This window comes from Dendrobates tinctorius, unplaced genomic scaffold, assembly GCF_039654945.1.
Source record: "Dendrobates tinctorius isolate UK_male_01 unplaced genomic scaffold, ASM3965494v1 ptg000059l, whole genome shotgun sequence".
Classification (NCBI taxonomy): domain Eukaryota; kingdom Metazoa; phylum Chordata; class Amphibia; order Anura; family Dendrobatidae; genus Dendrobates; species Dendrobates tinctorius.
In genome coordinates, this window is record NW_027361727.1 from 20155120 (window position 1) to 20222916 (window position 67797).

General features: G+C 41.7%; 1 protein-coding gene across 2 annotated transcripts; it reads left to right on the forward strand.

Moving 5' to 3' along the window:
- The first annotated feature begins 9626 nt into the window (after positions 1-9626).
- Positions 9627-58028, forward strand: LOC141092404 (uncharacterized). Of its 2 annotated transcripts, none has more exons than XM_073578529.1 (13): positions 9627-9835; positions 32583-32712; positions 34059-34190; positions 36897-37008; positions 38629-38747; positions 39232-39279; positions 39429-39470; positions 41116-41190; positions 42709-42731; positions 44993-45112; positions 46169-46309; positions 48717-48756; positions 52532-58028. In XM_073578529.1, the coding sequence occupies exons 1-13, from the start codon at positions 9794-9796 to the stop codon at positions 52816-52818; spliced, it is 1311 nt and encodes a 436-aa protein (XP_073434630.1). In that variant the 5' UTR covers positions 9627-9793; the 3' UTR covers positions 52819-58028. The 2 variants fall into 2 exon arrangements, with proteins under 2 accessions (XP_073434630.1, XP_073434631.1); XM_073578530.1 differs by having other exon boundaries at positions 45017-45112.
- Positions 58029-67797: the final 9769 nt, after the last annotated feature.

The following is a 67797-nucleotide window of genomic DNA, read 5'->3' on the forward strand; positions in this document are numbered from 1 at the left end:
TGCAAATGCGCTCCCTGCGAGAGGGAAGACAGCTATCTCACCAGGCCCACCTGTTGTGAGGTAGCAGCCTTTAAGTCAATGTCCAATACAAGTCTTGCACTACGACCAGGAATATTAATGTTCTGTCTCCGACATTTAATTCATAATCCCTCATTATCCGCTTGTTAATGTTTTACACTGTTTTCTGGCTCCATCTAGTGACCAAAATCATAACTGCAGTGTTATTTTGTGTTTTGCTTTCACTTTCTATTTCCCTCTGTTTGCAGTGCATTCTGGTAAGGTAGCAATGCATTCTGGTAGCCTTTTGCAAAGGATTATGGTTAGTTTCAGCCCCCATTTTCCCTCCAGTCAACCATTTTCCCTCAGCCTGCATCCTGGAAGCATCTCATTTCTCCTCTACCCTTGTGACAGCATCGCTGGTATGTACTCATGCTTCCTGCATCTAATTTCTGTCCCATATTAGCTTGCCTAGTTAGTTTTTCCCTGCTCAGCTAGTAGTGCAGATGATTTATAATGTATATATGTATTCCAATGTACTCCGTACTGACTGAGTGTATATATGTTTGTATTGTAGTTTCACCACCCAATATACCACCACGTTCAATAAAGCACAGAATTAACCTACAGTCTCCTTATTGGACCCCGGTATAGCGGTTTAGCTGCCTGTATAAGCTACATGAATTCTGCTTCATTCAGTGAGGACAGAACAATTAGTAAAGCCAGACACCCATCTGTCCATGGCTGTTTCACGCAAAAGGTTTAACTAGTAGAAGTCTTTGATGCAGATTTGGGGATGGGAAAGTAATATTGGTTCTCATAAAGGAGACTACTTGTGAATAGTCATATTGACAATGCTCCAACTCAAATTTGCAAATTGTCTCGCAAGTGCAACTAGTAGTTACTCTATTAGTCAATAATCAATATGCAATACTTAATTGGGACTTATGTCGTGCCCAACGGTTTTAGCCAAGCCAGCCACCTATTTGTAGACAGCTTCTTTGCTCCTCGTCAATATAGAGTGTGATTTGCTGAGTGATACATTTAGACTCCATACACAACTGATCTTTAATGAGAGTCACCTCCCCAAAGCCACACCAGAGGCATCTCATTCAGTGAGCTAGCCCCTGCAATGTACTCACGGGCAATTCCCCCGAAAAGACTGACTGCAGAATGAGACCTACTAAAGAGACGGACATAACAAGTGGCACGATACAGTCAGGCAGGTAATGTTTTCCTGGCCACCGGGAAACCCAGACTCCTCCATCAGACACCGGATAGAGAAGTGTGTCACTGCACAGAACACGTCTCCTCCAGAGTGCAGTGGTCGCGGCTTTACACCACTCCATCTGATGCTCGGCATTGTGCTTGGTGATGTACAGCTGCATGCAGCTGCTCGGCCATGAAGCTCCCAGCGGGGGACAGTGTTTGTATTGATGTTAGAACCAGAGGAGGGCTGGACTCTGCAGTCACGGAGTCAGATCGGTGGTAACTTTTCTGCCCTCTGTTCCTCAGCACTCGGCCTCCCGCACTGTAAAGTTACGGGGTCTCTACATTGTGGCCGAGTTGCTGCGGTTACTTCCACTGCCCAATAATATCACTATCGGTGCTGTACCACAACCCATTCTGTTACACTACAGTAACTGCAGACGACATGGTGAGCGGCCGAATATTATACAACAAGGCTTATGGGACTGGATATTATACACTTTGCTTGCATTTGTCCAGAATATTTTTTCCTACAAAGCAGTTGTGTCTCTGGTTCTCAGATATTGTCTAAAATAAATTCTATTCCTCTAGAACCTTTGATACCAACGATCGCATAAGAGAAAATAATTAATACTGTAGATAAGGTAGGATTGATTTCCTAAAGTATGCATTTTCTTATCGCTCACAAATAATCTGTTTTGTTTTTTCCTGATAAACCCATAAATAGCTTAAATTAGTGGCACTTATATTAATGTGTAACCCACGAACAAGAAAATGAAGCAAATGCCATAAAAAATTGAAAAGTTTATTGAAACATAGAAAATAAAAAAATAGTGTAGGGACATAAATCCAAAATAAGGACACATAAAGGAATACACTTAATATAAAGGAATACATCAGTGCTAAAAGAAAATCACCTTAAATAAATTAATTCAGGCTCTCTTAATAACAGGCTTATAAAAAGGAATATGTCAGGCTGTGAAAGTTTCACAGAAAAAAACCTGAGAGACAAAGTGCCACCCAATAAAAGGTTTGAAGCGTTGATATAGTAAAAAAACTCCACTTATATGAAGCCAATGATCATTATAAAAATAATTCCACATAGTTAAATATACAGTTATTATTCTGTCCCCAGGGCCTGTGGCTGCAAATATGGCTCTGTGAGATGCTGGATCTCTTCACCTTACTTACAATTGGCGACGGTCGCAGATAGCTCAACTCAGCTGCCGGCACACATGTTATGAAGAATCCAGAAGAGACTTTGATTTCTTTAAGAATTCTTGTTGAATGCATACAAACAGCAGCAGGTAAAAAAGACTTTCTTCAGACAGGCTGAAAGCACATGTGTCTCTAATGAAGCCAAGATGGAGAATGAGACACAGGAGGAAGAAGGAAGTGACATCACACACAGAAGAGGGAGACAGGGAGACAGAAGGGACAAACTTGATGGAAAGGGAGGATTTCAGCTATGCAAAACACAGGAACACATAGCAACAATAAAACAATATGAGAGACTGCAATACAGCATGTAAAATGCACAGGACAGTCTGTAAAATGTCTCATTCATGAGGCATAACAGTTGTAGTATCATTATTTACTATTATAGCGCCATTTATTCCATGGTGCTTTACATGTGAGGAGGGGTATCTACATATATAATCGCCAGTTGTGACTTCCGGCCGCTGTTCCCGAATCCCATAAGGCACTGTGGCAGTGTCATTTGTGCAGGTGCAGTTCGTGGCCTCAAGGCCATGAACTGTGCCTACGCAACTGACATACATGTCTCTGCTGTTCCCACGCAGGTGCAGTAACAGCCGCGTCGTTACTATGCATGCGCGGGAATAGCGGTGATGTGTATGTCACTTGCTCAATGCCTCCCTCCCCCAGACAGACACACAATGCACAAGGCACCTGCAGCCACAGATGCTCCAGGACGGGCGTGCAGCTCCTGCAGGCCGGTGAAGGTTCCCAGGCCGGCCCCACTACCGGCAAGGCAATGATCGCACGTACAGTGGCTGCTGGAGAACGGTCCGCGGGGCAGCACTCACACTGACACAGCCGGGGAGGAGGGACCACAGCGGGCATCGGCGACATCTGCCGACCACCACGGGGCACTGCAGCTGGGCCTGGAGAACAGAGGGTGACTCAGCAGCAGCATGGACATGTGTATATTCACAGCAACACGCAAACATATATATACACACAACTCACAAATATATATCTACATATATAATCGCCAGTTGGGAGTCACATTGGGATTTCCGGCCGCTGTCCCCGAATCCCATAAGGATTCCCGCGGCAGTGTCACTTGTGCAGGCGCAGTTCGTGGCCGCAAGTAACAGCCATAACTGTGCGCTCTACCCACGCATGCGCAGTTATGACGCAGCTGTTACTGCGCATACGTGGGGAATAGCGGTGACGTCTATGTTTTAAAGCATGCACAGATGTTAATTTCACCGCACTCCCGATGCGATAGCATCGGGCCTATTTCTAGTACATAATGTCATGATCCATGCGGATCAGGACAGATAAAAGCACAAGTAACCTTTTTTTTTTCTCAAACTGTGCTTAGAGATGTTTTTGCCCCCGGTGGCCATTTGGATTATTGCACTGTGGTGTCTTTTGTTCTAAATTTTCCCCCCCGGTGGTGGTGAGCATCATTGCACTCTGTTTCTTTAGTTAAGTGCACATTTATAATGCAGGTGTGATTGCTGGCTCTGCTACAAAAGAGTCACAGGTGTTGCAATCAGGGTTGGTGATAGTATTCATTTCAACCATCCTTGGTGAGGAAGGAGCTGGAGAGAGCTCCTTGCAGCACGGTCAAAGCCCTGGTGTGGAAGGAGTCAGAGGGGATTTCCTTGCCCGCGGGTCCTGCCCGCGAGGTATAGGTATAGCCAAAAATGTTGTATATAGATTAGGTGAGTCACCTTAATTAGGAAATGCAAATTACAGCAGCAGAAAACACAATAATACAGCAGTAACATAGAAAAGGTGCAGTCACACACGCTCCCCTAAGAAGAAACGAAATGCACGTCGGGGTTCCTTGGCCACTCTAAGGTAAATACGCCAGATTAATCCACCTTAGCTGCACTTTTTGTTACGCTCCCCGACGCTCACCTGGGGTCCTCCTCCCGGCGCCCTCCCTCTTCACTCTCGCGCCGTCCCCTGTCTGGCTTTGCAGGGTCACGGCGCGTCAGAGGCCCGCGCATGCGCGCTCGCCCGTCACCGACCGCTGGGCATCCTGGGAGCACGTGACCCGGTGGCTCCGCCCCATCATGGCGGCGCCCACCGGGTATTTCTGCGTGACGTCTTGACAGGTAAGACGCCTGTTTGTCATGATCCGTGGCGCTTAGCGTTCCTGCGCAGCGTCACCCCCGACTCTCAGGTCCCTGCGCACCCCTATGCTGCTCTCTACCCTGTTTTCCGTCTGGGATCTCTGTCCAGTTCTCCCTGCTGTTGCCTTCCTCTTCGTTCTGTCCTCCTACCTCTCTCCCCGGGTCCTCTGTTTCGCCATCCTGTATTCCCCGGTGCCTGTTCCCCGCCTGGTCCTCTGCCTCAGTAACTGTCTGTCTCCTGCATAGTTCGCTTCCTTCCCCTATCTGGTGTTCTGCCAGAACCCCTAGGCCCAGTGTCTCCTAATCTCCTTGTGTCCTTCTTCCATTCCAGCTTTTGGTCCCGGCTCCGTCCTGATCCTGCCCGGTTCCCTCAGCCTGTCTCCTCCTGTCCCGGGTCCACTCAATTCCTCGTATACCCTCTCATTCTCTGATATGCTCTTCTGTATACTCCCCGGGTCGTCCCTTTGGTTCCGGCTGTCGTGGTCCCATCCCCTTTGGGCCTGCCCCTAACACTCCCTGTATAGGGGGTGGTCATCACCTGGCCCGCTCGCCCTCGGGGGCTCTGCAGCCACGACCCAGAGGGTCCACTCTCTGGTTTCTACCTAGAACCCTAACACTTTTTCTATGTTACTGCTGTATTATTGCCTTTTCTGTCGCTGTGAAGGGTTCTGAGTTTGAGATCCAGGGTCCCAGTAGTGGAAGAAATAGGATGTGGAACCACTAAACCAGTAAAGGAAACTTGCTAATCAGGTCTGTAGTGTTAAAGTTTTGATGTGGTAATGCAAGAAGAAACAGTGTGCCTCACTATCCCTGGAATATGCTAGATAGGAAGGATACTGTGTGGAATAATGCTTCATATTCTAAAGGAATTGTGCATAACATTTTGTACCTCCTACCCCTTGCATATAATCCTTACCAAGTTACCATTCAGTAACAAGTTTATTTTGCAATGGTGCTGTCTCTCATTGAACCATGTAACATCTGGTTTTGGCAAGACCACAACACCGGCTACATGTGTCCTGCAAGGTTGTAAGGCTCAAAGAGCACAAGTCCACACACCCAGCCAGGACCACCAACTTCATGTAATGTTCCAGGCGCTGAAGGCAAGTGCCTTGCCTGTGGCTACCACCCAGCACAACGTTACAGATGTCGCTACATGGTTGTTGAGGAAGTCACCCAAATTACATATTGTAAAGGCAAAAGTACAGAGGAGCAGACTCTATATAGTCACTAAGGCCTCTTTCACACATCAGTTTTTCGCCGTCAGGCGCGATCCGGCTTTTTTTTGTAAAAACGGATCCGGCGAAATGCAATGCCGGATCCAGTTTTTCCCATTGACTTGCATTAGCGCCGGATCGCGCCGGATGGCATTGCGTTTCATCCGTTTTTTGCCGGATCTGGCTACTTGTCTCATTCCGGCGTCTGGAAAAAACGGCTACTGTAACGTTTTTTGTCTCCGGCGAAAAAGCCGGAAGCGCCGGATCCGACGCTTCCAGCTTTTTGCTACAATGAAAGTCTATGGGCGCCGGAATGTGCCGGATCCAGAAAAAGACGGATCCAGCCACCGGATCCGTTTTTTTAAGTCTGCGCATGCTCAGATCCAATTAGCCAGCCCCAGGAAACATATATAACCTGCTAGACGGATCCGGCAGAAAAACGGATCCGTTTCTACAGTTCTCCAAAATTTATGCCGGATCCGTTTTTTCTAAAAATAGCCGGATCCTGCCTGACGGCAAAAAACTGATGTGTGAAAGTAGCCTTATCCGGTCAAGAAGAAAGGTTGCTGTTACAGTACCTGAGACCAGCCAGTTACAGTGCATATCTGGCTACATCTGAATCTGATCGGTTTCTGTCCCCCCACTGACCTAATATTAATGACGTCATTAACTATAAAGACATATGAATGACACACAGATGGAACACGGATGACAATCGTCGTTTCTTTCTGGATGAAAATCGGATGATTTTTCATACTCTTGCCTGAACTTGATTTTAGGGCTCATGCACACGACCGTAATTATTGGATGAATGGTATCCATCATTTTAATGGATATCACTCGTCCCCATATTATTCAATGAGGCAGGGCACATCTGATTTTTTTTTTCCTTGGGCAGAGTCCGTCCGAGAGAAAAAAAATTGACTTGATTTGACTTGAAAGTACGCTGATGTGCACCTAGCCTAAGATGTAAAAAAAGCATAGATGAGAAAAAATGAAGTCTTGCAAAAAATATTGATGCATTTCTGATTTTTTTTAAAGCTGCAGAACCTTGCAAAGATAATTATGATTAAATATGTCATTAATGTACTGTACACAGCAGTGATTGCCCCTGATGGCTTCATATCTGAATTATGGACTATGAGTCTTTAAAAAAGTGATCTAATCAATATGGTGGTTGGCACAGCCTTAACGGTCAAGTATGAATTAGGATAGGGTGCTAATTGCTTTAGAGCCAACCCCTGAGGCTCCTGTAGGTCCATTGTGAATTGAAGGAAGGACCTGCACACTAAAAGGGACGTGGAGATGCTTAATTATGATTTATTCAGAATATCTCATTTCCATAGATGGCACAGCCGTCAGAGAATTTGGGTCGCTGACTTTTCCCTTTGATTAGAATTCTTCATCATTACCTGTCCTTATCAGGGCTCATTCAGGCGTCAGATTTTTGTGCACGAGTGCTTTTCATGGATAGCATTCAAACCCATGATATTCTATGGGACCATTGACATATCTGATTTTTTTTTTTTCTCGGACCTCTGCGGCAAATATCGGAGACGTGTCCAATTTTGATACGATGGTCGGATCAAAATCAAAATCGCCCAATGCGTGTCAATGGGTCAGTTGATAAAAATCAGACTGCACTCGGATGACATTGATCTGATTTAAATTGACAAGCGGTGGATGCCTTGTCAGGACACACGCGCCCTCGCTCTTACAGCCTGTACCTTACCCTAATATTAAGGCACAAAGATTACTTCGCTATTTGATGCGGATATATTTGAATACCACTAAACATTGAAACTATTGGTACGTAACTAATGAAGGTCCTTGGGACCGAAACGTTTGTTAAGCAATACAAGTAAAAACAGCATTTCACTAGCATTAAGTTGAGCGCCAGGTTCTTTTTACTTACAGTCATATGTTAAAGTTTGGGCACCCCTATTAATGTTAACCTTTTTTCTTTATAACAATTTTGGTTTTTGCAACAGTTATTTCAGTTTCATATATCTAATAACTGATGGACTCAGTTATATTTTTGGATTCAAATGAGGTTTATTGTACTAACAGAAAATGTGCAATCTGCATTTAAACAAAATTTGACCGGTGCAAAAGTATGGGCACCCTTATTTTCTTGATTTGAACACTCCTAACTACTTTTTACTGACTTCCTGAAGCACTAAATTGGTTTTGTAACCTCATTGAGCTTTGAACTTCATAGCCAGGTGTATCAAATCGTGAGAAAAGGTATTTAAGGTGGCCACTTGCAAGTAGTTCTCCTATTTGATTCTCCTATGAAGAGTGGCATCATGGGCTCCTCAAAACAACTCTCAAATGATCTGAAAACAAAGATTATTCAACATAGCTTTTCAGGGGAAGGATACAAAAAGTTGTCTGAGATTTAACCTGTCAGTTTCCACTGTGAGGAACATAGTAAGGAAATGGAAGAACACAGGTACAGTTCTTGTTAAGCCCAGAAGTGGCAGGCCAAGAAAAATATCAGAAAGGCAGAGAAGAAGAATGGTGAGAACAGTCAAGGACAATCCACAGACCACCTCCAAAGACCTGCAGCATCATCTTGCTGCAGATGGTGTCACTGTGCATCGGTCAACAATACAGCGCACTTTGCCCAAGGAGAAGCTGTATGGGAGAGTGATGCGAAAGAAGCCGTTTCTGCAAGCACGCCAGAAACAGAGTCGCCTGAGGTCTGCAAAAGCATATTTGGACAAGCCAGTTACATTTTGGAAGAAGGTCCTGTGGACTGATGAAACAAAGATTGAGTTGTTTGGTCATACAAAAAGGCGTTATGCATGGAGGCTAAAAAACACAGCATTCCAAGAAAAACACTTTCTACCCACAGTAAAATTTGGTGGAGGTTCCATCATGCTTTGGGGCTGTGTGGCCAATGCCGGCACCGGGAATCTTGTTAAAGTTGAGGGTCGCATGGATTCAACTCAGTATCAGCAGATTCTTGACAATAATGTGCAAGAATCAGTGTTGAAGTTACGCAGGGGATGGATATTTCAGCAAGACAATGATCCAAAACACCGCTCCAAATCTACTCAGGCATTCATGCAGAGGAACAATTGCAATGTTCTGGAATGGACATCCCAGTCCCCAGACCTGAATATCATTGAACATCTGTGGGATGATTTGAAGCGGGCTGTCCATGCTCGGCGACCATCAAACTTAACTGAACTGGAATTGTTTTGTAAACAGGAATGGTCACAAATACCTTCATCCAGGATCCAGGAACTCATTAATAGCTACAGGAAGTGACTACAGGCTGTTATTTTTGCAAAAGGAGGATCTATGAAATATTAATGTCACTTTTATGTTGAGGTGCCCATACTTTTGCACCGGTCAAATTTTGTTTAAATGCAGATTGCCCATTTTCTGTTAGTACAATAAACCTCATTTGAATCCAGAAATATAACTGAGTCCATCAGTTATTAGATATATGAAACTGAAATAGCTGTTTGCAAAAACCAAAATTGTTATAAGGAAAAAAGGTTAACATTAATAGGGGTGCCCAAACTTTAACATATGACTCTATCACATGGTGTGGGAACCTACCTCGGCACCCTCAGCAGTAGTGCGCACAATATTTCTTTCTACAGGTAATCAGTTACATGTCACTTAGTGCATTCTTTAGAATGGAAACTATCACTTAATATGGTAACATTTGGCAGCAGATAGCCTCTAATTTACATAACAATTGCAGGTAGCAAATATTTATCCTGCAGAGCTTTCTGTGGCTGTATACAGTAGGAGGTGTGCGCAGGGTGTGTGCAGCCAGTCTTGTGATCGCCTCTCCTCCCCTAGTCATATGAGCTGCCCTCCCTCACCCTTCAATTACTACATCACATCCTCTAAGCTACACAGATACACATTAGAAGAGCTACGATCACACCGATATCCGTACATACAACGACTTAGGGATCAGAACCGGATCACTTTTTAACTCTTCGCTCTTTATGACCGAACTTTAAATAAGTTTAAAGAAAAAAAAAAAAAAGTTTCAAACTTTTCAAAATGTTAAGTATTTGGCTGCTGCTGCTGCTTGCAGTATTGAAGGTGAGTCCAAACTTTTGCCTAAAGTTATATAATGCAAATGGCGCAATCGTGAAAAGTAATTTACTTTGTCGTAAAAAAAAATCCGGAAATGGAGCAAGAAAGATTTGGATTTGGAGTTGATTGTTGACCTTGTCTTTATCGTGGCAGTATTATTGCCTTGTTTTTGTGTGTTGATAATGCGAGGTTGAAACTTATGGATTTGACGAAAGCGACCGATAAGGATATTGGAAAAAACAAACTAAAATATCGTTTAGGGTTTTTCTACTTCGGTGTCTGATTATGATGCTATTTAATGCGATGAGATTGTAGGTAAAGATGCAATTGATTGGCTTTTATTTTTTAATGATTGCAAAGTATAACTAGATGGTGGCACAATAGTAACCCAGCCTATGGGTACGGTATAGTTACTGTCATTTTAATTGGTGGCTTCACCTGTTATGCCTTGGGGCTGCAGAAAAGAGGGGTATGCATAGACATTAGGTGTAACCATATTAACTAACAATCAGTGGGATGTTATCCGTCACTTTATGGCAATTATAGATTTATGATGTCTTTTTAAGGGGAAATCTTCCCATTATGTGCTGATAAGAGAAACCTGTCCGCACGACTCGAAAAACAGCACATGTCGTTTGTTGCGCCGCTTGGTCCCATTACCTATAACGAAGCCGAGTTACAACTTTAGACAGATCCAATGGACGGGAGGGACAATGTTTCTGGAAAAAAACAGCTATGTTTTCCAATCCCATAGAAACCCTTTAAGGACATCTTTTCCAGCCTTGCTTTCATTTGTAGACATCGTTCAGAAGGGGACAAAACGCTTGATCACTGACAGTACAGAAAAGTTTTTATGATCGACAAACTTTCACAAGTGTTCTGAAAACTTTTATGACTTTTGCTTTTACCCATCGCCTGTGATCCATTTACCTGCCAGAAAGATCACACAGATCCCTTGTCAAATATTCGGTCTCCCGTTCAGTAAGAATACGCAGGGTTAAATATTGATGGCGTCATTTCTACCTCACAGCAGACCTCATTGCAATCATAAACCGAGTTGTACATTTATTTTTGTGGGGGGAGGGGAGGGCTGCGCGGCCATTTTCTGGCCAGTTTTATCTGCACGCCATTTTTTATGGAGCGGATAACTGGCGCAATGACTTTATAGACGTAGGCTTCTCGCGTATTTATTTGTTCGTGTGCCGCTGGTGCAATCATTTTATTTGTGGGGAGAAAAAAAGGGATTTCCAGACCCTTGCCCTGGCTGCCAAAATAAACAGGTTCCCGCAGCATGACCGAGAGTTACAACTAGCTCATTATGATGATCAGACTATAAAGCTGCGGTGGTGACGTGACAGCGCGGTGCGACACATTACACCACCCTGGGCTAACTCACTTGTGGCTTCTATCAAACTCAGTGCAGCTTTCATTTTAACCAGAGCAGATTAGGAAATGAAAACTGAGCTCTGGTTGGCTGCTGTAATACTCTGGTAACCTAAAACAGGAATGGACCCTGCAGTTACGTAGCGGAGGGGACGGGGCCACAATTGTCCCAGGCTACAAAGTCTATAGGGGTACAAAACCTTGGCCCCTCTACTAATCTCAAATGAGCTGTGCAGCTTCTTCATGGCACAGTGCAGATTAGGGCAAGGTTTAGGTTAGGACTAGGGTTAGGGCTAGGTTTAGGGCTAGAGCTAGGTATAGGTTTGGGGCTGGGTTTAGGGTTAGTTCTAGGTTTAAGGTTAGAACTAGGGTTAGGGCTAGGTTTAGAGCTAGAGCTAGGTTTAGGGTTAGGTGTAGGGTTAGAGCTAGGTTTAGGATTAGGGCTAGGTTTAAGGTTAGAGCTAGGTTTAAGATTAGAGCTAGGTTTAGGGTTATGGCTAGGTTTAGGGTGTTAACCCAGAAATCCAACTCCTTTCTCAGCAGGGGTCCAGATCCTCACATTCTGCACTCTCCTCCTTTTTTTTCCACTGCAGAGGAGATTGCAGAGGAGATTGCCTTGCAGCAAATCTCTCCTGAGGCTAAGTCCTTCTGTCCCTTTACTGAGCATGCTCATGGGACGATCTCCCATTGGAGATCGGGAGTCATGTGCTCAGGTCCCGATCCAGATCTCATTGGTCCATTTCAGAGGTCTGGAAGCATGCGGAAGGTCCCGGCTGCTATAAAAGGTGCGCATGGCTTTTCCGCCATGCGCTAGTATAGACTTACTTGCCGCTGTGTGTATGAGGACGGATGTATGATTCTGGTGACTGACTCATTATAAAACCCCTTCCCTCTGATATTACGTATGTGGTTAGGGACTGAGTTTAGAATCAGCGCCAGCGCTCCTCTGCTGCAACATCCACAGCTGCTAGCGTCCGACATTGCGCTTGCGCCTTAGCCTTGTCGTTTAGCGGCAGTGTCCACGCTGCAGTAGCCGCCCCCTTTGCATTTGCAGTTGCGACGCTGTGCACACGGTAGGTCTAGACGGTCGTAGTGCCGCCGTCTTGGGCTACTCCTGTGACCTGATACCGTGTGTGCGTTTTTTACTGAGTACTGTGACCTCAACAGGCTCAGTCTTTTGTGTTTGTACTTTTTGGCATCTCTGTGAATTAACTGAGATTGCTCTGCGCACCTGGGTGAAGTTTAACCCTGTGTGCAGTTCCGTCATTTTGCTCCTGCCACCACTTAGCAGCGGTTATATCACCTACTGCACGGTGGACCCCGAGCGGCGAACGCACTTTATTATTATTTTTATTTAGTGCGTTCCGCCGTTCCTAACATTGGGTTAGAGCTAGGTTTCTGGTTAGGGCTAGGTTTCGGGTTAGAGCTAGGTTTAGGCTGAGAGCTAGGTTTATGGTTAGAGCTAGGTTTAAGGTTAAGGCTAGGTTTAAGGTTAGGTTTAGGATTAGGGCTAGGTTTAAGGTTAGAGCTAGGGCTAGGTTTAGGGTTAGGGCTAGGTTTAGGGTTAGGGCTAGGGTTAGGGTTAGAGCTAGGTTTAGGGTTAGGGCCAGGTTTAAGATTAGAGCTAGGGTTAGGTTTAGGGCTAGGTTTAGGGTTAAGCGTACGATACTGCAAAGGCTAATGTTAAAAAAAATCCATTAACAGCAAAAGAAAAAAAAAAAACAGTGTACAACTTTTTATTTTTAAAATGTTATGTCTGATTTCAGTAAAAAGGAGAAAGAAGACTAGCGGGTCAAAGAGCAAGCTATAATTACATCAGCATTTTCTTGAAATACAATACATGAGCTTGAGGGGATAAGGGGGATCGGTCCTGGACTAGTAGAATGGATTTAGGGAGTATGGACAGCCCATGGGTCAGGGAGCACAAAATAGTTGGTAACCCATGTTGTGCCCGTGTCTCTCGGATCTTGCTTTTTTGGAAAAATAGCAGAAATTTGCTGTGATCATGGCAATAAGCTGAGATTTCTCTGCACCTATTATGTGAAGAGACCGTGCTGTGTTGAGGCGATCACACCCAAATCAAAGTCTGCCGCCGCTCAATGAAATAGTTCTGGTTGCCCAGTAACAAAACATTTCAATATAGGGAGGGTGTGTGGAGCAGGCAGCGAGCCCAGGGCTGTCTCGTCTCCTCGCTCCCATGACTAAAGGTAAACCAAGGCTGGAAGGCAACCACCTGCTAATAATCCGACTTCTCTAGAAGTTTCTCCATGGTAATCTAGAATTTTGGAGAGCTGGGCGATAACCAGTATGAGGTGACCCAGATTCCTAGTCTGGAACGCTACCTGGCATTGATCAAAAGCAAAAATTGAAAAAAAAAAAATGTATATTTAATTTAGAGTTGCAGGGAATAAGAGGTTGCTGGATTATTACATATTCCAGATTACTGGACAGGTTTACAAAACCTCACGCCAGAGGTTAACGGACCTTCAGGAAGGCAAGTAAGCCCCCCCAAAAAAAATGTTCACACAAAATCTGCTATTGACACTGTATATTAGGCCTCAGTCACCCGTCCATTTTTTCACATACCGGTACATGTTCTATCCATGTTTTTCACATCTAAACAGGTATTAGAGTCTGGAGCTGTTCACCATTCCATGGTTTTTTTTTTTCAAGGGTAGGTTGTTTTTTTGCATATGAGAAGCATGGCGGCCGGATAGCAAAAACGAGCACAAAGACACAAAATGGAAGAGAATGGTGGAAAAAGCACATCTAGATAAGAAGCTCCTATTTAGATTCCTTTTCCTATTAGGGTACCGTTACACCAGCGATCCATATCGTTGTTGGGATCGCTGGTGCATCGCTAAGTGGTCGCTAGTGAGCTGACACACAGGCAGATCTCACCAGCGACATAGCAGGGGTCGGGGGTCGCTACTTACCTGTCAGACGAGGCGATCCTGACGTCCTCCCGCCCGCGTCCACGCGTCGCTCGTTGGCGCCACAGGAAGCGCCCAACTGGAAATGGGCTCGGACCTTCTCGCGCGACCAGCGATAACCAGCGGGGGAGCCGGTCGGAGGTAAGTATCACATGTAGCGATATCGCTATGTGTAACGGGGGCTTTAGTCTTTGGTTACTAATCTCCTGACCGGCTTTGTTGATGTTTTGCTTGAAACAAGTGCCAGATAGTTTAGAAATGATCAGACGCTTGGTTAATACAATTTTCCGGATTATCAAATGCCAGATTAACAGACTTTCATTGTATTTTCACATTTACATGAGATTTGTGCTGCATGACTTTTGCCAGGAAAATTTTGTTTTGCACTTTAGTCTTTGTACATATTGATTTAGATCGACTCTCGTTTTGTCGGCCCGCTCGCATGGACCAATGCAAACAGTACGGGAACTGAATATCGTTAATTGTTCTCTTCCCATATAGAATGCTGACAAAAAATATTTTTATGCCTGCATTACAATCCAATCAGCCATTGAATGAGCGATTTGCTTGTTCCTCTGCTCCATGCTTTATACGACACTTATTGGGAATGTTTGGTTTGGGGGGAGGTTTCCTTGCAGTAGAAATAGAAAACGTGGTGGAGCTCTGTTCACACAAGGTGCCGCATGGCTTTGGTCGAGTTTTCCAATACTATTGCATCAGACCCTATTAAAGGTAAGGACAACAGCCATGACTCCTACAGTTGTGGCCAAAGTATTGACACCCCTGCAATTCTGTCAGATAATACTCAGTTTCTTCCTGAAAATGATTGCAATCACAAATTCTTTGGTATTATTATCTTCATTTAATTTGTCTTAAATGAAAAAACACAAAAGAGAATGACGCAAAAAGCAAAACATTGATCATTTCACACAAAACTCCAAAAATGGGCCAGACAAAAGTATTGGCACCCTCAGCCTAATACTTGGTTGCACAACCTTTAGCCAAAATAACTGCGACCAACCGCTTCCGGTAACCATCAATGAATTTCTTACAATGCTCTGCTGGAATTTTAGACCATTCTTCTTTGGCAAACTGCTCCAGGTCCCTGATATTAGAAGGTGCCTTCTCCAAACTGCCATTTGTAGATCTCTCCACAGGTGTTCTATGGGATTCAGGTCTGGACTCATTGCTGGCCACCTTAGAAGTCTCCAGTGCTTTCCCTCAAACCATTTTCTAGTGCTTTTTGAAGTGTGTTTTGGGTCATTGTCCTGCTGGAAGACCCATGACCTCTGAGGGAGACCCAGCTTTCTCACACTGGGCCCTACATTATGCTGCAAAATTTGTTGGTAGTCTTCAGATTTCATAATGCCATGCACATGGTCAAGCAGTCCAGTGCCAGAGGCAGCAAAGCAACCCCAAAACATCAGGGAACCTGACTGACTGTAGGGACCGTGTTTTTTTTCTTTGAATGCCTCTTTTTTTCTCCTGTAAACTCTATGTTGATGCCTTTGCCCAAAAAGCTCTACTTTTGTCTCATCTGACCAGAGAACAGTCTTCCAAAACGTTTTAGGCTTTTTCAGGTAAGTTTTGGCAAACTCCAGCCTGGCTTTTTTGTGTCTCGGGGTAAGAAGTGGGGTCTTCCTGGGTCTCCTACCATACAGTCCCTTTTCATTCAGACGCTGACGGATAGTACGGGTTGACACTGTTGTACCCTCGGACTGCAGGGCAGCTTGAACTTGTTTGGATGTTAGTCGAGGTTCTTTATCCAACATCCGCACAATCTTGCGTTGAAATCTCTTGTCAATTTTTCTTTTCCGTCCACATCTAGGGAGGTTAGCCACAGTGCCATGGGCTTTAAACTTCTTGATGACACTGCACACGGTAGACACAGGAACATTCAGGTCTTTGGAGATGGACTTGTAGCCTTGAGATTGCTCATGCTTCCTCACAATTTGGTTTCTCAAGTCCTCAGACAGTTCTTTGGTCTTCTTTCTTTTCTCCATGCTCAATGTGGTACCCACAAGGACACAGGACAGAGGTTGAGTCAACTTTAATCCATGTCAACTGGCTGCAAGTGTGATTTAGTTATTGCCAACACCTGTTAGGTGCCACAGGTAAGTTACAGGTGCTGTTAATTACACAAATTAGAGAAGCATCACATGATTTTTCGAACAGTGCCAATACTTTTGTTCACCCTCTTTTTTATGTTTGGTGTGGAATTATATCCAATTTGGCTTTAGGACAATTCTTTTTGTATTTTTTTCATTTAAGACAAATTAAATGAAAATAATAATACCAAAGAATTTGTGTTTGCAATCATTTTCAGGAAGAAACTGAGTATTATCTGACAGAATTGCAGAGGTGTCAATACTCTTGGCCACAACTGTATATAACCCTGGAGAGTGCAGAGTGCACGACTCCTCTTCTTTGCTCGTGCTCAGTAGTGAAACTTGGCGGTGATCCATATTTTCTTACATCATACCGGTCATGAGTTGTACACTGCCCTGCCCCATCATGCAGCCGCGCCAGCTACAGGTTAACTCTTATATTCTCGGAGTCTATAATTCCTAACAGTAACGGTTGGGTGTATCCGATTTTCTAGTGGCAATTGGTTCATTACACAGTCCTCTATGTTCTGCAAGGAATGACTGAGCTGCTCAATACAAGTTTCTGTAATGCGTTTGATCGTTGCAAACAAACAAAACTCTACATCAGGGATGGGGAACCTTTTTTTTGCCAAATGTCATTTGGATAATTATACCATCAACTTGGAGGCTCTACAAAATGATCAACTTGAAAATGATGCTGATATATTTAGTCAAACTTTTAACTCGTCCCTAATATAATGCCTGGAGTTGCTTCTCTTTGGTGTGGCTGTGATCTTGGGTATTGATGATGTTACTACTCGCAACTGCTTTTTCAAGTTTGGTATGGAGTAAAGTGGACTGTTTGCGATAAGTTTTCTAAAGAACCCGCAGTAGTAAGTTGCTTCGAACACAGATGTATATTATACTGCATGTCTCTGCAAAGTGGGAAATTCATCACTGATCACATCACATTTATATAATTCAAGCAGTAGGAGGTCTGCAGTATACATTACATAGGAGACACCGAGACTGCTGCATATATATATCACATAGGAGACACTGGGGCATATACATGATACAGGAGACACAGGCACTGCTATCTATACATCACATAGAAGACACTGAGACTACTGTCTACACCACATAGGATACACAAAGAATGCTGTATATACATCACATAGGAGACATTGAGACTGGCACATATAAACAGGTCACATAGGAGACACTGGGACAGCTGTAAATATATCACATAGGAGACTCCGAAACTGCAGCATATACGTCACATAGGAGGCACCGAGACTGCCGCATATACAACACATAGGAGACAAAGGGGCTGTAGAATATACATCACACAGGAGACAATGGGGTGGTGCATATACATCACATATAAGACACTAGGGCTGGTACTTATACATTGTAAAGTAGATAATGTGGTGCATATACATCACACAGGAGATACCGGTGTGGTGCATATACATTACACAATAGACACCGGGTGGGTGCATATGCATCACAAAAGAGACACTGAGGTGGTGAATATACAGCGGGTACAGAAAGTATTCAGACCCCGTTACATTTTTCACTTTTTTTCATTGCAGTCATTTGGTAAATTCAAAAAATGGCTGCATTTTTTTTCTCATTAATGTACACTATACACCCCATCTTGTCTGAAAAAAAAATAGAAATGTAGACATTTTTGCAAATTTATTAAAAAAGAAAAACTGAAATATCACATGGTCATAAGTATTCAGCCCCTTTGCTCAGTGTTGAGTAGAAGCACCCTTTTGAGCTAGTACAGCCATGAGTCGTCTTGGAAATAATGATAATCTTTATTCATATAGCGCCATCATATTCTGCAGCGCTTTACAAAAGTTTCAAACACAACAGTCATAAGTAACAACGTTACCAATATGATTAAAGCAAAATAAAAGAAAATAAAACAACACTGCTCGTGAGAGCTTACAATCTACAATGAGGTGGGAGAGATACAAAGTACAGGTGTGTATTTACAATGAAGTGTTTACAGTGATGGACCAGCCATCTTGAGGGGATGGGGGACAGATAGAGATGGGCTACACACACACTTTCACATAAAATGACTTTGATTAGGGAACGTGATAAGTTGCTCTGAACAAATGTATTTTGGGAATAATGCAACAAGTTTTTCACCATTGGATTTGGGGATCCTCTGCCATTCTTTCTTGCAGATCCTCTCCAGTTCCGTCAGGTTGGATGGTGAACGTTGGTGGACAGCCATTTTCACGTCTCTCCAGAGATGCTCAATTGGGTTTAGGTCAGGGCTCTGGCTGAGCCAGTCAGGAATGGTCACAGAGTTGTTCTGAAGCCACTCCTTTGTTATTTTAGCCGTGTGCTGAGGGTCAATGTCTTGTTGGAATGTGAACCTTCAGACAAGTCTGAGGTCCACAGCACTCTGGAAGAGGTTTTCATCCAGGATATCTCTGTACTTGGCCGCATTCATGTTTCCTTCAATTGCAACTAGTCGTCCTGTCCCTGCTGCTGAAAAACACCCCCATAGCATGATGCTGCCACCACCATGTTTCACTGTTGGGATTGTATTGGGCAGGTGATGAGCAGTGACTGGTTTTCTCCACACATACCGCTTAGGCCTGTTTCACACTTCCGTTTTTTGAGTCAGTCAAAATCCGCCAGGTTTTGGAAAAAACGGAGCAGATGGACTCTGAAACTTTTTTTGTAGCGACGGTCCACTTTTTGCAAGTACGCATGCCCAGAAGATGTTCTCAGAGAAGCATTTTAACCCTGAATATCGTTCTGGCAGCAAGGTAAAATCTCTCTCTCTCTCTCTCCTTTTCCAGACCGCGGTTCCTTTAAATTTCCTGTCCTTTGCAACTTCGGCGGATCAGTCCAAAAAACGGTCCGATGACATCCGTTTGTTCCAAAACGGAAACGGATCCGTTTTTTCAGCTTTGGCGGATTTCAACTGATCACAAAAAACGGAAGTGTGAAACAGGCCTTAGAATTATCACCAAAAAGTTCTATCTTCATCTCATCAGACCAGAGAATCTTATTTCTCATAGTCTGGGAGTCCTTCATGTGTTTTTAGCAAACTCTATGAGGGCTTTCATATGTCTTGTCCAAAGGCAGAAGAAAAGGGATGGCACTCACCATCCTTAAAATCCAAAGTTTATTGTAGCATAATAGAGGACCTGTGGAAGCGCGGTAGCGCGAAACGGCCGTCGTCAGTTCCTTGTTCACATTGCTCCCCTGCTGAAGATTTTTATGCTACAATAAAGATTGGATTTTAAGGACGGTGAGTGCCATCCCTTTTCTTCTGCCTTTGGATATTGCATACTTTTTTCTGGATTGAGCATCCGTCCTCTCCCTGTTTGAGACAAATGGCATCAATTTCCATGTGCGGGACTCTTGATCTGAACAGGTACCTGGTGGCTGCAGTGGTGCGGATGCACTTTGCTCTTTTTGTTGGTTTCATATGTCTTGCACTGAGGAGAGGCTTCCATCAGGCTCACTCTGCCATGAAGGCCCGACTGGAGGAGGACTGCAGTGATAGTTGACTTTGTGGAACTTTCTCCCATCTCCCTCCTGCATCTGTGGATCTCGGCCACAGTGATCTTGCGGTTCTTCTTTACCTCTCTCACCAAGGCTCTTCTCCCACGATTGCTCAGCCAGGTCTAGGAAGACTTCTGGTGGTCCCAAACTTTCCATTTAAGGATTATGGAGACCACTGTATTCTTAGGAACCTTGAGTACTGCAAAAGAGCAAAAAGGTTTACCCGTACAGGCCTCCAGACAAATGCACTATCAGGATGCAGTGGACCCATATAGTTAAGATGGTAACACAGGTGCATGAATACCGATGAAACAACCGCTCACAGCCTACCAATACATGGACGGGGCGGTTGCCTGGTATGTTAATGCACAATAAAAAACTTGTATGGCAATGCACAGCATCCAGGCCAGCCTAGTAGTGACACCCTTCTATTAGCTCAGGCGGGCTGCCCAGCGCTATCAAAATGCATGCCATGTGAACAGACACCGCAGTTTACAAGACCAAATGGGCCCAACTGCACCCTGAACCTTGAGTACTGCAGAAATTCTTTTGTAACCTTGGCCAGATCTGTGCCTTGCCACAATTCTGTCTCTGAGCTCCTTGGCCAGTTCCTTTGATCTCATGATTCTCATTTGGTCTGACATGCACTGTGAGCTGTGAGGTCTTATATAGACAGGTGTGCGCCTTTCCAAATCAAGTCCTATCAGTTTCATTACACACAGCTGGACTCCAATGAAGGAGTAGAACCATCTCAAGGAGGATCACAAGGAAATGGACAGCATGTGACTTAAATACGAGTGTCTGAGTAAAGGGTCTGAATACTTATGTCCATGTGATATTTCAGTTTTTCTTTTTTTATCAAATTTGCAAAAATTTCTACATTTCTGTTTCTTCAGTCTAGATGTGGTGCAGAGTGTATATTAATGAGAAAAAAATGAACTTTTTTTAATTTACCAAATGCCTGCAATGAAACAAAGAGTGAAAAATTTAAAGGGGCCTGAATACTCTCTGTACCCACTGTACATCACACAGTAGACTATGGTGGGTGCATATACATTACATAACAGACATGGGGGGTGAGTATTCATTACACATGAGACGCTGGGGCATATACATGCTCAGAATACTGACACTGAGTTTTTTTCTGCAGTCATTGTTCTAGGTTTAGAGGTAATAATTGAGTGCTGATATAAATGTAGAAAAAAATCATAGTATTTTTCCACTTCTAGGAAACCTTTGTTTTGCAAGTGACTGATGTAACCGCTGTCGGTGTAGCCCCGGGTACATGACATTGCAACGATACGTCAAACAATAACCACTGCCGTATGGTCGTCCCCACACCCTCTATAATGATTTACGGCTACATCATCGGTTCTGGGACAGGGTGACATTAGGGTTCAGTTCACAAATCTTTTCTACACCTGCTGCATTCTTACTATGTGACTGTGGGCTTGAAAACAGGAGAGACACAGCAGTAGCGTGCACTTAATATCTTAGATATGACGCAACATGGGAATTTGCATAAATTTAGCTGAGCCTAAATGGATTCTGTCCCGAGGTATATGACGCCCTATCTGACGACAACATGGGGTCAGGACACTTACTTGATTGTCAATGTTGGGTAGTTTTCATTTCCTCGGGTAGAGAATGAGCCGCGCAAATGTGAGCATTAGGCTGTGTGCAGACGCTGCAGAATCCGCTGCGGATTAATCCGCACGGATTTTGCAAAAACCGCAGATAAACCGCAGGTCAAAAGACCTGCGGATTATCTGCGGTTTTGACTGCGGTTTGGTCCTGCGGATTCACCATCTCCACAATGGTAGAGATAGGAACCCGCTGCGGATTCCGCAGAAAGAATTGACATGTCACTTCTTTCTGCGGTTTCAAAACCGCAGCAAATCCGCGCGGATTTTTCCGCAACATCTACACAGCGTTTTTTTTTCACCATTCATTTGAATGGTACTGTACAGCGCAGCTAAAACTGCTGCGGGTCCGCAGCGGCCAAAAACGCTGCGGAAACGCAGCGGAATCCGCAGCGTGTGCACATACCCTTAGAGTCCAGGGAATTTAGGTTGTCTGTCATTACTTTAAGCTTCCCTCAGGTAGGACAGAATAAACATGTGACGACAGATTCAATTTAAACAGGAGATGTCGCAACCACAGCACTGACCCCATAACAAGCAATGTAATAATCGCATGATACTGACATCCCATATCACTGCATAATTAAAAAAATCAGATATCTAGAAAAGCCACAAATCAAATAGCAACTACGGTGGTCGCCATATTTACTCTGTTTAATCTAGCTATTCATAGAGTGATAAGGGTGCAAAAGTATTATAGTATTTATATTCTCAGACATAGATGGTGGTATTATGATAGTGATTTTTTTAAATAAAGGGTAGTATTATAGTAGTTATATTCTTGTACATAGGGGCAGTATTATAGTAGTTATATACTTGTACATAGGGGCAGTATTATAGTAGTTATTTTCTTGTACATAGGAGCAGTATTATAGTAGTTATATTCTTGTACATAGGGGCAGTATTATAGTAGTTATATTCTTGTACATAGGGGCAGTATTATAGTACTTATATTCTTGTACATAGGGGCAGTATTATAGTAGTTATATTCTTGTACATAGGGGCAGTATTATAGCAGTTATATTCTTGTACATAGGAGCAGTATTATAGCAGTTATATTCTTGTATATAGGGGCTGTATTATAGTAGTTATATTCTTATACATAGGAGCAGTATTATAGTAGTTATATTCTTGTACATAGGAGCAGTATTATAGTAGTTATATTCTTGTACATAGGAGCAGTATTATAGCAGTTATATTCTTGTATATAGGGGCAGTATTATAGTAGTTATATTCTTGTACATAGGAGCAGTATTATAGCAGTTATATTCTTGTATATAGGGGCTGTATTATAGTAGTTATATTCTTGTACATAGGAGCAGTATTATAGCAGTTATATTCTTGTATATAGGGGCAGTATTATAGTAGTTATATTCTTGTACATAGGAGCAGTATTATAGTAGTTATATTCTTGTACATAGGAGCAGTATTATAGCAGTTATATTCTTGTACATAGGAGCAGTATTATAGTAGTTATACTCTTATACATAGGAGCAGTATTATAGTAGTTATATTCTTGTACATAGGAGCAGTATTATAGCAGTTATATTCTTGTATATAGGGGCAGTATTATAGTAGTTATATTCTTGTACATAGGAGCAGTATTATAGTAGTTATATTCTTGTACATAGGAGCAGTATTATAGCAGTTATATTCTTGTACATAGGAGCAGTATTATAGTAGTTATATTCTTATACATAGGAGCAGTATTATAGTAGTTATATTCTTGTACATAGGAGCAGTATTATAGTAGTTATATTCTTGTACATAGGAGCAGTATTATAGCAGTTATATTCTTGTATATAGGGGCAGTATTATAGTAGTTATATTCTTGTACATAGGAGCAGTATTATAGCAGTTATATTCTTGTATATAGGGGCAGTATTATAGTAGTTATATTCTTGTACATAGGAGCAGTATTATAGCAGTTATATTCTTGTATATAGGGGCAGTATTATAGTAGTTATATTCTTGTACATAGGAGCAGTATTATAGCAGTTATATTCTTGTACATAGGGGCAGTATTATAGTAGTTATATTCTTGTACATAGGAGCAGTATTATAGTAGTTATATTCTTGTACATAGGAGCAGTATTATAGCAGTTATATTCTTGTATATAGGGGCTGTATTATAGTAGTTATATTCTTATACATAGGAGCAGTATTATAGTAGTTATATTCTTGTACATAGGGGCATTATTATAGTAGTTATATTCTTGTACATGGGGAGCAGTATTATAGTAGTTATATTCTTGTACATAGGGAGCAGTATTATAGTAGTTATATTCTTGTACATAGGAGCAGTATTATAGCAGTTATATTCTTGTCCATAGGGGCAGTATTATAATAGTTATAGTCTTGTACATAGGGGTAGTATTATAGTAGTTATATTCTTGTACATAGGAGCAGTATTATAGTAGTTATATTCTTGTACATACACAGGGGCAGTATTATAGTAGTTATATTCTTGTACATAGGGGGCAGTATTATAGTAGTTATATTCTTGTATATAGGGGCAGTATTATAGTAGTTATATTCTTGTACATAGGAGCAGTATTATAGTAGTTATATTCTTGTACAAAGGAGCAGTATTATAGTAATTATATTCTTGTACATAAGGGCAGTATTATAGTAGTTATATTCTTGTACATAGGGGTAGTATTATAATAGTTATATTCTTGTACATAGGGGGCAGTATTATAGTAGTTATATTCTTGTACATAGGGGGCAGTATTATAGTAGTTATATTCTTGTATATAGGGGCAGTATTATAGTAGTTATATTCTTGTACATAGGAGCAGTATTATAGTTGTTATATTCTTGTACATAGGGTGCAGTATTATAGTAATTATATTCTTGTACATAGGGAGCAGTATTATAGTAGTTATACTCTTGTACATAGGGAGCAGTATTATAGTAGTTATATTCTTGTACCTAGGGTGCAGTATTATAGTAATTATATTCTTGTACATAGGGAGCAGTATTATAGTAGTTATATTCTTGTACATAGGGAGCAGTATTATAGTAGTTATATTCTTGTACATGGGAGCAGTATTATAGTAGTTATATTCTTGTACATAGGAGCAGTATTATAGTAATTATATTCTTGTACATAAGGGCAGTATTATAGTAGTTATATTCTTGTACATAGGGGTAGTATTATAATAGTTATAGTCTTGTACATAGGGGGCAGTATTATAGTAGTTATATTCTTGTACATAAGAGCAGTATTATAGTAGTTATATTCTTGTACATAGGGGCAGTATTATAGTAGTTATAATCTTGTACATAGGGGCAGTATTATAGTAGTTATATTCTTGTACATAGGGGGCAGTATTATAGTAGTTATATTCTTGTACATAGGGGCAGTATTATAGTAGTTATATTCTTGTACATAGGAGCAGTATTATAGTAGTTATATTCTTGTACATAGGAGCAGTATTATAGCAGTTATATATTTGTAAATAGCAGTAGTATTATAGTAGTTATATGCTCTCTCTCTCAGTTTTATAGTATTTATTTTTTTGTACATAGGGGTAGTATTATAGTAGTTATATTCTTGTACATAGGAGCAGTATTATAGCAGTTATATATTTGTAAATAGCAGTAGTATTATAGTAGTTATATGCTCTCTCTCAGTTTTATAGTAGTTATTTTCTTGTACATAGGAGCAGTATTATAGTAGTTATATTCTTGTACATAGGAGCAGTTTTATAGTAGTTATATTCTTGTACATAGGGGCAGTATTATAGTAGTTATATTCTTGTACATAAGGGAAGTATTATAGTAGTTATATTCTTGTACATAAGGGCAGTATTATAGTAGTTATATTCTTGTACATAGGGGGCAGTATTACAGTAGTTATATTCTTGTACATAGGGGCAGTATTATAGTAGTTATATTCTTGTACATAGGGGCAGTATTATAGTAGTTATATTCTTGTACATAGGAGCAGTATTAGAGCAGTTATATATTTGTAAATAGCAGTAGTATTATAGTAGTTATATGCTCTCTCTCTATCAGTTTTATAGTAGTTATTTTCTTGTACATAGGAGCAGTATTATAGTAGTTATATTCTTGTACATAGGAGCAGTTTTATAGTAGTTATATTCTTGTACATAGGGGCAGTATTATAGTAGTTATATTCTTGTACATAGGGGGCAGTATTATAGTAGTTATATTCTTGTACATAGGAGCAGTATTATAGTAGTTATATTTTTGTACATAGGAGCAGTATTATAGCAGTTATATTCTTGTATATAGGGGCTGTATTATAGTAGTTATATTCTTATACATAGGAGCAGTATTATAGTAGTTATATTCTTGTACATAGGGGCAGTATTATAGTAGTTATATTCTTGTACATGGGGAGCAGTATTATAGTAGTTATATTCTTGTACATAGGGAGCAGTATTATAGTAGTTATATTCTTGTACATAGGAGCAGTATTATAGCAGTTATATTCTTGTCCATAGGGGCAGTATTATAATAGTTATAGTCTTGTACATAGGGGTAGTATTATAGTAGTTATATTCTTGTACATAGGAGCAGTATTATAGTAGTTATATTCTTGTACATACACAGGGGCAGTATTATAGTAGTTATATTCTTGTACATAGGGGCAGTATTATAGTAGTTATATTCTTGTACCTAGGGTGCAGTATTATAGTAATTATATTCTTGTACATGGGAGCAGGATTATAGTAGTTATATTCTTGTACATGGGAGCAGTATTATAGTAGTTATATTCTTGTACATGGGAGCAGTATTATAGTAGTTATATTCTTGTACATGGGAGCAGTATTATAGTAGTTATATTCTTGTACATAGGAGCAGTATTATAGTAGTTATATTCTTGTACATAGGAGCAGTATTATAGTAGTTATATTCTTGTACAAAGGAGCAGTATTATAGTAATTATATTCTTGTACATAAGGGCAGTATTATAGTAGTTATATTCTTGTACATAGGGGTAGTATTATAATAGTTATAGTCTTGTACATAGGGGGCAGTATTATAGTAGTTATATTCTTATACATAAGAGCAGTATTATAGTAGTTATATTCTTGTACATAGGGGCAGTATTATAGTAGTTATAATCTTGTACATAGGGGCAGTATTATAGTAGTTATATTCTTGTACATAGGGGGCAGTATTATAGTAGTTATATTCTTGTACATAGGAGCAGTATTATAGTAGTTATATTCTTGTACATAGGGGCAGTATTATAGTAGTTATATTCTTGTACATAGGGGGCAGTATTACAGTAGTTATATTCTTGTACATAGGGGCAGTATTATAGTAGTTATATTCTTGTACATAGGGGCAGTATTATAGTAGTTATATTCTTGTACATAGGAGCAGTATTATAGCAGTTATATATTTGTAAATAGCAGTAGTATTATAGTAGTTATATGCTCTCTCTCTCAGTTTTATAGTAGTTATTTTTTTGTACATAGGGGCAGTATTATAGTAGTTATATTCATGTACATAGGAGCAGTATTATAGCAGTTATATATTTGTAAATAGCAGTAGTATTATAGTAGTTATATGCTCTCTCTCTCAGTTTTATAGTAGTTATTTTCTTGTACATAGGAGCAGTATTATAGTAGTTACATTCTTGTACATAGGAGCAGTTTTATAGTAGTTATATTCTTGTACATAGGGGCAGTATTATAGTAGTTATATTCTTGTACATAAGGGCAGTATTATAGTAGTTATATTCTTGTACATAGGGGGCAGTATTACAGTAGTTATATTCTTGTACATAGGGGCAGTATTATAGTAGTTATATTCTTGTACATAGGGGCAGTATTATAGTAGTTATATTCTTGTACATAGGAGCAGTATTATAGCAGTTATATATTTGTAAATAGCAGTAATATTATAGTAGTTATATGCTCTCTCTCTGTTTTATAGTAGTTATTTTTTTGTACATAGGGGCAGTATTATAGTAGTTATATTCTTGTACATAGGAGCAGTATTATAGCAGTTATATATTTGTAAATAGCAGTAGTATTATAGTAGTTATATGCTCTCTCTCTCAGTTTTATAGTAGTTATTTTCTTGTACATAGGAGCAGTATTATAGTAGTTATATTCTTGTACATAGGAGCAGTTTTATAGTAGTTATATTCTTGTACATAGGGGCAGTATTATAGTAGTTATATTCTTGTACATAAGGGCAGTATTATAGTAGTTATATTCTTGTACATAGGGGGCAGTATTACAGTAGTTATATTCTTCTACATAGGAGCAGTATTATAGTAGTTATATTCTTGTACATAGGAGCAGTATTATAGTTGTTATATTCTTGTACATAGGGACAGTATTATAGTAGTTATTTTCTTGTACATAGGGAGCAGTATTATAGTAGTTATTTTCTTGTACATAGGGGGCAGTATTATAGTAGTTATATTCTTGTACATAGGAGCAGTATTATAGTAGTTATATTCTTGTACATAGGGGCAGTATTATAGTAGTTATTTTCTTGTACATAGGGGGCAGTATTATAGTAGTTATATTCTTGTACATAGGGGCAGTATTATAGTAGTTATATTCTTGTACATAGGGTTAGTATTATAGTAGTTATATTCTTGTACATAGGGGGCAGTATTAGAGTAGTTATATTCTTGTACATAGGGGCAGTATTATAGTAGTTATATTCTTGTACATAGGGGCAGTATTATAGTAGTTATATTCTTGTACATAGGGGCAGTATTATAGTAGTTATATATTTGTAAATAGCAGTAGTATTATAGTAATTATATGCTCTCTCTCTCAGTTTTATGGTAGTTATTTTCTTGTATATAGGGGCAGTATTATAGTAGTTATATTCTTGTACATAGGAGCAGTATTATAGCAGTTATATATTTGTAAATAGCAGTAGTATTATAGTAGTTATATGCTCTCTCTCAGTTTTATAGTAGTTATTTTCTTGTACATAGGAGCAGTATTATAGTAGTTATATTCTTGTACATAGGAGCAGTTTTATAGTAGTTATATTCTTGTACATAGGGGCAGTATTATAGTAGTTATATTCTTGTACATAGGAGCAGTTTTATAGTAGTTATATTCTTGTACATAGGGGTAGTATTATATTAGTTATATTCTTGTACATAGGAGCAGTTTTATAGTAGTTATATTCTTGTACATAGGGGCAGTATTATAGTAGTTATATTCTTGTACATAGGAGCAGTTTTATAGCAGTTATATTCTTGTACATAGGGGGCAGTATTACAGTAGTTATATTCTTGTACATAAGGGCAGTATTATAGTAGTTATATTCTTGTACATAGGGGCAGTATTATAGTAGTTATATTCTTGTACATAGGGGGCAGTATTACAGTAGTTATATTCTTCTACATAGGAGCAGTATTATAGTAGTTATATTCTTGTACATAGGAGCAGTATTATAGTTGTTATATTCTTGTACATAGGGAGCAGTATTATAGTAGTTATTTTCTTGTACATAGGGGGCAGTATTATAGTAGTTATATTCTTGTACATAGGAGCAGTATTATAGTAGTTATATTCTTGTACATAGGGGCAGTATTATAGTAGTTATTTTCTTGTACATAGGGGGCAGTATTATAGTAGTTATATTCTTGTACATAGGGGCAGTATTATAGTAGTTATATTCTTGTACATAGGGTTAGTATTATAGTAGTTATATTCTTGTACATAGGGGGCAGTATTAGAGTAGTTATATTCTTGTACATAGGGGCAGTATTATAGTAGTTATATTCTTGTACATAGGGGCAGTATTATAGTAGTTATATTCTTGTACATAGGGGCAGTATTATAGTAGTTATATATTTGTAAATAGCAGTAGTATTATAGTAATTATATGCTCTCTCTCAGTTTTATAGTAGTTATTTTCTTGTATATAGGGGCAGTATTATAGTAGTTATATTCTTGTACATAGGAGCAGTATTATAGCAGTTATATATTTGTAAATAGCAGTAGTATTATAGTAGTTATATGCTCTCTCTCAGTTTTATAGTAGTTATTTTCTTGTACATAGGAGCAGTATTATAGTAGTTATATTCTTGTACATAGGAGCAGTATTATAGTAGTTATATTCTTGTACATAGGGGGCAGTATTACAGTAGTTATATTCTTGTACGTAGGAGCAGTATTATAGTAGTTATATTCTTGTACCTAGGGGCAGTATTATAGTAGTTATATTCTTGTACATAGTGGCAGTATTATAGTAGTTATATTCTTGTACATAGGAGCAGTATTATAGCAGTTATATATTTGTAAATAGCAGTAGTATTATAGTAGTTATATTCTTGTACATAGGGGCAGTATTATATTAGTTATATTCTTGTACATAGGAGCAGTATTATAGCAGTTATATATTTGTAAATAGCAGTAGTATTATATTAGTTATATGCTCTCTCTCGCCACCACGGACTATGCAACAGACGTCAGCATAAAGTCCCTGTTCGGCGTTCAGGCCTGAACACCGACTGTCCGGTACGAATGCTGAATGTTTATGTTTGGTTGCACCCATCTCTAATTATATTCTCATTCATAGTATCCTTATATATAATATTGCCATGATAGACGAAGTGTGTTACTTATGAATAGATAAGTGGACCCGTAGAAGCGAGTAATCGCGAAAAGGCCGTTGTCCGGCACCTCCCTCCCCTAGCATTCCTCTAACATCTTGCATGTCCACATATCTATTGATGGAATTTATGTGAAATAAAGACGCACAGTTTTTCAGCTATATTGGTGAGTGCTGCATATTTCTCCTTTTTTCGCTTCACATTGAAATATTCATGTTTTTTCATGCAAGCACCTCCGTTCTTTGACTGAAATATATACCGCAATACTTCAGATAAATAGCTCCGTCTGTTAATGTGGTGATTTGTGTGCCCTAGTATGGCGTTCATCTGTTTGCTCTTTGCTGGGTTTATGAATAGATAATAAGAAATAAAAGAACAGTAAATATGTGATCTATCTATGGGTCTGTGATATTAAGAAAGCAAGCGCCTTGCAGCACACAATGAATTACACCATTACTAAATGTTCTTTGTCAGCAAGTACGTGAGTCATGGTAGAAGAATGGTACATGGCAAATAAATCTGCACTTCCTTCTGGGAAGAGAACATGTTTTCATACCAAGTCTCTACATCTTCAAACCGTGTACATTAAAAACAACCAGAATGGGTCATTTCACTGGACTTTCAGCCAATCGTTCTACAAATTTATCAAATCAATTGTGCAATTTAGTGATAAATTGGAGCAAAAATTGCGACGTGTTTAACGAGTTCTTTTTAAGCTAGCTCTTTACAATCAGTTGCTAAAGCAGAAATATAGTTGCCAGTCAAGATTAGATGAACATCGCCTATTGATTTCGATGTCACTTGCCGACCCTATAATCTACATACTGAAGAGCTGTTGCGGGAAATAAGGATCGAATGTTTGTAATTTCTTGTACATAGAAGTATTAGTCACATACTTGCACATACTATTGGTAGCATAGTACTTATACTAGGTGGCAGTATATTCTTCTTTGTTCTTATGGTAGATGAGGAGCTGACCCTGTCCCCATCACACTATTCCCTTCTACCTATTGGCCATCGTGCTCAGGCTAATCGGAAGAACTAGCTGTTGACCAAGTGAGTGTATGGTTGACTGTTAACATGTACCGCAACCTTAATGATAATGCAATCGCTTTACAAAGACAGCAACATTTTTCCTCAGTACATTACATCACTGTTGTGGTGCATTTTATATGATTAACATTCTCTATTGTTTGCCGAAGGTCTATTAAGTGAAAGAATGTAAATTATTTATGGCTGCATTTAGTAAATTGATTGAATGGGAATGATGATTTTCTGCCTAGATTTGTCTCACTTATGCCAGGATTAATATGGATATACAGTGTTATAGCGTTCCATTCTAGCACCATTCCTTGCCCGATCACTTTTACCGTAGGGAATCCCATCCTTGCTTACTGTTAATTGACATTTTATGTACAGATGAGACGTCAGCACTTTTTTTCTTCGTTGCGAACTATGGGTGGTGCACAGATGAAAGAAAATTCCCCAGGTGAAAAAAATGAATGTCTTAATGAGTTGAATTCTTGAGGTTTGTAATAGGAAGTTGTGATCAAACGTGTACTGATGTGGACTTCACCTTAATTGCTCTATGGAAAAAGTTTTAAACCAATTTCCAATTTCACTGATAGGGAGATGATATCTTACCCCAAACACCACTTGAGTTGCAGCACACAGTAGCCGTGATAGTTTTGACAAAGGCAGTCAGACTCTCTAATGCCAGTTTTCCAATTTAGGACAAATGTTGCGATTTCTTATGGATACAGTAGGAATTAGTAGTTTGAAGGTAAAGTTTTTGACACCTTAAGACACTATGTCCCACTCCCCATTCTGGGAAGTATGCACTGCGGTGTGTGAACATTGCCTTTAAAGGGAATCTGTCACCATTTTTTCGCCTATCAGCTGCCGGCACCGACATCAGGGGCTTATCTACAGCATTCTGTAATGCTGTAGATAAGCCCCTAATGTAACCTGAAAGATAAGAAAAAAAAGTTAGATTATGCTCACCCCGGCGTCCGTTCCGGTCCGATGGGTGTCACGGTCCGGTCCAGCGCCTCCCATCTTCATACAATGCCATCCTCTTCTTTCCTTCCTTCCTGTCGTGGCTCCGGCGCAGGCGCACTGCTTTGCCCTGTTGAGAGCAGAGCAGAGTCCTGCAGTGCGCATGCCCCGGGAGAGGTCCAGCGCCTGCGCACTGCAGTATTCTGCTCTGCCCTCAACAGGGCAGAGCAGTGCACCTGTGCCGGAGCCACAACAGGAAGGAAAGAAGAGGATGTCATCGCTAGAAGATGGGAGGCGCCGGACCCGGACCGCGACACCCATCGGACTGGAACGGACGCCGGGGTGAGTATAATCTAACATTTTTTTCTCCTCTTTCAGGTTACATCGGGGGCTTATCTACAGCATTACAGAATGCTGTAGATAAACCCCTGATGTCAGTGCCGGCAGCTCATATTCGAAAAAAAAGGGGTGGCAGATTCCCTTTAAGGAGCCATCAGGTAATATGATGTAAAACATGGACTGATGGAGAATGGTTACGCTTAAGTGGTGGTTTCATAGTCTGAACTATGTTCTATTTTGTAACAGGTTTCATCTGCATTACCAGCAAACCTACATAATGGGAATGCCCATAACAGAACAGTACGGGAGCTAGAGTGCAGTGATCGTGATGATGAATACTGGCACAACGGTCATTGCTGCAGGAATTGTCCAGCAGGTAAGACTCATCGGAGTATAACATGATTTTACGTAATGAAAAGTTTCTCTCGGTTATATAAAGATCTTATGTGGTCTCATGCTCAGATTGAAGCAGCATTACTAGTGGGGTCCCACAATATATTGGGTCCTCCTGATCCTTGCAATACATTTATAGGGTTTGCACATTAACAGTTTAGAAGACATTTAACTTGTTTTCAACTATCTGAATTTTTATGCCATAGAGAATTAATGGCGCGGAGGTCTAACGGGGATATAAGTGTCTCATTTTCAGATCGGTGCAGACCCCCCTACAGATCGATAGGCTGTTACTCATCTTCTGGGTAGGTGATATTTTCTATTGACCAGACACCCCTTTCTCCAGGTAAAAAGTGGTCAGTTTTTGTTCTCATTTTATTCCCAAAGTTCCCCTGAGAATTCGTTTTTTTTCTTAATGTTTATTTTAAATCTGCCATAAGGTTCCAGAGATATGTGCCTTTCTACTTAATGTTAATGGTCTTTTATGGTCTGTACCCAAGGGGTGTGGCTTCTAATATAATAATGCAAAGCAGCAAAAAGACACGCCCCTGAGGATCATGTGAGACATGCCCCTGAGGATCCTGTGAGACACACCCCCTTAGTAAAGACCATAAAATTTAGCACTAAAAAGGCCTGTATCTCTAGAATTGCAGATTTAAAATAAATATTCAGGGGAAATAAAATGCAAGAAAAATATGACTACTTTTGACCTGTGACACATCCCTATTAAATGCATGGAAGTAAATACAATATATAGAAAAAGGGTCCAGATTATGAGACACAATCAGCTTGAATGGTGCAGTGCCAGAAAAAAAAAAAGCACCTGGAGAATTGGGTAGTAGTAGGTCACTGTCCAAACCCAGTTGCAGGCACTTTGTGCACCGTGGCGGGGCCAAACATTTAAATGCACCTTCTCACCTGCCTCTTTTCTCTCTAACTCCACCCCCTCTTCTTTGATTGACAGCTCTGGCTTCATAGAGCCAGGGACGGGCAGAGATGGAAAACAAGCAGGTGGGAAGCTGCACTGAACTGATAGGTCCTGCCATGATGCACCGAGCGCCCGTACTTGGTTTGAACATTCATTCGATGCAAAGTTCTGTGAAACTCATTTAACCTTACATTTAGTAATCCAGAAAGTCCAATAATCTGGCACTGTGCTTTCTTCCAAAAGGTTCTCTAATAGAAAAGGCTCCTTTATAATAGTACTTTCCGATAATCCAGAACATTTCACAATCTGACACCTATTTGGTCGCATTGATACCAGATTTAAAGAAATTTTAACAGTAGCCATGTTCACGTGATCTGATCATTCATTATCTCTCGTGCCAGGAACGCACGTCTCTGTGCATTGCACTGTGAACCACGCCCGAGGAGTATGTGAAGCCTGCACTCGGGGAGAAGACTATACTGCCGCCCCCAATGGAATTGAAGCCTGCTTATCTTGTCACACCTGTAAAGAAGGTAATGCAAAAAGATGACGTTTTATATAACCTGAGCGTATTAACCCCATAATGATGCAGACTGTTTTCTTTTTTTGTAATTTTGTGGGGGGTTTTCACTTTTCCCTTTTCCAAGAGTCATCACTTTTTTTTATTATATGTTTTTTTTTTTTTTTTTTTTTTTTTACTTTTATAGTGTATTTTTTTTTTAGTTTTCATTGTTTGCTCACCTGTACTAAAAACTGCAGCATTCCAGTATGTTGTGTATACCACTGTCTCATAAGAAGCCTAGACTGAGCGTGCTCCATATACCGGCACCCAACGGGTGACCAACATGTGCATCATATGTCGGGAAGGGGTTTAAGTCAATGGACTGTCTGTGTACATGTGCACAAGTGCATGGATGAATGCTTCGTTTTGCATGGATACCCTACAACTCCACAAAAGACATTGTCTGGTGAGACCTTACACTGACATTGCAAAAGAATCATAGAAAATGGGATCAGATCTGTCTGCTCAAATTCCAAGAAATCCTATAAAACAATCCCGTTCTGTCAGAACGCCCGGAAAACACCCACATAGAGGTCGCCCTACTGCTCTTTGTTGTACAGCATAGTAAGTATTGTACTCTGTGTCTGGACAATTTTGGCATTATTACTGGCTGAATCGCTTACTGTCTAAACCCCATGTTCTATTTTGCCTGAACCAACGGGTCCACAAAATATCACGGTGATGATTCACTATTATAGGTGCCAACAATCAGAGATAGCACTTGTACTCAAAAAAAAAAAATGATGTCTAAATGATGCGTAAAAAAGTATCCGATTTTCATCCAGAAGGCTCGGACGATTTTTGTCTCTCATCTGTGTGTTTTCCATTTTTTTTTTTTTTTTTTCAAAAATTTACAAGACCGTGTACAGATTCCTGTGTTAAAAACCTGCAATGCATCCATAAGGATCGGTTGCTCCGAATGGCATCAGATCTTTCTTTTTGGCGCACCCATAGACTTCAATGTTCTAGTCTCATCCGTCACATGGAAGAAACTAGGGCACGCTAAGAATTTTTGTTTGTTTTCAGATGCCGATTTTATCCGTGAAAAAAAGTCGCTCATTTGCACTGCCCCATTGAACAACATTGGCTGACTGACAGCCCTCGGGGCAAAAATACCCTCATGTGAATTTACAATAAAAATTGCAAAATTTCCATGTCTATGTGCAAGTATAACACTTGAACGAATGTGGGATATGTGATTGGTCTTCTATCAGTATATTGAACACACCGTATAGAGCATTATATCTTCTGCATGCTGCTGGGAATTGATGTTTGGGGCCTTTTGTCGGCAGCAGTTTGTGCTGCAGAGCTGCCCTTCCCATTGTAACTTGGGACAGGAATTCACAATCATCGGCAGTCACATAAAATATTATTGAAAACTGTTTTTGGTCAACCGGCCATTCAACGGATTTCCAAGTATGCACAAGCACAATCTTCATCAAATTAGTCCAGAAAAAGGGCTGGTGTTGACGGGTACTTTGGGTGACATAGGTCCAGTGTCTTCTCAAGAATGTTCCTGAGCTACGTATCCCTAACAAAACTCATCACCTCAGTGGTCTCCAAGGATTTGATCATATATTATACGATGTATTAAAAGCACAGAATGAATAAAGCGGGCGCACCCACTCAAGACGTGGAATCGACCCTCCAGACTAACAATTGCAACATACTGAGAACCTAATGTCTACCCAACCTTTGGCTTCACAAATGAAGAGAATGTCTACTGCGATTGCAATGATACCTCAACCTAGTGGGGCTTTACATCTGTTGTGGTTTTTATGCAGCCTACAAGTACACAGATCTCATCCTCTTTTTCTAATGGCATGATATATCAATCATGAGAAATCTAGCATAGAAGCCATATGAAGTGCACTGTATGTGTGGAAGAAGCAGTCCAATGCATTTCCAGTCTCAATTGACTGGCACATCAGGAATCTAAAAAAAAAAATCAATTTTATAGGAATACAAGCCCCTACATAGTGTAGCAAACCCAGGTAGGACTGGGTTAAATCCTAGCATTGCAGGTTTTAACCAGATGCACCTATTTAGCTTTGACTAAGAACCAGGAAATGGGTTCACCTTGTGTCAGTCTGATGGATGTAGAGTAGAGTGGAGTGTGTTGAAGCTGGTGAGTGACCAGCCAAAATGTGAGTTGTAGCTGTGAGAGAGACAAGCCAGAGTCTCTCACTGAATGGAAACTGCACGGGTCAGCTAGGAAAACTGAGTAGTCTGAGTGTTGGAGCTGCAGAGTAACATGAAGAAGCTGCAGCTTGTTCAGTGTGAACTGTGCATGGAAATGAACACTTCTGCTTGGTGCTGGAGTTCAGGCTGAAGGTGATACTCAGAATGGTAGCACTGTACCTCTTCTGTGTGTAAAGTTTGCTCTGGGAGAAAGGACTGAACTGTTTACTTGCTGTTACAGCTTTGTACCCAGAAGAGGCTGTTCTTGCTTTGAGAATCTCTTGGAGTTTTATGAAAGTAATAAAACTGCACATGTTTGGACTAAACCCCAATGACTGTATGAACGCTACCGAATGCCTACCTTTGAGCGTCGATCCCTACAATAACCATACCACTACCAGCTGACAGGTTCTCTGTAAGATCTGTCATATTTTAATTAGTAGTGAATACATATATACAGGAGAGCTCACTCGCTTCTTCCCTTTGTATGTCGCAGATCAAGTCTTAGTACACGAGTGTACACCGGAATCCAATGCCGAATGCGAATGCAAACCTGGGTCTTATTGTATTCCTAACGTATCCTGTGAAATCTGCAGACGGTGTTCAAGGTATCAAATGATATGAAAAACATATGAAACCTTGAGTGATATGATGCCTTGTAAATATGTCACTGACAACAGCAACACTCATAATCTGCATGTACGCCCGGGGCTATTCAGAGTAAGGGCTGCTCCATCTGCATCATCCCTTCCTGCATTATATGGCGTATGAGAAAGGGTTGTGCAACGTAGACAAACCCTCTAATTTAAAGCATATCATTGCGGTGCTTATCAAATAGGTCTTAAACAATATTCACCAACACTGAGAGCAGTTTGATGATAAAACCCTACTCATTCTGACAATAATGAAACTTGGAGATCATGGACTCCAATGCCAAAACTCTAAAGGGGCCCATAATTGTTGCAAGTATTTAATAGTCTTTTTATATAGGTCAAATGGACTTTTTGAGCCTCTACTTTAGACCCTTTGAAAATGAGGTCATCTACTTATGATCATTCTATATGCATGCTAGATTTTTGGCGACCATGTCCGTATGATGAAAAGAGTAGGACTATCGCTCAGTGTTGAAGGAAAGCCTGAGGTGTAACATTGCGAGCTGCAAAGGGGTTGTGTGGCACCGCTCACTTACACATTAAGAGCTGAGTAGAACTGATGGGTGCGTTACCACACAGTATAATGGGTCCCACTTAGCGCTCCATACAGTATAAGGGCCCCACATAGTTCTCCATACAGTATAATGGCCCCACATAGCCCTCCATACAGTATAATGGCTCCACATAGTGCTCCATACAGTATAATGGCCCCACGTAGCACTCCATACAGTATAATGGCCTCACATAGTTGTCCATACAGTATATTGGCCCTATGTAGCACTCCATACAGTATAATGGCCTCACATAGCTCTCCATACAGTATATTGGCCCCATGTAGCGCTCCATACAGCATAATGGCCTCACGTAGCACTCCATAGAGTATTATGGCCCCACATAGTTCTCCATACAGTATAATGGCCCCACATAGTGCTCCATACAGTATAATGGCCCCACATAGTGCTCCATACAGTATAATGGCCCCACATAGTGCTATATAGAATAATCGTCACACATAGTCCTCCATACAGTATAATGGCCACACACAGTCCTCCATACAGTATAATGGCCACACATAGTGCTCCATACAGTATAATGGAGCCAAACATTGTCTTGTATACAGAAAATTGGTACATTAGATGCAGAGAGATATTGTCAGCTGACACTCTCTCCTCCATCATTGCTTTCAACTGTATCGGTATCCAGGATACCAATACAGTTGAATGTGTGATGCCAGGCAGTGCCGGAATCATGGGCCAAATATACTCAACCTGTGGGCCAGATTTGGCCCAAAGGACAGAGTTTGACATGTGTTCTAACAGATGCATAATAATTTCTGATACTACATGTGTCCTAGCAGATATATTCCGATGCAGCTTCATGCGCACCACTCGCCTCCTGATGTGGAAGTGAGCTGCACCAGATAACCCTTTCAACAGTTTGCGGGACCGTAATGGGTATTAGATTGCTTTTTGTGGAACTATTAATATGCTCACTGTATGGTGGTATTATTTGGGCACTGTATGGGGGTTTACATTTTGTCTGTCTGACCTAAGACACCACCATGTTTCTCCTAAGGTGTGGTGAAGGTCAATGGATCAAGAATCCATGTACGCCAACTACAGACACAGTTTGCAAAGACGTTTCTGCAACAGATCCTACCTCAACAAAAGCCAATGTGAACAACCTGCCGACCGGTACCGTATGCAGTCTTTATTCTACACCCCTTGGGTCATTCTGGGTCACACTGTGCAAACTGAGGCTTCTCTATCACTAAGCTTGGCATCCATGATGTTGGCACATCTGATAGGCGAACCTTCTTTTCTGTGAAACAAATGATTCCAAGTGACGAAGTCTCTATGATGACAGTCAGTCAAAATGAAAAATTCTGTGTTATTTCCAATAATCCCCTTAGGTCTTTGTAGTTGGGGAGCAAGGAGTAGGGAGTGCAGCATTATTCCATTGAAAACACGTCGGCATAGATCTATAGTAAAAGCTAAATATCATATTAAAATGATGTCCTCCATTTCCTTACTCTCATGACTATTCCCATACCAGAAGAAGTATCTCCCATTAGTACCCCACCTTGGAACCCCATTTCTGTTACATTATTATTCCTATGTGTACTTTTAATTTTTTTTACGTTCACTCCTGAAAGGAATTTTTTTTTACCATTTTTAGTGCTGAAGCCAAATGATTCATTCAATGATGTAACTAGACGCAAAGCAAGTAAGTGACAAGGGAATAATCCCAGACACTAAAATGTGGGATTGGTATCTTAAAAGCTTATGGGGGCAAATACAAGAAACCATTCTGAGATCATTCATGTTGGTGTTTTCTGTTCCGCTCAACCTTGGATGTACTTTTATTGATTTTAGTACCAACCGATCCGCTGGATGACCAAGCCGGATCCCAATTAGGTGAGTAGAGAGGATCAAATGCATTAACTACATGTCCAATTCTTGTGCACTCCTCAGGATAGGTCATCAATGTCTGATCGGTGGGGGTGCGACACTGAGCACCTGCGTCAATCAGCTGTTTTCGGTGTTAGTGCCGGCCAGAACTGCTCAGTTACGGAGCTCCACAACTGTATAGCGACTGCGGCCAAATACTGCACATTTGCTCCTGATTGATTTGATTAGGGGGCTGAGGTGCACTACCCAGCCGTGTCCTCTATGGACTTGTGCTAAATTAGCGGACATCCTCTTTACGGATGACATTGCTCACACCAGACTTAATAAATGGCACGCTGCAGTACGATGCACCAAATTCATTAAGAGGCGAACGCCACTTAAAGAATTTGGCGCTTCTTATCAGTGACGTGCGCGTCAGTGCACCTCCGCAGAAACATAACGTTTCTGGCATAAGAAAGGCTGCCACTTTTGATGGATTTGGAAGGCGTTGCCTAGCCATGGTTCCTCTTCAGATTTGCCCGTTTTGCAAGAGCTGCCCGAAACTGGAATGAAAACCAAAAGTCGCTAATATTTTTGCCCAATTTTAAGTTGTGCACTAATATTGTGGCTATCAAAAGTGCTTTACTTTATTTTTCTTATATAAACACTTTGATGTATCAACGCCATTATCTATTGGATTGTAATTCACTGAAAAGAACATCAAGTCCAAAAAACGTTACGGAAAAACAGGCCATACTTATCAATATTCTGCAGGATGGAGTCAAGGCCAGAGTGATACGTATATGGGGAAGGCGACACAGGTGCAAAATACTGATGGGCAACAACTCACAACCCACCATCCAGGAGGAGGAGGTGGTTTGTTTTTTTTCATATTTGTAGTATGTAGCTGTGATATGTAATGTTGGGGGAGAATTGGGGTGTCTGTCCTTGTGGAGTGCACATATATGGCCCTGGGCAGTCCACCTGATCTAATAGTCGGGGTGACACCTGTGCTGGCTCCACCTTTTACCATTGGGGCTGCCGCATCCTGCAGTATATTGATATTGTGAAGAGGTATTAGTAAGTGTGACCATTTTTTTATGTTGTATATTTTGGATTGCAAGCTCTGCAGATTGGGGCTGTTGGTGATTGTGAGTTCAGTTTTAGGTCGGAGTTGGGGGTCACATGAGTATAGACACTCTCATGCGAGAGAATCAGATCGTTTATGGTCATGACACTCCGATCAAACTATCAGCTTAGTGTGATCAGATTCTCTCACAGCACAGGTGAGGAGAAGACGGAGAACAAGATTTCTCCATCTTCTCCATTGTGGTAGTCTGCAGAAATGGTTAATCTGCGTCCGATGATTTCCATGCACCCATAGACTTGGAATGGCTGATCGTGTTCCGATTTGCGCTGCCACTCTCAGCATGCTGCGGCTTTTTTTTTTTTCACGTCGCAACAGCAAGAGAAAAAAGTCGCAGATATCCTCTGCCCCATAGTATAACATTGGTCCGAGTGGTAGCACTCATCTGATGAATACACTAGTGTGAGCGATCCCTTAGAATGGAATTTTTGATAACTTATGTGTGTTATGGACATTGCTTTTTAAGTAATTCCCTGTATAGTAAACATTTTACCCAAGACTTATTTTTTTTTCCTTATTTTACAGAACTCTATATATCATTACCCATAGTGGGTTTTCTCCTAGTCACTATCATGATTGTTGGATACCTTTGTTACAGAAGTAAGTAGTGGTGTTCAGCAGAAATCTGAATGGTTTCCCTACAGGCAGAATTATTTCATGTAGGTATGTAGATAGAGAAAGATAGATGGAGACTAGTAGATTGTGAGTAGGGATGAGCGAGTAGTGAAATACTCGGACTCGTTACGGTACCTCCTAATACTCGGCTACTCGTAACAAGTAGCGAGTCCAATGTAAGTCTATGGGAAATGCGAATAAAGGGCTATGCGGGACTGTGCAGGAGTGTGCTGGGCTGTGTGGGACTGTGCTGGGCTGTGTGGGGCTGTGCGGGACTGTGCTGCGCTGTGCGGGACTGTGCTGGGCTGTGCGGGACTGTCCAGGAGTGTGCTGCGCTGTGCGGGACTGTGCTGCGCTGTGCGGGACTGTGCTGCGCTGTGCGGGACTGTGCTGGTCTGTGCGGGACTGTGCTGGTCTGTGCGGGACTGTGCTGGCTGTGCGGGACTGTGCTGGACTGTGCGGGACTGTGCTGGGCTATGCGGGACTGTGCTGGGCTATGCGGGACTGTCCAGGAGTGTGCGGGACTGTGCTGCGCTGTGCTGGACTGTGCTGGACTGTGCTGGGCTGTGCCGGGCTGTGCGAGACTGTGCGGGGACTGTGCAGGCAGTGCCGAATATTGCGAGGCGAATAGTGAAAAACTCGCTAGGATTTGAGTACCGCATTACTCGCCGAGTACCGAATCCTAACGAGTATACTCGCTCATCCCTAATCGTGAGCCCTCGCGGGCAGGGTCCTCTCTCCTCCTATACCAGTCGTAACTTGTATTAAGATTACTGTACTTGTATGTATTATGTACACCCCTGCAAACGTGGTTGGGTAGGCGTCATCCGCGCATGCTCATGTGCTAACCGAGTGTCTTCGGCGTGCTCGAAAAATATGTTCGAGTCCCCGCGACTGCATGTCTCATGGCTGTTCGACAGCTGCGACATGTACAGGGATTGCCTATTTGCCGTATTGCAGCTGTCGAACAGCCATGAGACATGCAGTCGCAGGGACTCGAACATATTTTTCGAGCACACTGAAGACACTCGGTTAGCACCCGAGCATGATAACACCTTATCCCAACATGTTCGCTCATCACTAATGGATACATAGATAGACAGGAACATGTTTTCTCTACAGTTACAAAACTGCGGTCTTTATTCAGCCATGTATGGGCGACGTTTTGATTCTTCAAACTATGACCCTTTCTCGTGGTATGAGCTCGCAGTCCAAAGAGCCAAAATGTTGCATGTACATAGGGGGACAAAGACCACAGTGGGTTTTTTCCCATTATTGGACATGTGGAGTGCTGCCATTTTTTGCTCTACGTATATGGAGACTTGAATCCTTTACTGAACCTGCTTTGTATAGTCCTGTTATCTCTGTAAATAAATATTAGATTGATTGATAGATATGACATAGATGGAGTTATTTCATTGTAGGTAGGCTTGCATATAATGGCGTTTTCTTACATTTATTAGGCTAAATTCTTATTAACAATTTGCATTTGTTTCCTTTTAGGAAAGGCTAATGATAACATTAAGGTAAGCAATGTATATTTGTATATTTCATATTTTTGATTTGGGAGGCGAATGATGCGTTGACAGGTGCCTGCCGGGATGCGGCAAGTATCATGCTCACTTCCTCGCCAGCACCTGTTGATGCAATGTCATCACCGCCGCTCACCTCTTCATAGATAAACCTATGGAGACATAACCAGGGATGTTCACAGCCCTTCGAAAAGTCACGGTTAGGCAACATTCCCACAAAAGAGTTTTTGGTGAGTATTGTTCGCTGCACATTTTAGAAAAAATACTAGTGCAAAACTAGAACAGAAAATCTGCAACATCAAAAGGTAATCATGGGAGCCAAGCCTGAGGCTAGTTTCACATTTGCGCTTTATAGCGCAGCGACGGCCTGCGCACGGCCGCCGCTAAGCCCCGCCCCCTGCCGGCTCCCTGCCCACCCCTTCCGGTCATCGCCGCCTACTAGCGCACATGGGCGCTTGCGATCTGCACACCCTATCTTTAGCATAGGGTGCGCAGATCGTGCGCTGGCAGTGCACAAGCAGGATTTTGCCGTGCGCTGCGCACTTTTGAAGGTGCGCCGTGCGCGCCGAAATGCAACATGCTGCGTTCGGCGCACACGGGCGCACCTTCAAAAGTGCGCAACGCACGGCAAAATCCTGCTTGCGCACGATCTGCGCACCCTATGCTAAAGATAGGGTGCTCAGATTGCAAGCGCCCATGTGCGCTAGTAGGCGGCGATGACCGGAAGGGGCCGACAGGGAGCCAGCAGGGGGCGGGGCTTAGCAGCGGCCATGCGCAGGCCGTCGCTGCGCTATAAAGTGCAAATGTGAAACTAGCCTTAGGGTATGTGCACATGTTGCGGATTCGGGTGCAGATTTTTCCACCCGGATTCTGCAGTATCTGCAGGTAAAATGACCTGCGTTTTACCTGCGGATTCACTGCGGACTTACTGCAGATTTTGTGCGGATTTGGCCTGCGTTGTTACACCTACGGATTCCTATAATAGAATGGGTGTAAAAACGCTGCGGAATCCGCACAAAGAATTGACATGCTGCTAAAAATAAACCGCTGCGTTTCCGTGCGGAATTTTCCGCTAGCCTGTGCACAGCAGTTTTTGTTTTGCATAGGCTAAAATGGTACTGTACACCACATGAGAATCTGCAGCGGATCCGCAGGGCCAAATCCGCAATGTGTGCACATACCCTTAAGGGTTTGTGCACATGAAATCTTTTTCAGGTGTCTGGAAACCTAAAAAAAAAACCTAGCAACAAATGGAATATGGTATACACAGAGAAAAAAAGAGTACAAAAACCTGTTTAAAATATCACAATTTTTTTTTTTATTCAAACCGTTTTGTAACAACATCATCTTCATAAAAAAATCCCTTATATGGACCAAAAGTTCAAAAACTGAAAGACATGAACAGTACAAGATAGATGGCATACAAACATCGTTTATGGACTGAGAATTTTTAACCCCCTGAGGGACATCAATAAATAAATGCTGCATTAAAACATCCCGATACACACGGTAATAATGAGGAATACATCCATCAAATAAATGTATTTCAGTAGATTAAAGTTACCACTAGTGAAAATACTATAAAAAGGACACCACAAGTCTAGATCAATAAAGTGCCATAGTACCATCAGAAAAGGGTCTTACCCATATAAGTCCCAATATGCCAAAAACCATGCAGCCCCATTTTGTTCTATTTTTCTTGCTTCAACAAATGGAATATGTATATATTCACAGCAATGTAAAAATTACTTACTGGGCATATGCTCTTTATTTTTTTTACTTTTCCAGGCTTCCAAATTTGTGACATAACTGAAAAAAAGTGACCCGTCCATTCTCCTGGCCAATAACTATTAATACATACAATTTAAGAAAAAAAAAAGTTGTTTCAACAAAAAGCCCGTGTCTTTTGCAGAAAAAACTGTACTCTAGTGTCTAAAGCAGTGATCCCCAACTCCAGTCCTCAAGAGCCACCAACAGGTCATGTTTTCAGGATTTCCTTAGTGTTTTGCCAAGGTGATGGAATTCTTGCCTGTCCAGGTGATACAATACTGAGCAATACTAAGGAAATCCTGAAAACATGATCTGTTGGTGGCTCTTGACGACCGGAGTTGGGGAATACTGGTCTAAAGGATGCCATGGGCACATACCCTTATGGGTGCGGCTTGTGTGGCGGTACGGTGTTGCACGCTCGGGGCGCTAGGTGACACGCCATTTGCTTCCTTGTCATTTTGCATCCTCCATTTATTTTAATACAGAACTCTCTCCTTGGCATCACTCAGAACAGTGAAAACACATCGTTAGATTCCATCCGTACCGAGGATAAAAATCCCAAAGAAGAGGAACTCCCCCCGGAACACCAACCGCTGGTGACGCCTGTATGTTTCCTGTGTAGAAGTTCTTGTAATTGTTACGTGTGTCATGTGCCTGCTCCTGAAGCCGTCTCTTATCCTTTCCCAAGCAGATGGTGTTGAGGAAGGATAGATAAAGCCTCCCTGACCGTAATATCACATGCTCCTTCCCAGTGGGGAAAGTACCCGCTGGTAATTATGCTCACAGTCACCTACATCAGGAGCTGCGGCACATCATGCAATGATTGCTCTCTACAATCCCATTTTACAAGAGAACCCTGGGTTAATTTGCTGATCACAAAAAAAAAAAAACACAAATAGCTTTAAAGGGTTATTACCCTCTTGAAATAAATATGTATTGAATGATAGAGCTTAAAAATACAAGGAGTTTTGCAATTTACTGCTTATTAAAATGTTCAACCGTTCCTGAGATATTAACACTTTTCTTTGTTTAGAATTCGTTGCCTTGGATACCGACCACCGCCGCTAGACAGCAGAACGTGCAGTGCTTACAAGCTGATTTTTATTATCCCTTTAAGTGCTGTTTTCAAGATGTTCAGGATCACTGGTGTTCACTGATAGCGCCTAATCCCGGCCAGCTTCAGTGCAGTGCTTACAAGCGAGACAGCAGCGGTGGTCGGTCTCCTAGGCAACAAGTTGTAAACACACAAATAAGAGTTAATATCTGAAGAACGGCTGCAAATTTTAATAAACGGTAAATTGCAAAAGTGCTTGTTTTTACAAGATTTGTCTATAAAGATGGGAATAACCCCTTTAATACATGAGTGAACCTGACAATAAGTGCTCAGTATAAATGCAGCACCTCTACAGGAGACATGGAGTATGACATGGTTATTATTTAGGTTAATGAGCTGTGCAATGCAGGTCCTCAAAGAGAAGAAGACTTTCCTTACAGCTGCTCTCTGCTTCTGTAACCTATTAGGGATAAAGAGGATTATGGCCTTTCAGGAGGCGGCACATTTTTTTCAAGGCTGCTTTCCCAGAGACAGACATCATTTTATTTTTCCACCAACATAAATATGGAATATATTGACTTGCTCTCTATGTTTGTTATCTTTCCAGGAACCTGGGAGAATCGAACAGCAAATAAATCAGATGGCGGCTCCCAGTTTAGTAGGAGCTCAGAGGGAGCCTGCGGAGAACCACGTCGCCGAGGCTCCGGAGGGTGATGAGCAATATGAAGAAAGCCCACAAGTGGGAGAAGTGAGTATATAATCATATTATATATAAGGAGGTGCACTGGTGGACACAGACAGACCAGGGCCCCTGTGCAAGAACAGTATTTGGGCCCTTTTCAGTCCAATAGCTCCTCACAATGCACAATTCCATAATTCTTTAGAGGTGGTAGTGGCCCTGTTACCTCTTGGCTTCTGTGCGTCCGCACAGGTTGCACCAATGGTAGATCCGCCCCTGAGCAATGGTAGATCCGCCCCAGAGGAGGTGATTTCTAACCTGCGACCAGTAAGCTGCTGCATAACTGCAACTTCCATTGCAGCTCACAATAGCTGGAGAACCACTGGTCGTAGCCCATTGCTCTTATAAGGAGATGCCTAAAATTAATTAACAATTTTCCTTAGTGACATCCACTGTATGGCGGATGTGAACAAAACAGATTGTATGGAGCCGTCTCAGGAGCTGAGGTTGTTCCAGATAGGTGACGGCTGTGTTATACAAGTAGCCTGTAGCTGCCAAAATAAATCTGATCCCATCAATGTAACCTCTTAGATGCCGCAGTCAATGGTGACCACAACATCTAATTGGGTAAATGGAGTGGGACCTGCTAAGACTGCTGATAGATGGTCATGGCAGCTAGAGAGGGCCTAATGAGGGGCCCAGGTGAACCATGTTAGTACTCCTATTTAGCCCCCTGCACAGTTTTCAAAGAGGACAGACTGCACAACTTTAAGGCCGGGATCACACACAGCGAGATACGGCCGAGTCTCGCAGGTTAAAACCAAGCTCTGGCGCCGGCACTCCGGAGCGTGCAGCCGCACAGCAATACATGGAGCTGCACGCTCTGCTCCGGGGTGCCGGCGCCAGAGCTTGGTTTTAACCTGCGAGACTCGGCCGTATCTCGCTGTAGTGTGACGCCGGCCTAAGGCTCATTCACACGTCAGTATTTGGTCAGTATTTTGCATCAGTGTTTGTATGCCAAAGCCAGGAATGGAACTTACCGAGAAAAAAACATAATTGAAAGACTGACTCCTGTTCTTTGTTTTGGAGACATTCCTGGTTTTGGCATACAAATACTGATGAAATACTGATCAAAAATACTGATGTGTGAAAGAGACCTTATGCAATATAGAAGTATTGTGGTGTATTATAGCAGAGGACAAAAGCACTGAGTGCATGTTCAAGTTCCCTATTAAAACTAAAAAAAGGTAAATCAAAATATTTAAAATAAAAACTCAAAACACGAACATTTTAATCATTTTTTTTCCCGTTTGTTACATAAAAAATCCAAACAAAAGACAAACAAACTTTTGATATCACTGCGTCTAAGGCCTGTTTCACACATCATTTTTTCATCATCAGTCAAAAGCCGCCGTTTTGCAAAAAAAACGGATCCACCATTTTTCTTGGCGGATCCGTTTTTTTCCCCCATTGACTTGCATTATCGGCTGATTTTGACTGATGGTTGTCCGTCCCATCCGTATTTCTGCGGATCCGCCAAAACTTTGGCGTCCGCTGACACCACAGGACGGACAATGCAACGTTTTTTGGCGTCCGGATCCGCATTTTTGCCTTTCGCTACAGATTTAACCCTAAATCCTAATGTGGCTGCTGGACAACTCTCTCTCTCTCCTCACCGCCTGACTGCCGATATCCCAAACGACATTCCCGCGATAGCCCGGTCTCTTCCCGCGATAGCCCGGTCTCTTCCCGCGATAGCCCGGCCCTCTTCCCGCGATAGCACGCCCTCTTCCCGCGATAGCACGCCCTCTTCCCGCGACATTGGCGGTATTTTTATTTCAGCGCGGTTCCTTTAACTTTCCCTCATCAACGGATCCCGGCGCACCAACTGTCCGGTGGCTCCCGTTGGTGTTTCCACGGCTATGGATCCGTTCTCCACCTTTTTGGCGGATGACTGCTGACACAAAAAATGTAAGTATGAAACAGGCCCAACTATTAAAACATGGTGTAATTTGTTCTGTATGTTAAAGACACCTTCCAAGATCCAAATGTGTACGAAGGTCATAGAAAGTTGAATAAAATGATACCTTGATATCTGTGATCTGATGTCTTATTCCAGAGAAATCCATGTTTTTCTTAATATATACCGTAAATGAACTGTTACGATCTATGGGTTGGGCACAGATCTCCCACAGAATCTGCTCCAGAGCTTATTTAAACCAGTGTGAGAAATGTAGATCAGAAGAGCAGACTGTCAGTCATTACATGTCTCACACTGATATCGCCCTCTTTCATTTAAAATAAGCTATGGAGGCAGATTCTCTGGAAGATCTATGTCCGGCCCATAAATCTTAACAGAGCATTTACATATTAAGAAAAATGTGGATTTCGGTTGAAGAAGACATCGTATAACAGATATGAAAGTAGGGTTAATAAAACTCATCAGTACTGATTATTTTTTTTTCCGTTTTTGCAGCCTTGCAAAGATTGTGACAAACTGCAACCATGTGATAAGCGTAAGTATGGGATAACATGCATTTGTGTTCTTTGGCTTTCTTACCTGTAAGTATGTGTAAGTGGCACTCTGACAGCATGTCTGCTGATAGTAGACGGTCTGCCGCCTGCTCGATCGGCCGACATCATACACCTTTTGAACTCGACGCTGCATAAAAATTACCATCAGCTTGAGCCATTGTGACAAAACTGGAGCATCTAGTCTAAGCTGCGCCATTGTGTTTAGATAACTAAAACTATACAGTAAAGATATCTCCCACTTTCAGAGCTTTGTGGGACTTAGCTAGAGCATGACTATGACCACTGCTGCCCCGGTTCAGACAAATGGTTGGATATTCTTTCGGAAACCCAACTATGTCTATATTTTATAACATGGATACAGAATGAGCTCATTGAACAGATTTCGGAATGCAGCTCTAACATTTTGATATCAGGGGGACTTGTGTTGGATATATAAGAAAATACAAACCGAAAAGCTAAATATTATACAACCCCAACTTCCCCAAATTTGGAACAATGTGTAAAATGTAAAGAAAACAAGGATGCAATGATTTGGGAAACTCATATCCCCATATTTTAATCACAGAAGAACATAGGACACAGATCAGAAGTTGAACGTTGGACATTTTTCCATTTCATTTTAAAAAAGAATTATCTCATTTAGAAATTGATGGCAGCAACACAGCTAAAAAAAAAAGTTGTGCCTGGGCCTTGTCCACCATCGTGTAGCATCCCCTCTTTTTACAACAGTCAGTAAATGTCAGGGAAATTAAGATTAAATTGCTGGAGTTCTGGGAGAGGAACGCTGTCCCATTCTTGTCTGATGTAGGATTCTCGCTGCTCCGCAGTTCTGAGTCTTTGCCGGGTTTTTCATTTCATAATGTTTTCGATTGGTGAAAATTAAGGACTGTAGGCGGCCGGTTTCATCCCCCAAACTCTTCTGCTGTCCATCCTTGCTGTAGTGATGGTTTACAATTGCCTTGCTGAAATGTACAAGGTTCCTGAAGTAGACATTGTCTGGATGGACCATAAGTTGTACTAAAACCTCTATATAATGCTCAACATTGATGGCACCTTTCATGTGCGAGCCGCCCATTTGATAGGCACTAATGCCGCCCCAACCATCAGAGATGCAGATAACAAGCTGGATGGTCCCACTCCTCTTGAGTCCGCAGGACACGGCTTCTGTAGTTTCCGTAAAGAATTTCATTTTTATTCTTCTGACCACAGAACATTTTTACATTTTCTTCATTCTTTTTTAAATGAGTTTTGGCGCAGAGAAGACATCGGTGTTTCTGGAATGTGCTGATATTTGGTGTCACGATCCATTTTTGGATCTGTATCAGAGTCTGGACTCTCTTATATAAACCTTTTTCCTTTCTGGCCCTCGGGGGTTAATATGGGTTTTTACCCCCGGTGGCCGCTGGTGTTACTACAACTGTAGTTGATCTGCTAATGGATTCCCCCCCCGGTGGCTGCTGGTGTTACTACATGTTTAGTTAAGGCCCCGTCTCACTAAGCGATCTCGGTAGCGAGATCGCTGCTGAGTCACTTTTGTGACGTAACAGCAATCTCACCAGCGAGATCGCTGTGTGTGACAGCGATCAGCGAGCGGCCCCCCTGCCGGTATCGCTGATCGCTGGAAGAAACCTCTGGACATTTCTTTGGTCGCTGGTCTCCCGCTGGCCAGCACGCATTGCTATGTGTGACTGGCGGGAGACCAGCGATCAGGTGTAAAAAATAATAAAAAAAATAAAAAATATAGTTATTCTCACCTTCCGACGTCCTGTTCAGCCATCCTGCCTCTCTCCACGCTCCGGTCCCAGTGATCCTTTGCACGAATGACCGCGAGACTTTCTTATCCCTCGAGACCGTGACGTCTCGCGGTCATTCGTGCAAAGGATCACTGGGACCGGAGCGTGGAAAGAGGCAGGATGGCTGAACGGGACGTCGGAAGGTGAGAATAACTATATTTTTTATTTTGATTCTATTTTTTACAGCGATGGCCAGCGATGCCGGGCGCTCGGCATCGCTGTGCTGATCGCTGGTGAAGCTGTCTGTGTGACAGCTCACCAGCGATCACATAGCGACTTACTAGCGATCCTGACACCTTGATATCGGTGTCGGGATCGCTGGTAAGTCGCTTAGTGTGACTTAAGCCTTAAGGCCACCTGGTGCTGCAGATCACTGTTGGTAATACTGGTCATTTGCTAACCAACCTTGGTGAAGACTGAGCCTACCTGGTGCAGAGGGGGTTCAGCTTATCTGGAGCAGTGGTGGTGATGCTGCTGGATGCTGATCGGGTGCCTTACTCTGCTGCTGGGAGCATTGGCAGCAGATAAAGCTAAGTTTTGGTTTTTAGTTGCTTTAACCCCGTGGTGTCTGTTTTATATTTCCTTTCGTGTTATTGGTGCAGTTCACTTTATTCACTCTCACCTCCTGGGGAGGGGGTTGGGGGTTTAGCTCAGGGCTAAACAGGAGATAGGGAAAAGTCGGGGACTCGGGCCTCACTACCATCAAGTGTACCCCCAAGTTAAGGAGAGTCAGGGCACCCCCTTAGCCTGAGGGGCAGTTCAGGGGCCCAGGTTCCACGTCTCCTGTTTTCCTCCTATTGCCCCGCGACATTTGGCTTCTTCACGATAGAGCTCTAATTTGCATTTATAGATTGCGCGGTGACCTGTGTTCATAGACAGTGATTTCTGAAAGTATTCCTGAGCCCATGCAGTGATTTACATGACCGAATAATGCCGATTTTAATTACAGTGCCGCCTGAGTGGTCTTATATCATTCATTGTTGCCCGTTGGCCTTGTCCCTTGTGCTTGTGGATTTCTTCCCAATCTCTTAATCTTTTGATGATATTCTGTACCGTAGATGGTGGGATGTTCAAAATCTTTGTAATTTTACTTTGAGAAACATTTTTTCTGAAATTGTTCTACCATTTTTAGATGCAGTTTACAGATTGGTGACCTCTGACCATCTTTGCTTCGGAGAGACTGCCTCTCTAACATAATCTTTTTATATGCACTCGTGACTTAAGGGGCCTTTACACATAGCGATATCGCTAATGCGTCACCGATTTTGTGACGCAGCAGCGATATCGCTATGTGTGATACTTGCCTCCGACCGGCTCCTCCACTGTCTGTCGCTGATCGCGCGAGATCGTCCAGTTCCATTTCTCGTCGGGCGCTTCCTGCTTCCGACGAGCGACGCTTGGACGCGGGCGGGAGGACATCAGGTTCGCCGCGTCTGAAAGGTAAGTAACGACGGCTGCTACGTCGCTGTGAGATCTGCCTGTGTGACAGCTCACTAGCGACCATTTAGCGATGCACCAGCGATCCTGACCGTGTCGTATCGGTGTCAGGATCGCTGGTGCATCGCTAAATGTAAAGGGGCCTTTCGTTTTAATTTGACCCTGCGGCTACTTTTCTTTAGTATCACTTACTGTTCCAGCTTTTCTTTCCCAACTTTTTAAAGATGTGTTGCTATTGCTAACATCAATTTCTTAATATTTTTTTTTTTTATTTTAACATTAACATTCAACATTTAACTTCTGATCTGTATTCTACGTTCTGTTGTGAATAGAATATGGGCATAGATTTTCAAATTATTGCATTCTTGCTTTCTTTACATTTTACACAGCGTCCCAATGTTTGGTTTTTTTTTAGATTTGGTGTTAAAGTGAATTTGCATGTAGTAAAATTTCAAAAAAAAAGTTTTTTGTGGTTTTTGTTTTTTGATTATTTACAGATTGTTTTTTTTTTTTTTTTCTTTTTCAGAGTGGTCGGAATTTATCTATAGTGTGATTGATAACGTGGATCAGAAAAACATAACTCAACTTGCCCGAAAGTTGCACCTCTCTAGAAATACAATCAATCAAATATCAAATGATAATTCTAATGACTGTCGAGAGCGCAGCTATCAGTTACTGGAGAAATGGAGGGAGCAAAATGGCAAACGGGCCTCTATGAAAAACGTTCTTAAACAGCTAGATGATATGGATCTAGGGGGATGCTGTGAAAATATTGTAAATGATTTAAGAACTAAAAAAATTCCCATGAATTAGTACAAATCAGAAATTGGACCAAAAGCCTCTGATGTTCACTGGCTTAGTCACTTGGGTGCAGTAATATGGCTCCTTTACTTGCCCGCAGCCTTCATATGGCAGTAGAATAGGGCCTTTTATTTTAAGTGATTCCTAGCTAGGTGCAACCACAAATAGGAACTACAGGAAAAAAAGATCATAAGCAAGTAACTGTACCTGCTCCTGATCTCAGAGCCTTTATTGCACGGTGCTCGATATTGTTTATTTGGTATATGTATGTTTTAAAGGGATTGTATCCCCATGCAGACAACCGGATATAAGTTTGTTGATGTTTTACAGTGTAAGTTATGGAGCTAAATCTTTTTTTCCAAGGCTGCCGTGATTACACATTTCCTGGGCCGCAGGCTTTAGGAAGCCATGCCCCTGATCTTATCAAGCCCCACCCCTGCTTATCTTCCTCCAGCTGCAGTAATGTGAACCTTGATTACCTGGTCACTTGGTTGGGAATAGGAGTAAACACAAAAGATAGTGACGAGGGAGAATACAAAGAGGAAACGTAAGAAGATGCAGCGACTTTCAATGTATTCTAAACGTGTGACCTCTTGTGTTGTAGATATTGTTTCGTTTTTATGCCATGAAGTATTTTATACAATATCTTGCAAATTTTTTTTAATTTTTTTTTTTGTATAGTAATTTTTTTCTTTTTTTTACTATTCTTGTAAATTCAGGGCTTAAAGGGAAACAAACAATTTTGCTATAAAGAAGTTCTATGGCAGAGATACAGCGTTACTCGATGCGATACCACTTTCGCTTAGTTTTGTGGTCGGTGCCAAGTGAAATGATGTCATTTCACAAAGATGAAAGCCACAGAGTCCTTGTGACTCAAACTTATACCCTAGATGTTAGTCGTGTTTTAGAGCACTGTTGTTGTTGTTTTTTCTCCCAGGACGCTATGACATAGATCCCATTGGTCATGTATGGGATGTAAAGAAAAAACAAGTGCGTAGAACATTAAAGGGGAAACATCCACCAAGGGCTTCAGACGTTGGAGGTGTCACTTAGGCTTCAGTGTATTATGCCCCGCACCTACCATGTGCCATTTATAATACTGGTGTCTTTGGTGGCACAAGGGTCTCCCCCAGGCACCAAGGCCAGGTGTGACTGCTACCTCTACACCCCTTATTGGAATTCTATAGGGTTTTCAAACCCCTTCTGCACTACTGAAACTTCCATCACTGGAAACTCTCTACATAACGGCCAGCATGGACCTGCCAGTCCTCAGCTACTGAATTAAGGTGGAGTTTCCCCCTTTAAATCATGATTCCAGATTTCTTTCAGAATCTGTGAACCGTTGGAATGAAGCACGCCAAATGAACGAAAATGTATTATTATTCCGTTTATTGGTATTTATGCCAGCAAGCATCATCAGTGTATAACTAATGATCAAGCGCTGGAAGCATTGTTAGCGCATTCTGTAATGTACTACAACTTACGGGATGTACTTCCCCTTTAAGGTGCACCCTTGATCCACACAGAAAATGGAGGTAGCCAAACAAAATGTTGTAAACTATCCACTAGATGACTAAACACTGCGGAGACAATAAGGTTTACAAAGAGTGATTGCATATTGGGGCGCCAAAGATTCCTCCGATCATGTTGATCTGAGTTTTACAATGGGAGGTCGATAATGTCTTTACTGATGACCTAAAAGAAAATGATCAATAGACTAGGATTGCTTTGGGTTTTTCATGTATTTATAACCGACCCTATGGCCTTTAGGCAAATTTTAAAATAACAATATAATGTCCGTAATGACTGGAAGGGTAGTAGAGAAGAAGCTTCGGCAGCAGCTGTGCAGTGTAATGTCTGTAAAATAGCAGCAACCGGTGGAGTTTCTTTGTAGGTACTAAAAAACACTGGACACTATTGCAAAAAGAAATTAAATATGGCTGCCATAAGTAAAAAACAAAACAACAAAATAGAAGTTTCTTGTTAAAGATTGTCATAGTCCACAAAAAGTCTTCCTTGTTTACTGCGAACTGACAGATAGCAGGCCCTTGACTTCTGTTCATTCTCGCAAGATGGCTTCTTCCTCTGTAATAAATGGGAAGACTTGGCCAATCTTGTGTTATGTGTGCACTTACAGGGAGGACACTAGAGAAGAAGTCCAGAAAGGCAAATACTGCTGCTACAAAGCCTGCCCAACCAAGACAGAAGAATACGGCGCTGCCTCTTGTATACTAACCGCAGGCAGCATAAAGACACTGCTGCGGATAAAAATTACTATTAAGTTATAGTAATATAATATAAAAAAAGGGAATTTCTTTTTATTAAAGGGTTATCCTTATCTTCAGGAGAGCATCTCTTCTCTGCCTCCTGGCCCCCTACTATCAGAGATGGTACAGAAAATTGACAGTTTGGCCAGCGGCATGGTCGGACCAAACTGCAAACTAGCAGAGGTAGTTTTACCTCTGCAGCATTGTAGGAACGCAGAAGCACAGAAACAAGCTGGGTCCGGTCATATGACCAGCTTCAGAGCAGCGCTTACAAGCTCTATAGCAAAGTGCCAATGTGCACTCCTTGCCTAGGAAACCGGGCTACCACTGAAAAGACTTCAGAGGTGGTCGGTAATCTAAGGAATGAGCAGCAAACAACAGAAGTGAACATTTTAATGAGCTGTAAATCGCAACATTGAGTGTTTTTACAAGCGCTTTGAAATTTTACCAATTTATAATCATGAGTCCGTCCCTTTAAGGCTGTTATTCATAGTCTTCAAAATGTCTTCCTTGATGATCAAATGCCTATTTAAAAGTAGACTTTTGTCTATTGCTCTTCTCATGTAATGGAAAGGCTATAATAATGTTCTCTAATTTGTTATTTCACTGCGTGCACCAACTGGAAGTGCACTAGAGGTGAAGCCGAACAGGACAAATGCCACTTGTACAGAACCTGTCCAACTAATATGTACTCAGTGTGTTGGAATGGGTTTTTATGTTCACGATAGGCAGAATAAGTGATGAGAGGGCTATAGAGATTTTCTAAGCCTGTGTACTAACCGCAAGTTCACTAGAGAAGAAGCTAGAAAACTGTCCAGAATTAAATGAAATGTTCACCTTTCTAGGACTTTTTTTGTTCTTGAATGCATTAATTTTTTTTGCTAAGAAAAATGTTTTTAACTGGATTTGATTAAATATTTAGTATTTTTTGCCTTCTATAACCTCAGTGTTGCAGTATCTATTGCTATCAGCAAAATGAGTTATCTGAGAATCCGTCAGTGAGCGCTCGTTTTTAATGGGCGAGTTTATAACTCCTTTAAACTGTCTTTTCTTTCTCCTCGCAGCTGATTTATGACCACAGACCACATCAAAGTTCAATTTACAGGGAAACAAAAAAAGCCTGTAAAAGTCAAACGGTGCAAATTTTTTAATGGGAACCAATTGCAAAAATGATTTTTTTTTTAGTTCAAAATACATTTAATAAAAAAAGAGGGGTGGACAACCACTTTAATTCACGCATAGTCATCCGATAATATGATCATGGACTACCTCCACTGTGTGCATGTAGAGAAGGCTTTAGAGTGCACTGTCTGAAATCGGTATATAAGGATATGAATTGTGGTTTTGCTGCTGTTGTTCTCTGTGTACGTTATTTAAAAAAAAAATGTAATTTATGTATTTATTTCTATTTATATTTTTTTATGACATTTGCACATCACAGACAAAAAATTCATCAGGGAGATGTGAAATTTCTTGCCTCATCCTCTCCCTGATGTGTACTATTAAAAAAAAGGGTTACTGTTGCCCCTGCGACCATCTTATTTCAAGGGTGCTCTATGAATTTGCACCAATGACAATACAGTGCGTTGTGAAAGTATTCGGCTCCTCTGATCAGTCTTCTCCTTGTTTGAGATGAAAGTTTCGAGGGACGGCCGGGTCTTGGTAGATTTGCAGCGGTATGATACCCCTTCCATTTCAATATGATCGCTTGCACAGTGCTCCTTGGGATGTTTAAAGTTTTGGAAATCATTTTGTATCCAAATCCGGCTTTAAACTTCTCCACAACAGTATCACGGACCTGCCTGTTGTGTTCCTTGGTCTTCATGATGCTCTCTGTGCTTCAAACAGAACCCTGAGACTATCACAGAGCAGGTGCATTTATACGGAGACTTGATTACACACAGGTGGATATTTATCATGATTAGTCATTTAGAACAACATTGAATCATTCAGAGATCCACAATGAACTTCTGGAGAGAGTTTGCTGCACTGAAAGTAAAGGGGCCGAATAATATTGCTCGCCCCACTTTTAATTTTTTGAATTTCCACAAAAATTTAAATTAACCAATAAATTTCGTTCAACTTCACAATTGTGTCCCACTTGTTATTGATTCTTCACCCAAAATTTACATTTGGTATCTTTATGTTTGAAGCATGATATGTGGGAAAAGGTTGAAAAGTTCCAGGGAGCTGAATACTTTCGCAAGGCACCGTACCTCCGAAGATCTGAATCCACACTTGTGGGACATTGATTTGCTCCCAATTTGCCCCGGAGGTATATAAAAAAAAAAAAATAGGACAGTTCGGAGATCAATGTAGTGTGCAATAAGAGTGATTGACAGATCTATGTCAATCAGTCGCTGCTATCGGGGTCAAGCAAATATTAGCCTTTTAGAGAGCCAGCAGGTGTTTTACTCGAGTTTCCCTTTAAGCACTTTCTGTGAAAAAAAGTATATATTTTATAATATATAATTACAAGTCCTACAGATCTTCATCCTGCACAGAAAGTATTTGTAGATATTTTTTTTTTATGTTACATTTGTTCTATATGAAGGAGGAAAGTGAACGGCCGCACACAAAGCCTCCGAATGAAGTGGAAGGATTGATCATCGCAACCAATCAGAAGTCGGTTTTCATTTTCTAAGTTGACCTGGAGTATTAAAAGATCGGTTTCTGATTGGCTGCTTTGGCCAAGAGGGTCTTCTGATCTTGGGCAGCTGTGTGGTCTTATTCGTGGAGTGCTGCCGTCTAATAATCTAAGACGAGTGAACTGCGTTGCCTTTTTTAATGTCAGCTTTTGTTTGTTTTGTATATTTGTCTCATTACGTTTTTCATGTCTTGTAAACTTGAAATGTAAATTTTAAGGGCATGTACGCATGACATCTTTTACAGGTGGGACGGATACAAAACCCGCCCCGAACAAATGTGTTTAATAAAAATTAAGATTAAACAGAATTTTGTGTTTTTGATTAATTTTTTGGAAACTAAAACTTATGGGCCTCAGCTCTAACAACTTTCCGTGTCTCACCCATGTCAAACAATCGGGGATTAGTTTCTATTTCCTAAGGCCGCTTTCAAACATACAGCTTTCGGTATCCGGCATGGTGCGGCAAAAAAACGGACTGCCGGATCCGGCGCCTGTTACGACCAGATCCGGCTTTTTCCACGTGCTGTTTCATTGCTGCCGCATTGCGCCGGATGGCAATGCGGTGCGTCCGTTTTTTTCCGGATCCGGAGAAAATAGCCGGTCCGGCGTCTGGAAAAAACTTTGCATGCAACGTTTTTCCCAACGCCGGACCGGTTTTTCGCACTGCGCATGCCCGGAAACCTCTGCCAGGAATATATCCGGCAGAAAGAAGGATCCGGTGTCTGCTATGTGGCCGGATCCGGTAGTCCGGTTTTTTGCCGCCCCATGCCGGATACCGAAAGCCTGAAGTGTGAAAGCGGCCTAAGATAAAGGCTGCACATTGATTGGTTGTGATGGGGATGTCCAACCCCCGAAGATCCCAATTTTGTAGATCCACCCCATTTGGGGCAGGAGTTACATTCACCTTCTCCCCACACACTCTTTTTAGCATTTTCCAAGGTTGTAATTGTGTTTTGAGAAGCCGACCGCAGACTATGTGTCCTGGAAGACTATCCGTGGCCAGTCCCAGTTGGCTTCTTCTCGAACCTATCCCCTAGACTGTTAGATCTCTTCCTATATACACAGGAAGAAACTTGTAAGTCTTGGGAAACTGAGCCATTGGAGTTCAGTCGAGGTTTCATTCACTTTAAGTCTCATTCCTTTGTATTCCTGCAGTCAAAAATAACCAAAGCCTTGATAGAACCCAAGGAACACAAAACGGTGAACACAACATCTGACATTTTACAATATCCCAAAGGAGGGAAGCCATGGTTAAAAGGTAACTAAATGTCGGCCTGACTACTGCCACACCCCTAATTGAAAACTGTCATCCCGGACTGTAGAGGAATGTTCTGAATTACATCCAGATCACACAAACATTAAAATACAGAGATCAAGTATATGGGGTCTGAAATAAGGAAATTGCGGTAGTGCATCAATCCTGATAAACCTCCCAATGGAGCTGCTGTGGTTTCGGGGATAAGTATTTAAATCCCAGAAAATAGGCAACTGAAATAGCAAATAACCGCTGCGCTACAACACTGGGTAGAGATGGAATGAAGGCTCACCGCCTAATACAAGTGTAAACTGGTTCTGCCGAGTGTGCAGCTTGACCCAAGGTTTCACCCTATGAATGACTGCTTCTTCTGGGGCTGTAGTTAGTGTTCTGGTAGTGGCTACATCTGTACCTTACCACATAACGCAGCCAAAATAAAATTCTGCACATGTGTAAAATGAGAATAATGACAGATCCAACTATGCCAATTACATGCGGTATGGCAGTGATGGAGTTATCAATAGAACACTGGACCTAGGCCCCAGAAGAGGCTGTCATTTGTAGGGCAAAACTCTGGGTCAGGCTACACACTCGGCGTGTGACACGATTGTAATTTTTACTATTCGTTCAGTCTTGTAGATCGGTTCTATATTCCGTTCATATCGGCCTTAGGTACCACTCTGATTTATCCACTGTATTCCATCTGAACTGTGACGTATATCATGATACTGCCGCTCTGCTACTGATTTTCTACTAGACTGATTATTCCGAAGTGTCGAATCCTGTTCACACTATTTCTCATTTGGGTTAGATGGTAAGACTCATACTCTTTAGAACTAATCCAGTGCTGCGCACACAATATTACAGATGGTAGACTCAGGTACACCAACTCGGGACACAGTATCCAAAATGATAGGATTAGATGCATCTATAGATCAGAAGACTGTCACGTGTAAAGAGCCACCGGATTAACTTGAACCTCGAGGCTTCCAATGCAAAATCTCTGACAGAACCCCAAGTATTGCAGGTCTTTAATAGTAATAATCTTGCCATAATGGGCAAAGGGGCCTTTTAAGCTCTAGAGCCTGAGGGTGATTGAATCCCCTGCACCTATTACAGTTACACCCCTAGTCACAGCTCAGCAGACAGTATGGCATTGACAAGCTCAAGGCCCTCATATACATTTGACTAAAGTCTGCCAAACCTATCGATATTGGTTTGATTAACCACCAATCTAATGTGTATGGGGGCCTACCAGATGATGTCAGGGGAGATAAGGATCAGCATGTTGGGTTTCTGGTCACTGATCCTGTAGTTCTCCATGAGATAAGATGGTGCCCGAGGAGTGCTAGGCTTTGCTGAGCTTCCCTGTGTATGAGGGAGTCGGGGGAGATAGCCATGGACCAAACCATCATTCATCCGACAACCATCTAGTGTTTATGGGGCTTTATATGCATCGACTCAACCGACAGCATCAAACGTTATCAGCTTAGATAATTTATCTCAGCATCCAGTATCACACATGATAGACTAAGGGTCCCGTTACACGCTTCAATGTCCCAGCGATCCCACCAACGATCCAAGTGGATGGGATCGCTGGGACATAATTAGCTGATTGCTGGTGAGCTGTAGGCATACTCATAGGCAGACTCACCAGTGATCAGGACCAGCAAGCACGCTGGTATCCAGGGTAAACAGCGGGTAACTAAGCGCCATACGGCGCATAGTTACCCGCTGTTTACCCTGGATACCCGATCAGGACCAGCGAGCATGCTGGTATCCAGGGTAAACAGCCATGCTGCGCTTAGTTACCCGCTGTTTACCCTGCATACCAGCTCCCAGCATCTGCTGTATGGCGCTGGGAGCTCGCTGATCGTTGGTCTCTCACTGTCACACGCAGCGATGTGTGCTGCCCAGCGGGAGACCAACAATAGATTTATGGCCCAGACCATTAGGCAACGATTAATGATCAGCCAACTGATCGTTGCTACGTGTCACATGCAATGACGTTGTTTCAATATCGCTGCAACGTCACCAAACTGGTGACGATGCAGTGCTATTGTTCACAATATCATTGCGTGTAACGGGGCCTTTAGATACATATGGGGCAAGCTATCAAGAATGGAATTTTGTACAAGTAAGGTGCACCACTGTTATGAATGGGTCACCGAGGAGGAAAACAAAACCAAGCTAAGTCACAGAAAACCAGAGAGGTTGGTAACTACGCGGATTGCAGACCCCTGATCCTAACCACACAACTAACAGCAGCCGTGGAGCGTACCTACGATGATTCTAGACGCCTCATCACAGCCGGAGAACTAAATAAACCAAAAGCAAGAAAAGGGGAAATCTAAAACTGCCCCAGAGCAGACCCCAAAGGAATAGACAGCCCCCACACATGTATTGACGGTGAAACAAGATGAAAGCACAAACACAGGTAGGAAAATAGGCTGAGCAAACGATGAGGCCCAAACTAACTAGAAAGGACAGGAAAGGAATGACACTGTCTGCAATCACGCCAAAAAACCCTGCAAAAAATGTCCAACACTTCTGATAGCAAATAAAACCCTGAAGTCACTAGACTTCACCCACTATATCAGCACTGTGGCATATTCTGAGAACAGAGCAAAAAGAGGCCAATCTAATAAGGGACAAAAAGCAAACTGGCACATACAGTGACATAAGAGTGGAAATTCAGCACAGCCCCAGCCGGGGCTGGCTCACCACACAAAACTGAATAGACAAAACCAAATCAAATGTGAACATTAGCAGAGAAAACTTAGCTTGAGAAGACAGGAACTGAGCTAGAAACCAAGACCTCAGGAGACAGGAAAAAAATCACCAGCATGGGAATAGGGAGTCGGCTGTCTTAAATCCAGTCTGAGACTCCAGATGTCCAATCGTCGTCCTCATTATCAGGTGGCAGGTCTCTGTTAATTAGATCAGCTTCATTACCTCCTGCCACCACCAGAGGGAGCTTGGAAAGAGAACTCACGACTCCTCTGTCAGCACAAACAGTTCCCTCACCAGAAACCAGAGGCAGACCAGAAAATGAGTTCACAACACGCCACATTCATTAAGCCACACTCCTCATGGTGTATGTGTTCCACCTTTGGGTTGTCCGTGCTCAAAAAAATTACATCTACTGTATTCAAGTCATGAGCTGGCAGATTTCACCAGCTTTCTAGTGTACTTGCTAAGTAAATCTGTTGCACGGTAGTAAGCTAAGCCCCGTTTTACTAGACAATGTCCACTTTTTCTAAAAGTGTCAGAGCCGGCGCAGAATGTGTCGCAAATATCACGTGCAAAAAATTTGACTTTTTAGTCAATAAGGGACAAATCACCTGTTTGCTAGAAAAGTCACAAGTGGGATTTGTGAAAAAGTTATGTAACTTTTTACCTTTTACGTTGGCTCAGACGTAATTGAACACTGGCATAAGTAGCTGAATGTTATACTAGTAGTGACTGGCGTACAATTCATTTTCTGTTGCCCAAAGAGGTTCCAAATTTAGAAAAAAAAACCTGCGACAACCAATAAATTTTGCACACCTTACTCCAGCGGTGTCAGAAATGCCATCCTTGATAAATTTGCTGCCATATTATGAAAATTATTGGTCCCCACATTCAGCCTTGTGCCAGGATAGGGGTGAATCATATAGGATTTTTTTTATGTCTATAAAAAAAAAACTACATTGTTTTTATATTTATGACATAAAAAAAACGGCATGTTTTACTTATGGACTTTTTTTTAATCCTTTAAACTTTTCTATATGACAAACGCTTTGAAAGTAGAAAAAAAAAGCCTTGGACAGCTATAGTAAAGTGCATGGAAAAATCTTGGACTTATCTTAGCTACGACCTAATGGCACAATAATTTCTATTGTGCATTGCGGAGCTGTGATTGGCTGATGCCGCTCTCCTGATTTCAAGATGTGACGACGCTCCGGTGACTCACAAGCTGTGAACTTTATCATACAGAGGATTGTTAACGCCTCCTCCTCTTCATCCTCCTCATCCCCCCCTGGCTGTCATCTCCCATGAGATTTTTGACTTCTTTTAAAGTTATTTTAGGAATGTTCTGCAAAGAGAAAGAGAGCTGAAAAAAGTGAATTCTGTATAAACATCCTTAGTAGAAAACTGGACGCCTGCACAGAATGGCGAATTTCCATGCACAGTTGTGTGCCGTGATTGCACAACGGACGTGGTACACTTATCATTACCTACCACTACAGATCTCCATAGTTGAGCTCTGCAATTATTCTTAGTAACATACTGACAAGCAACCATTTAGGCAAAGACTTTAGCTTAATAAACCCATACACACCAAACAATCTACGGAGATAAATTTAAAGATGAGCAAACCCATCCGATGCAAATCAAATCCGTGTTGAATTTTCAGGACTTCGCTGAACCTAGCGTAGTTCAACCAATTTGCAATTTCTTTTGCGTGAAATGTCTATTTTACAAATTGCAGAAGACTGCATCAGCTAGAGAAAGCTTATAATGACCTCAGGCTTCCCCGTAATGCCTTGCAGCTATCACATCACATGGTAAAACACAGCCAATCATCAGGGACTATCACATGCAGTGTAAAAGCCAAAGCTAGGAATGTAGCAGCCCCTTAGTGGTAAATTTAGATAGTGATACAATTTTACAACTCACTGATTAGTTATAGATACAGGGAAAGAAAGCTATAAAACACTGAATAAACATTACAGATAATGTGTGACAGGACAGCTGTGAAAAACAGCTACCATCCATATACCCATAGCTATACAGCAGGGGAAATAAGTATGGAGCACGTCACCAATTTTCCAAGTAAATATATTTCTAAAGGTGCTATTGACATGAAATTCTCTCCAGATGTCTGTAACGACCCATCCAATCCACACAGGAAAATGTATCAAACCATAGATATCCTTATATTATGTTATCTGTTATATTGAGAAATGACACAAGGAAAAAGTATTAAACACATGAAAAAAAAGACATGCAAAAATCCCTGGTAATTACAAAGCAATCCTGCCACTTAAACAACAAATAATATCAGCTGGTTCAACTATAAAAAGGAGTCTCATTACCAAGGTACCACACAAGAAACAGCTCATGATAGGTAAAATCAGTGAGCCGTCTCATGACCTTTGCAACCTTATTGTTACAAAACATACAGCGCCAGACACAACAGGGAGGTAGGTAGCTGGGCACAACAGAGAGGTAGGTGGCAACTACGTGCCTGTTAGTATTTAGGCACATTTTTCTTTATTTTTTGAAGTCCCGGATATCCCCAATAATCTCCATGGCCTGCATGCACACTCACCACCCATTTACAGTTTGCTCAACAACATTTAGATAAGCCTGTGAAATACTGGCAGGATATAGTCTGGTCAGATGAGACCAAAATTGAACTTTTTGGATGCCATAATACACATTACGAGATATTTGGAGTCCAAAAGGCACTGCATATCACCCCAAAACACCAAACCAACAGTAAAGTTTGGAGGTGGGAACGGCAAGGTTTGGGGCTGTTTTTTTAGCATACGGCACTGGCAAACATGATATGAGTGAAGGAAGGATGAATTGACAAATGTACCAAGACATTCAGGATAAAAATCTCCTTCCATCTATCAGGATGGTGAAGATAAAACGAGGGTGGACATTTCAGCAAGACAGTGATCCCAAACCCACAGCCAAGGGAACGTTCAATTGGTTTCAGAGAAATCACACCTGAGCATTGCCTGTGACTAGTTTCTCCATATAGGAAACGTCTTGAAGCTGTCATCACCAACAATGTTTTTTGTACCAAGTATTAAATAGATTTCAGTACATGTGCTCAATATTTTTTCCCTGTGACATTTCTCATTATTACACATAACTTAATTTATGGACATCTATGGTTTGATCTCTTCACCTGTGTGGATTGGATGGGTTGTTACTGACATCTGGTGAGAATCTCATGTCAATAGCACCTTTACAAATAGATTTACTTAGAAAATTGGTGACATGTTCAAAACTTATTTCACCCGCTGTATATGTTGCAGCCACTGTGTGTTCTATTACAGAGCTTTAATACAGTCCGAGGAGACACTGAAGTGTTATATACCTCTTTTCAGGGCAATTGGAGGCTTTGCAATACTTTTGATTTATGTCAAATCGATGACGAACTCGAATTTCAAAAGATTATATCAGTTCAGATCAAAGCTATCTCCAATACTGGTTCTTTCAGAAGGAGCAGGTCTGTGAATTATACTGCGCACCTACTGCAATCTCATAGGTACATTGGGCAATGCACACAATATTGTTATGATTGACATAACCATTGCTGGACTGGAGTCAGCACCCACTTATAACAGGTATAACTGTCATCAGTAGTTATGAGGTTTAAAATAATAATCTGACTGGAAAAATCCCTGTTAAGTAGGACGATTACCAGAGAGTAAGCTGATCACAGGTTGTCCCTATTGCAAGTTTCAGCTTTCAGCAGAATCATCAGCACATTGTGGGTGAATGAACTATTTTATTTGGGACATATAGCAATTGACGCAAACCAAAGAGATTACACAGTACAGTATTAAACTCTTACAATTAACACAGCGCCATCTCCTGTTGACTCCACATAGTCCCTCCACAGTACAAGTCTGCAGCTGTTGTGTAATCAAACAGTACCCCCCTCCTCAAAGGTGGGATCCTGAGTGATCGGCTCTATTCTGTGAGAAAACATGGCACTAAGTGTTTGTTTTCCCTGCAGCACCCCCCCTCTGGAGAAACATAACATTACAGAGTGTCCATTCACAATAATGTATTGTACTTTTAGTACTTGAACATGGCAGGGTCTCCAGAGAGGGCACTATTAGTATTTGTTCACCATTCTTGCTACTAAATGGAGGCAACAAACAGGGGCGAACATAGAAATCATGTGGCTCCATAGTGAAAGTCCAAACAAACTAACCCCCCCAAAAAAAACACTTATTGACTTGACCTGGTAATTTTCCCGACCACGACTTTGCCTATCAATTCCATCATTGCATTTAACTCTCTGGAACTGAAGTATGGAGACTCTCAACTAACAGCAGCTACCTCATGGACCCAACCCAGGAGGCTTCTGCAGCAAAGGCCAGATCCCTTCATAGGGGGTGAATGGGTGACTACAACTAGTGGATCCCTGTAACCTGCTATGCTAAGTGGCTTCAGCCAGGTCTGGCAAATAAAGTCTTGACAGACCTCTAAAACATCTATTATTTAAGCTCTATATGGGACTATTATGTGGTTGGTGTACAGCAGTACTGTATAGGTAATCTATGGAACTAGAGTGCCAGTGCATAACAATTCAGATTACATGCGGAAAACGATACAAATACATCCTGATTTAATCAGAACAGATATAACAAAAGCTTATTTCCCTCACTAATCATTGAGCTTTTTGCTTTTATTATATCTGTTCTGATTAATATTTGCATCGCTTTCCGCGTGTAATCTGAATTGTTATGCACTGGCACTTTGCATTTCTAATATAATCATTAGTATTAGCATGTTTTGACCAATTAGTAAATTGTATTCACATGATTCAACACTAGATTATCCGATTTCTATCTTTGTACTGCTTTTATAGATTGATTGCTTGTCAATCACTTGGTTTAAGCTATTTTTGCATTCCATGGTGACCTTGGCCCCTGTAATCTGGAACCTAGCAGATTTTTATATTTTAGCATATGTTTAAATAAAGTTTGATATCTTTGGATTATACTGTTTTTGTGGTGGTCCAATTTATCCCCCACATTTAGTGTTAAATATGAAAATCACACCTGAAACCAGATAAAAAGTGGAGAAGTTGACTCAATCTTTGCGTCTGTGTGCCACACTAAGCATGGAGAACAGAAAAAGGAGAAGAAAACTGTCTGAAGACTTGACAACCAACATTGCTGAACAATATCAACAATCTCAAGATTACAAATCCATCTCCAGAGATCTTGATATTTAAGAAATTTACAGCCCATGGCAATGTAGACAATCTCCGTGGACGTGATTGGCAGAGAAAAATTGATGAAAAAGATAGTCCAGATGGTGGATAAGCAGTCCTAATCAAGTTCTAAAGAAATTCAAGCTGTCCTGAAGGCTTAGGGTGCATCAGTGTCAGCCCAAATGATCAGTCGACATTTGAATGAAATGAAGCACAATGGCAGGAGACCCAGGACCCCACTGCTGACACAGAGACATGTTAAAAATGGACATGAGGAAGCCAAACTCCTTATGGGAATGAATCTTGTGGACAGATGAGACCAAGGTAGAGATTTTTGTTACAGCACATCATTCTACTGTTTACCAAAAATGGAATGAGGCCTTCAAAGAAAAGAACACAGAACCTACAGTCAAATATGGTGAAAGTTCAAATATGTTTCGGTGCTGCTTTGCTGCCTGTGTCATTGCATGCCTTTGACAGTGTGCAAGGCATCATGAAATTATTATTAACATATATACTCGAGTATAAGCCGACCTGAGTATAAGCCAAGGCCCCTAATTTTGCCATGGAAAACTGGGTAAGCTTAATGACTTGAGTATAAGCCGGGTGTACATTGTCCTCTCATCCTTGTCCTGCTCTGTGTGGCTCTCCCCCCTCCCAGTACCCGTGGCTCGGCTCCCCCTTCTATGTATGGCTCAGCTCCGTCTTCCCCCGTGCTGCACCCGTCCTCTGTGCTTCCAATGCCCTCTGTGCAGCCCCCGTCCTCCTCCTTCATACTCACCCTGCTGTGCCATCGCTGAACGTCCCTGAATCCTCCGTTGTCCAGCGCTGACAGCTTCCTCCTGCCTTCAGCGGTCACATGGTACCG

Coding starts and splice junctions, on each gene's coding strand:
- LOC141092404 (XM_073578529.1), top strand. CDS start 9,794: ATGTTAAGTATTTGGCTGCTGCTGCTGCTTGCAGTATTGAAG. Junction 9,836..32,582: donor TGCTGCTTGCAGTATTGAAG/GTGAGTCCAAAC, acceptor ATTTTGTAACAG/GTTTCATCTGCATTACCAGC. Junction 42,732..44,992: donor AGGCTAATGATAACATTAAG/GTAAGCAATGTA, acceptor ATTTTAATACAG/AACTCTCTCCTTGGCATCAC.